This window comes from Artemia franciscana, chromosome 21 (assembly GCF_032884065.1).
Source record: "Artemia franciscana chromosome 21, ASM3288406v1, whole genome shotgun sequence".
Taxonomy (NCBI): Eukaryota; Metazoa; Arthropoda; class Branchiopoda; order Anostraca; family Artemiidae; genus Artemia; species Artemia franciscana.
Window position 1 is genome coordinate 25,804,149 of NC_088883.1, and position 55,786 is coordinate 25,859,934.

Sequence of the window (55,786 nt, forward strand, 5' to 3'; positions counted from 1 at the left end):
TCGAAGCTATTAACAACATGCCTACACCATCAAACTCAGAAGAACTTGCAACTCTGTTGGGTATGTTAAACTATCTTGCAAAATACATCCCAAACTTATCAACACAGAATAAAACCCTGCGTGACCTCAGTAAAGCCACCGAGTTCAAGTGGGCCAAAGAGCATGACGAAGCCCTCCAAAACATCAAACACTCAACAGTCTCAAACTTAGCATACTTTGACCATTCATGCAAGTCCATCGACCTTACTGTGGACGCATCGTCACACGGTCTAGGAGCATACATCTCGTCAAACGGCAACGTTGTCGCATATGCATCACGCTCCCTTAGCAAAGCTGAACAGAAATACTCACAGCTTGAAAAGGAATTATACGCAATAGTCTTCGGTTGCAAGTACTTCCATCATTTCATATATGGCAGGCATGTAAAAGTAACCACAGACCACCGCCCACTTGAAACCATCCTACGAAATCCACTTCAAAAAGCACCTGCCAGAGCTCAACGAATGATGCTTCAGATTCAACCCTATGACCTAGAGTTCAGTTACAGATCAGGGACAGAAATCGCAGTCGCAGACACTTTATCAAGGCTGCACCTACCTGACATTGACGAGAAGCTCCATAGAGAAATCGAGGTGTATGTCCACCAGATTGCACGCGTACTTCCTGTTAGCGATGCAAGGCTTGAGGAAATATGACTTCATACCAAGGAAGATGAGCACCTGATTCATCTCAGAGAAGCCATACAAGGTGGTTGGCCCAACACCAGAAAGCAATGTGCCACGGATCTCCTTGCATACTGGAACCTTCAACACGAGCTGTCATACATGAATGGCATCATATTTAAAGGCGAAAGGATCGTTATCCCAAGGAAGATGCGACCCCAAATCCTCAAGCAACTTCACGTCTCCCACCTTGGTATGGAAAAGACAAAGCAACGCGCCAGGATGCTCGTCTACTGGCCAAAGATGAATGGTGATATCGAAACGCTAATCATAAACTGTCCCACTTGCCAGAAACATAGCCGTAACAACCAGAAAGAGCCTCTCATGAACTCCCAGATCCCATTAGTACCATGGCAGCAGGTAGCCTCAGACATATTTGATTGGAATGAAGCAAAATATCTTATAACAGTCGATTACCACAGCCGCTTCTTTGAAGTCGACCTGTTGAAAAACGTGACATCCAAAGAAGTCATTAGTAAACTAAAAGCACATTTTGCTCGACATGGGATCCCCCACACCATCATCTCAGACAATGGAACACAATACTCATCTGCAGAGTTTGAACAGTTCATCAAAGAATGGGGCATAAGGCACAAGACCTCCAGCCCTATCTACCCGCAGTCCAATGGACTGGTAGAAAAGGCTGTCCACACTTGCAAGGACATCTTCACCAAGGCAAGTGAAGGCGGAGATGACCCGTATCTTGGTCTACTGGAATACAGAAATACACCCGTAGACAACTACGCCGCCCCTGCACAACTGCTAATGAGCCGCCAATTACGCTCCACCTTACCTTGCACAGAAAAGCACCTGCGGAAGCAGGTGGTTCCAACTAAAAAGTACCTGCTGAAGCGGGAAGAGGCCCAGTCAAGACAGAAACGATACTTCGACAAACAAGCCAAGTCTAGGCCTACCCTCCACTCGGGGGACACAGTGACCTTCCAGAAACAAACTGATGGCCAGTGGAGCACCGCCAGCATCATAGCACCAGCAGCACGCCCTAGATCGTACCATATCGAAACTGAAGCTGGAACAATTCTACAGAGGAATCGGAAACACATATCAAATGCACAGCCATCAACACCAGTACAGAACAGACGTAGTCCAGTAGAATGCACTGGAAGCGATGCAGTTACTCCTACTGCGATCCCCCCAGCGTCGAACCTAACTCGTGCAGACGAAACACCGTTTACCGCATCATCAGACATTCCCTCACTTGACAGAACAGCCCTGCTCCGTACTTCCAGTAGCCCAAGCCCACCCAAGGAGGGAGTACCAGTGGTTATACCAGTAACTAAATCAAGGTACGGGAGGCAGAGTAAGCCACCAATCAAACTGAACTTGTGAACTTACCAACAAAAATCTCAAAAGAAGAGAAGTTGAAGCTAAGAATAACTTTCATGTTTAGTGTAACTAAGTCAGTGTTTTTAAAAATTATAGCAGTGTATTAACATTTCTCTTTTCCTTTACTGTAAAGCTGCTTAAGATTAGCAGCAAAATGTTTCTAATTGTCCTAACAAGGGCATTTGCTTCTCCTGATAGAAAAAATCTATATCTATGTTAGATCTTGTCTATTTGCTTCTACAACTGAATGTAAAAATGAATTTGAGTCAATATTCTTGTTGTCATTCAATTTCACTCGTTGATTCATTTGTGAATACATTAGGACTTGGTGATTGGTACTCTGTAGTTATAATGTGCCTAACTAGAATTCAAATCTTTGGCGGGGAGAGGAATATCATCCAGAAAAGTAAAATCAACATAAAATCAAAGCAAACTAGATTCGTCATTTAAAATCTCAGTAAAATAGTATTCATCCAACGTCTTCCCGTGTTACAATTTTCCTATGGTCTAACTGATACAAATCGTCTAAGGATCTCAAGAAATTAAAGGTCCCACCAGTGCAGACCCCAGACTAAATCTCTTTTACAGTTTAGAAAAACGATTAAGCTAGCTTACAAACTGACAACACGAAGCTCCGGTGACACTAAGTTGATTGGAAGCTTTGTACAAGCCAGGTCCTACCTAACTTAGTGCCAGGTTTTCAGTGCACCTGGTGATGCACTACTATTAACAAGATTAAGTTCTACTAGATCTCTTACCGTCAACCCAGTCTCATGACTGCGAATGTTGTAGTACCATGCAAAGGCAATCCATGATCCAATAAGATGGAATGGAATAGACTTATGGCTGCAAATCGTACAGAAACATTATTTCTCTGGGGAGTTGATTTACTGGAATTATTTTAAAAACGATCAGATATCATTTTTTTTTTAAACAAGATTTTTCTACTGAAAGTAATACAAGAATTATTCTGCCCTCTTTTCAATACTCCGCTTTTTATGATAAAGTTCAACCTTATGTCCAAATTCTTCAAGAACGGCTCCTGGAGCGCAAGGGCCGTTTAATAGGGGTCAGAAGGTTTTTTAAGAGTACTAAGAAACTTTACCATGAAGAAAGGGGTTTTGAGGAAGGGGCTTCCCCCCTCAGATACGGAAAAAATTTCTATTCATTTTAACTTTCATTGTTTCTCTTTACTTTCAGTAGAAAACACTTTCGTTTTATTTAAAACTTACTTGAAATGTATTCTAATCCACTTAAGTTCGTTAGTTTCTATTTTAGCCTATACAGCTGACTTCATCCTTCCAATCTCCACCTCTCTTTTTTGTAAGGGTGATTGAATATATGAGTCAATGAATTTCTTTTTCCTGACACTCATATTTTGCTTTACTTCTTGGACAATATTTACAAAAGAAGAGCCTAGAAATGTTGATCATTGTTTAATTTTTGAACGTTAATGACAAATTTAATAACCTTCTCTGAATAGTTCTTAACTCCAACGATTGTAAATTTATAAAAAAAAGGTTTTGGATTGTTTTGTTAGGGTCTCACTCCCATTTGTAAGTGCTTTTTTCATGGTTTTTATTTCGTGTTTTATCAACGAAATTCGTTCAAAATATACTGCGCTCGTGCATTCCTGACTCTCCAAAAGTTTTTTAATTCGGAAAGTTTATATTTTTAACATGTATCATCTGAAATTAAAATAGTTTTAATCAGCATTAAACGCAAATCAAATCAGTTTTTAATTAAAAGAAATAGCTCTTTTCCAACTTCGTTCTGTGCTCTATTTATTCTCTTTATCAGTTTTATTTGAAGGAAAAAGACTTGATTTAATAAGAAAAGAAGGCTTAATCAAAACTCTTATTCTAAGGGATCTAACGAATCTAAAACCATTTCTCTAATCTTTAAATTTTATCATTTATTACCACCAGAAAAAAACTAATTGGAAATACTTCTTCTAAACTTACTTGTCGTAGTAGTTGTTGCCAATGTTGTCGTAGTCAGCGTTGGTGTCGTGGTTAGTGTTGTTGTCGTGGTTGGTTTTGTAATTGGTGTTGTTGTCGTGGTTGGTGTTTTAGTCGGTGTTGTTGTCGTGGTTGGAGTTGTAGTCGGTGTTGTTGTCGTGATTGGTGTTGTAGTCGGTGTTGTTGTCGTGGTTAGTGTTGTAGTCGGTGTTGTTGTCGTGGTCAGTGTTGTAGTCGGTGTTGTTGTCGTGGTTGGTGTTGTTGTAGTTCCAGGTGTGGTGGTTGCTGGTGTAGTTGTCGTTGGAGTTGTTGTTGTTATAGCAGGAGCTAGCAGAAGAAGAAAGTTTTTTAAGTTAGTGAAGGATATGAAAAGTATCCTTAAATACAACACAACGAGACTAGCAATTTTTACATGGAGCATATGAATTTTTTTAGTAAATTTGGAACTTGCTAGCAAAGCATGCTTTTTCTGTCAAAAAATTTCTTTTTGATTAAATATGCCTTCTTCTAAAAGCCGTTTATTCAATTCTGTCTTTGTGTAGGCTAATTTGCGCCGATGAGAGCCCAACTGAGACCAATCCAGATACACAAAAAGCCCCGACACTTTCTACACATATGCTTGAATTTAGTATGCTCCTCGTTCCATAATAAATACCATCTTATGCAACGAATGAAGATTTAAATATCGTTGCAAACCAAAAACTAAACTAGAAACTAGAAAGTCTTGGACTAGAGCTCCAGTCAAAAAATTAGAATTCGGTATTTTTAGCTGGCTAGATAATTACTCACCACAGGCCATCTTTTATAGTTTTGCTATTAAGATCTTTGACGATATCTCATACCTAGGCCTCCCTACCGGCATCTATATTCACCATGATTGCAGTCTTCTAAGTGCTTACACTTCTCTCCAATACCTGCCTCTTATGGTTCAATTTTTTTTTTTCGAAAAGTAGTTTTGCTACCTAATATTTTATATGTTACAGCTTTCTAGAAGATTTTTACTAAATTTATGAGCAAAATTGAGTCCACCCTCTTCTGTTTCTCCGAATATCTGCTCCAAGCAGAAATTACTGCCCCGAAATTCATGATAAGTATAAAAATATTACAAGTCAGTCATGGTGTCGAGAATTTTATTTATATTTTGTTGATTTCTTTTCCTTTTTTCTAGTATTGGGGTGTAATTTAACACAATAGTGGGTTGTTTGCTAGCATAAATGATGTTTTTTCTCGTTCTTTGACTTTTTTTTTTCCATTTAGGATCGGTCCTTCTCATATTTTCGCAGACGGATTGTCAATTAAATAAAAAAAACACACTAAAACAAACAAAACCTTCTCACCGAATATTTGCCTCTAACCTCTTTTCAGAAAAGCTATTTCAACCGTTTTACCTCACCAGTTCTTACAAGGCTATTTGCTACCTCAGAATCAGTTTATTACAGCTTTTTGGAAGTGATGAGCCAAATGAGATCAAATTTCTTCCGTTTCTTCAAATATCTGCTCCACGTATGACCATGGAAACATGTAGAAATCAATGTCTTGGAACTTAGTGTTTTGCTAGAAACAATGTCATTGATTTCATTCTCTTGTCTTTTTTTTCCATTATGCTCCGTTCTCCTCATGTTGATGTAGACGAGTTATCAATTAAAATAACAAAAAAGCACAATAAAACAAGCAAAACCGACAATGCCTATGGGTTGTTTTTAATCCTGCGAAAGGCTGTCTCATTTACTAGGCTAAAATAAACCTGAGGACAACCTCATGAAGGCTACCCAAATGGGTAGCCTCATGAAGGCTACCCAAAAATACTATTCGCCGCCACGGTTTTGGTTAGAAGAACTTGTGGAAGTTCCATAGCAAGACAGATCACAAGCAAAGAGCCAAGGTTTCACTTGTAGAAATAGGCACGGAGAAAGGAACTAATAACGGAGCAGAGACCCAAAACCATTTCACAAAAGTGGATCAGCTTCAACTTTTTATAACCAGCATGATATCGTTAGAGAATGTATAAAGTATAAAGTATAAAAGCAATTTATACTTTTACGTATAAAGTATAAAAGCAAGCAGTGATGAGAATTATAGGGGCAATATCCACCAATAGTTCTTGGATAGGTCTGTATTATCTTTTATGAGAAAGTAAGAAGTGACATAAAAGCTTAAAACAAAAAGAAATTGTTCATTATATGAGGAGGGCTGCCGCTTCCTCGTGTCCTCACTTTTTACGCTCAAGTTGTTTTTTCCCAATCTCCTAACAATAAGGGCCGTTAAAAAACGTGAAACGGAAATATATTACAGGCCGATAAAATCCGGCCAATAATGATTTATAGAAACAAGAATCTCACATTCTATAGGCTAAAGCGTCATTTGCACTTTACTGAAAACAGTTTTTATTTCAAGCAGTGTACTTTATTTGTCATAGTATGAACAACAACTTTCTTTGAAAAATAAACGAATATTAAATAAAAGATGTACAAGCAAGGAAATATCTGTTAGCTATAATATAAGGTACAGCAGAACATTCTAGCTGAAAATTGACAAAAGATAGTTCCAGGACTTCTCTCACATTTAATGAAAGCCATCTTCATTACTACTAATTTTCTGATTGTTCCTGATGACGCGCTTTCAGCACTTCAAATAAGCTGTAATTATGCAGTTATTAAGTGGCCAATAAGCCCAAAAAGAATGGCAGTTAGAACTTAAGATTAGTTTGCCAAGACTGGACATTTAGGAAAGAAGTTTATCAAAACGGCAAAAGTAACCATTCCTATTAAGCATAGTAATTAAAAAAAAAAAAAAAATCAACAACAGAATTTATTGAGTTCAATGCTGCACACTGAAAAATTGCATAATTAGACTTTGAATGTTTTCCTTTTAACTAGAGCTCAGTTTTTGATTGGCCAAAAAATATAGAGATTGACAAATTCGTTCTTGAAGTAAAAAGTTAAGCAATCTAATAGGTAGTGTCAAAATTGTACCAATAAGAAGAAAAGGTGACATGAGAACGTTGAAAACAGCAACTGAAATGAAAACCATTGCATTCTTCAATGCTTCCCATCTACTTTTGGAGCCACTTGGCTTAAGATCTGTAAAAAATGGAAGAATGTAAGGGCAATATGCAAGTGTTGTTGGAAATAACAGAAGTCAAGAGTTATGTTCCATTAAGACGGTTTTAGCGTCATACGAAATCAATGTCTTTAAAGCTAAATCTGCTAAATCTGAAAACTAAAGCCTTTTTAAAGAGTAATATTTGCTTTTTTTACAATAGGTATTTTACACTTCTATAAAAATGTCAATGGCAATAGCAAGAAAATATAATTTTAGAACAAACATGTGAAAGAGATTACTTACCATACTTCAACAGCTGAAACCTTACTATTTTTTTAGGGGAGGGGGTACCATCAAAAATCTTCTTTCAATTATATACTCCCAAAGTTTCTCATCTGAGTATTATATGACTCCCACATCTTCATCACGAGTTAATACAGTCTCAAACTAATAGTTCCTCATTCCTTCACAAGCTCTTTATCATCAAGTTAGGCTCCACTTCTGTGTATAGCGGGGAGTAGTCCTGGCTGTAAACTTTCTCTCAATATCTTAACATGCCAAAACAATATCCCAATATTACATCAGGAAGTAACTTACATATCATCTGCTATTTTATCCACAACCACCATTTCATGTCTCCATAATTTATAATTTAATAATATCCTTAGTTTCGCTTTTTTTTCTCTAACTCTTGCAAGAGAAATCGAACAAAGACCATTCTTCCTTCTTCTAAGCTTGCTAATGTTCCTGGTTCATTTTTCAACTTTGCTCCAGATACCTGATTTACAAAATGTGTTCCTAAAGTTTTTATCCATCTTCTACTTTACCAAATTTTTAATTTTAAAATTTGACTTCCAAATATTCTTGTAATGTTTCTATTACATTATCATCCTGGAGTCTATTAAATAAAAAAAACAAGTTTTTATAAATGAAAGTAAGGAGCGACATTAAAACTTAAAACGAACAGAAATTACTCCGTATATGAAAGGGTCTTTTCCTCCTCGACACCCCGCTCCTTATGCTAAAGTTTTTTATTGTTTTAAAAAGTAGAGTTGCGAGAAAGAATCAAACTTTAGCGCAAGGAGCGGGGTGTCGAGGAGGAAAAGCCCCTTTCATATACGGAGTAATTTCTGTTCGTTTTAAGTTTTAATGTCGCTCCTTACTTTCATTTAAAAAAACTTGTTTTTTTTTATTTAATTTCTGAAAGTTTTTGATTTAATGCATGTCTGATTTTGGCTCTCCGTACATAAATTACTAAAATGAAATTTGCATATTAATTCTTTTTTTGGCTAAATGGCTTTCTCTTAGTTTTGATCAGACGATTTGGAGAAATAAGGGGTGGGGAAGGAGGTCTAGTTACCCTCCAATTTTTCGGTTACTCAAAAAGGCAACTAGATCTTTTAATTTTTAACGAACGTTTTTATTAGTAAAAAAAACGTAACTTAAGAATTAACTTACGTAACAAACGTACATAACTTACGTAACTTACGTTACGTTTTATCCCAATTCTTTAAGAATGACCCCTGAATCAGAAAGGCCGTAGAATAAATAGTTGAAATTATTTAAAAAATTTTTAGCATAAAGAGCGAAGTATTTATCTCCTCCTAAATACCTCGCTCTTTATGCTAAAGTATTTTTAGAACCCTTCATATGCGTAATAATCTCTGTTCGTTTTAAGTTTTAGTGCTTCTCTTTACTTTCAATTGAAAAAACTTTTTCATGTTTATATTTTCATTGTTTTTTTTTATAGTAATGCTAGAAATTCCTGCGCCCTTTTCATTGAATTTCTCTTCCCCCATGAAATACTCCTCCAAGGAAAGATCCTCCCATATAGCCCCCTCCCCTGAACCCCACACCCAAACCAAAAAAATCCCCCTGATAACGTCGGTGCACTTCCCAGTAACCTTTACTGTATGTAAACATTGGTCAAAGTTTGTAACTTGCAGCCCCTCCCCCAGGGACTGTGGGGGGTAAGTCATCCCCAAAGACATAGTTATTATGGTTTTTGACTATGCGGAACAAAATGGCTATCTCAAAATTTTGATCCGTTGACTTTGGGAAAAAAATTAGCGTGGGAGGGGGCCTAGGTGCCCTCCAATTTTTTTGGTCACTTAAAAAGGGCACTAGAACTTTTCATTTCCGTTAGAATGAGCCCTCTTGCAACACTCTAGGACCACTTGGTCGATACGATGACCCCTGGGGAAAAAAAAAAAAAAACACGCACCCGTGATTTGTCTTCTGGCAAAAAATACGAAATTCCACATTCTTGTAGATTGGACCTTGGAATTTTGTCTATAGGGTTCTCTGATACGCTGAATGCGATGGTGTAATTTTCGTTAAGATCCTATGACTTTTAGGGGGTGTTACCCCCTATTTTCCAAAATAAGGCAAATTTTCTCAGGCTCGTAACTTTTGATGACAAAAACTAAATTTGATGAAACTTATATATTTAAAATCAGCATAAAAATCCGATTTTTTTTATATATCTTTTAGTATCGAAATTCCGTTTTTTAGAGTTTCGTTTACTATTGAGCCGGGTCGCTCCTTACTACAGTTCGTTACCACGAACTGTTTGATAAGCCCTGAACTATCTGGTAAGTAGCCAGCCTTCCTAAATACAGCTTTAAATTAACCCGGGACTCTACTACTTGATGATCTTTTAACGTGACTTTTACTTTTAACGTGAATTTCAGAACTTCTATACGCCCCAATGTCTTGTTTGGGTCAAATCAGTCTTCGATTAAGCCAATATGATCAATAAGATCCAGGCGTCTTACCATCGAACAAGTATCATTTTTATTTGCTGGCCAATCTAAGACCAAATTCCTTGTTTATAACAACTAAGTTAATGTTTAAAAAAAATATAGCAGTGTATTACCATTTCTATTATTCTTTACAATAAAGCTGTAAAGCTGCTAAAGCTTAGCAGCAGAATGTTTCTAATTGTGCTAACAATAAATTTTCCTTTACAATAAAGCTGTAAAGCTGCTTTAGCTTAACAGGAATATGTTTCTAATTGTACTAACAAGGGCATTTGATTGTACTAATGAAAACACTCCATATCTACGTTGGATCTTGTCTCTTTGCTTCTGCAACTGAATGTAAAAATTTATCTGAGCCAATACTCTTGTTGTCAGTCAATTTTGCTCGTTGATTATTCGGTGAATACACTAGGACTTGGTACCTTGTACTCTGTAGTTATAATATGTATAACTAGAATTCAAATCTTTGTCGAGGAGAGGAAAATCATCCAACAAGGTAAAATCAAGATAAGATCAACGTATAATAGAGTATAAGATCAACGTATAATAAAGCTCAAGAAAGTAAAGATCCCACCAGTGAAAACCAGGGACTAAAATCTTTTTAGAGTCTAGAAAAATGATTAAGCTAGCATACAAACTGACAACAAGAAGCTCCGGTGACACTTAGTTGAATGGCCTTTCTGAGTGCCAGGTTTTCAGCACCTGGTGATGTACTCCTATCAACAAGATTCAATTTTGCTAGATCTCTTACCTTCAACTCACTCTCATGACTGCAAATATCGTAGTACCATGCAAAGGCAATCGACGAACCAATAAGATGTAATGGAATAGACTTATGGCTGCAAATCGAACAGAAATCTTGCTTTGGGGGAGTTGATTTACTGGGATTATTTGAAATAGGATCAAATATTAATATTCTAAACAAGTTTTTTCTACTGAAAATAATAAAAGAATTATTCTACCCCCTCTTCAATACTCCACTTTTTATGTTAAAGTTCGACCTTTAGTCCAAATTCTTCAAGAACGACTCCTGGAACGCAAGGGCCGTTTAATAGGAGTCAGAGGGTTTTTTAAGAGTACTAAGAAACTTTACCGTGAAGAAAGAGGGTTTGAGAAGGGGCCCCCCCTCAGATACGGAAAAAATTCTCTTCGTTTTAATTTTTATTGTTGCTCTTTGCTTTCAGTAGAAAACACATTTGTTTTATTTAATCTACTCGAAATGTATTCTAATCTATTTAAGTTCGGTAATTGCCATTTTAGCGTATACAGCTTGGTTTATCCCTCCAATATCCACCTCTATTGTTTTGGGAGGGGGGTTGAATGTACAAGTCAATGATTTTCTTTTTTCTTACACTCATATTTCGTTTTGATTCTTGGACAATATTTACTAAAGAAGAGCCTGGAAATGTGGATCATTGTTTAATTTTAGAGCGTTAATGACAAATTTAATAATCTTACCTGCAATAATTCTTGACTCCAACGATTGTAAATTTAGAGAAAAAACAATGTTTTAGATTATTTTGTTAGGGTCTTACTCCCATTTGAAATTGTTTTTTTTTTTGTTTTTGTTTCTTGTTTTATCAATGAATTTTGTTCAAAATATACTTCATTCGTGCATCATGACTCTCCAAAAACTTTTAATTTGTACAGTTTTTGTTTTTAAACGTGAAACATCTGAAATTAAAATAGTTTTAACCAGCACTAAACGTAAATCAAATCAGTTTTAATTGGATGAAAAAGCTCTTTTCCAGCTTTGTTCTGAGCTCTATTTGTCCTCTTTATCAGTTTAATTTGAAGGAAAAAGACTTGATTTAATAAGAAAACATGACTTAATTAAAACTCTTATTCTAAGGGATCTAACGAATCTAAAACCATTTCTCTAATCTTAAAATTTTATCATTTATTGCCACTTGAAAAAAGCTGATTGGAAATACTTCTTCTAAACTTACTTGTCGTAGTAGTTGTTGTCACTGTTGTCGTAGTCGGTGTTGTTGTCGTGGTTGGTGTTGTAGTCGGTGTTGTTGTACTTGCCAGTGTGGTGGTTGTTGGTGTAGTCGTCGTTAGAGTTGATGTTGTAGTTGGTGCTGTGGTAGTAGAAGCTAGCAGAAGAAGAAAGTATTTTAAGTTAGTGAAGAATATGAAAAGTATCCTTAAATACAAAACAACGAGGATAGCAATTTTAACACGGAGCACGTGAAAATGCTTTAGTAAATTTGGCACTTGCTAGCACAGCATAACATTTCTTTTCATTAAATATTTCTTATTCTAAAAGCCATGTATTCAATTTTGTCTTTGCGTAGGTCAATTTGCGCCCATGGGAGTCCTACTGAGACCAATCCAGATACACAAAAAGCCACAACACTTTCTACACATGCGTGAATTTAGTATTTTCCCCCTTCCATAATAAATACCATCTTATGCAACGAATAAAGATTTAAATATCGTTGGAAACCGAAAAACTAAACTAGAAACTAGAAATTCTTGGACTAGAGCTCCAGTCAAAAAATTAGAACTCGGTATTTTCAGCTGGCAATATAATTACTCATCACAGGCCATCTTTTATAGTTTTGCTATTAAGATCTTTGACCGTATCTCATACCTAGGCCTCCCTACCAGAATCTATATTCACCATGCTTGCAGTCTTTTGAGTACTTACACTTCTCTCCAATATCTGCCTCTTATGGTTCAATTGTTTTTTTTTTCGAAAAGTAGTTTTGCTGCCTAATATTTCATGTGTTACAGCCTTCTGGAAGATTTTTACTAAATTTCATGAGCAAAATTGAGCCCACCATCTTCTGTTATTCTGAATATCTGCTCCACACATTCATGAAAACAAGCAGAAATTACTGTCCCTGAAATTCATGATAAGTATAAAAAAAAAATTACAAGTCAGTTATGGTATAGAGAATTTTATTTATATTTTGTTGATTACTTTTTGTTTTTTCTAGTATTGGGCTGTAATTTAACACAATTGTGGGTTATTTGCTAGCATAAATGATGTTTTTTCTCGTTCTTTATCTTTTTTTCCATTTAGGATCCGTCCTTCTCATGTTTTCGCAAACGGATTGTCAATTAAATACACAGAAAGAGCACACTAAAACAAGCAACACCTTCTCACCGAATATTTCAGACTCTAACATCTCCTCTAACATTTCCTCTAACATCTTTTCACAATATCTGTTTCAACCATTTTACCTTACTAGTCTTTAAAAGGCTATTTGCTGCCTCAGATTCGATTTATTACAGTTTTTTCGGAAGTGATGAACAAAATCAGGTCTACTTTCTTCCGTTTCTTCAAATATCTGCTCCACGTATCACCATGGGAACATGCAGAAATCACTGTCTTGGAACTTAGTGTTTTGCTAGAAATAATGTCGTTGATTTCATTCTTTTGTCTTTTTTTCCATTATGCTCCGTTCTTCTCATGCTGCTCTAGACGGGTTGTCAACTAAACAAACAAAAAAGCACACTAAAACAAGTAAAACCCACAGTGGCGAAATTTTAATCCTGCGAAATTTTTAATCCTGTGAAAGGCTGCCTCATTTACTAGGCTAAAATAAACCTGAGGACAACCGCTCATGATGGCTACCCAAAAATACTATTCGCAGCCAAGGTTTTGGTTAGAAGAGCTTGTGGAAGTTCCATCACAAGACAGATCACAAGCAAAGAGCTTGTGATCTACTAATTTTCAGTTGAGGTGTTCAAATAATGTTTAAACATCGACAATTAAGCAAAAGGATTTAAGTTTAGTTTTGACGTTGAACATTTAAATCTGCTTAAATTGCATAAGGAAATAGGAGAAGGGTGACTAGAGATTCTTAGCCAGACAGAGGATTGAAATGTGGTCTGCCTGCTCTTGGCACTCTTGTTAGGGTGGTAAGCTTAGGTGAAATTGGATAAGCAGGTTCACAAGGGCTATAACCAAGTGGCAAAGTGGGGCTCGAGTTTAAAACTTCTCCTCTTAAATGACGAAAAACGAGAAACATATGACTGCTCGAGTCTCTACTGTCAAATAGATCTGAAAGGATATTTCACATAGTTTACCCCTTGGCTTCACTTGTAGAAATAGGCACGGAAAAAGGAACTAATAACGGAGCAGAGACCCAAAACCATTTCACGAAAGTGGAACAGCTTCACCTTTTTATAACCAGCTATCGTTAACCAGCTATAATAACCAGCTATTTATAACCAGATATCGTTAGAGAATTTTGACAGGCATTTGGGAGGGGTAGAGTTTTATACATATATACTACTATCTTTTTGAGAATATTTCAATATTTCACTGCACTACAGATGGGTAGCTATTTATTTATTCCAAAATAGAGTCATACAAAATGCTTTATCAATAGTTGCTACAGAGCAGTGGTCGTAACCGTGACTATTCTTTCGTAACAAACAATTGAAATTGCAAAACAACAAATAAAACAAATTTTTGTAAAAAGTAACAGGAGGGAAAGCAGCTGGAAAGGTGTAAAAACAACATGAAAACCTGACAAAATTTACAATAATATTAACCATTATTCCAAATTTGTATTGAAAATTATATGCTAAGATCAGGTACGACTTTTTCAGTTCCTTAAAGATAAATTTACACTTTTGAGTGTTTATCTCATAAGGGAGGGGTTATTTTGATTTGATCTGACAGCTGATGCTAATTTTGTGCAGCCCAGCCACCAATATTAGTTCCCCTTCCGGAAAAATCTTTAAAGTACTATATTCCCGCAAATTTCAAAATGGACGCCAGCATTTAGACAAAACACCACATATTATAATAGCAAAGCAACCATAAAATTTATTTCGTTGTCTCCAGGATTTTACTCGATTGCCACCAGGCTTCATGAAAATATGTGTACTCTCTTGTTATGTATAGAACCCACCTGATCATTTCTACGTAAGAAAAACTTGGCCTTTGAAGACCTGGCAATATAAACTGACCATGGTGACATCTTCAGCTATGTCATCCTAAGCTTTCATCATTTTCGGGTCATGAAAATTTTTGTAACAGGATCATCTGCCTAAAGAAAAATTTGCCACAAAAGAAGAGACAACGAGGAAAATTAACTTTCAAAAACCCGCCTCAAGAGAAGCTTGTACCGTGAGATATACCCCAACAAAATACATACACCTGGAAAGACCTGAACCCAGCTAACTTCAAGTCTAAAAGATTTTGTATTTTTCAAAAACTAGAGTAATTCCTGGTGATTTTATTTTTGATTTGAGAGAACTGCAGCAAATGAATTGTTCTGAATAGATAGCAACAACTTTTTTGTCGATGAAACTCAAGAAAATCAAATTAGGTTGCTAAGTTTTCCAAACCGTCTCCGAAAAGTTACTGTAAACTATAGAATATCTAATACCTCTCTCTGGGTAACATCGTGCTTCGCCATTTTCTAAGAGTTCTTTAAAACCATCACTGCAGTCACAGTTATAGGCACCTATATTGTTTTTGCATAAAGCAGAAGCATCTCCAAGAGAAGAACACTGGGATGTTCCAAGTTTACATTCATCTACATCTAAAGTGAAAATTTACGACTTTAGTTCAAACACTTAACTAACCCTATTGCTTAATTTGATTTTAATACCACCATGAGACTGGGCACTTATATTATTTTGCATTGAAAAGCTCTCAGTTTTTTTTTCTTAAACATCTTATTTTTTAATACAACAGTAAAGAATTTAATGCTCTATGTAATTGGCAAAATTGTATTTTAAGCCTTAAGAAGTATTTTCAAATGAATAATCAGAATTCAATAAACAAAATATAGCAAGAGTTTTAAGCGAAAAACAATGTCAGAATTCGTCTTAAAGATGGCGCTAGGGCATTGCTGTAATACCACGAATACCATTTCAAAATTCTCAAGAATGCTACGGAAAAACAATAAAGCTAGACAATTGTACATTATAATTAAACGGGATTCGCGAGAAAAAAGAATATTCTAATGTATAACCTAGCATTTGAGAAGTTTTCGCTCCGAAGAAAGCGAAATAATGATTGTTTTTTTAACGGATTCCATCTATATTTAATTTTTGGCTCTACCTATATTCAGTTGCAGCTTAGTTGATTAAGTTTTGTTAAGCATTTAATTGTTTATTATCCCAGAAAGGGATAATTGGGAGCTTTCAAGCCTGTAAATAATACAAAAAAGTAAATTCGGCTTGAAAATCCTTTTGATACCTGTATTTCTTGTTTTTCACACTGACGTTTTATACATCCACAATTGAGTGTAATTCTTTAGCGCTTTAAGGCAAAAGTGATTTTTCTGCTTGTGAAACGCTGTAGAGCAAAAAAGGTTATCCTCCCTCCAAAAGACAACAAATTTTCATTAAACCCGATTTAAGTTCCTAGGCAATAGAAAGTGCTGCAGCAGCTTCTCGTCTGTTTTGCTAAAAGAAGAGTTGTGAGAGCAAAACCTAGGTATTACTGTTTTGATATTGATTAAAGGCTGGCATAGTCATAGTCAATGTCTAGAAAATTTTTAAAATGGTATATCGCAGAAACAGAGTTTCTTTAAAAAGAAGAATAACAAGATTCTTCAAACAAGTCTTGAAATAAAATAATTCTATTTAAAACTTACTTAACACTCTCTTTACCAAAAACCGATCATTGTTGCTACTTCAAAAAATTCACCACGTGTGCAAGGTAATCCCACTTTACTTTGTATCAAAACTTAAAACCTAACTGTATTTACGATTTATACAATGGCAAGCACTATTTGGTTCCGAGAACAGATTTTTCTCATATTTTCCACTCACTTGTAAATAAAATGAAAGCTAAGCAAAATTAGCGTAAACAATATTTGATCTGTAGTGTAAACAGAGTGTGCAAGTTGAACGGTGTTTAGCTTTCATCCATATGATTTTTGATTCACTAGCCCAGGATTAAAGTCAAGGCATAATTATTTGAAACTAGAAAATATGAGAGATTGAAACGGCAGTTTTTATTCCTGTAATGGGAATGTGACAAAAGACCCGAAGACGAAAAGACAAAAAATCGGTAGTTTTTATGCTTTCCACATGCATCTACTCACTTTCCCTTTTTTCATGAACGTGCTTTACGATTTTTGATTTCAAGTCACTCTCTAATATAAAAATGACAACAAACGTAATTTTTCTGAAATCGACCATTTTGATATCAAATTTCATTCTTTGTCCTTGACATCTACGAATTAAGACATAACTTCTACCATTTTCTACTCAAAACCTACTTTACTCTTAGATTTAGGACATCCAATGTAATTTGTCCTTTTTAAAAATGCATTATTCGTTTAAGCTATTACACATCACAGATTATAAACTAATAACAAAACTCATCAGAAGAAACTGTAAACATGTATTGTCAAAGATGATAGTTTAGCAGACGATTATTTAAAAAAAACTACATCCCCACTCTCACACTTAAAAACTAAAATTAAGTAGAAAGCAGTGCAATGTGACGAGTCCTGACTCAGACGACGAGACTCAGATAATGCTTAGTATTTTAAAATTATGTTAAACATTTGGTGTTGTATTCCAAATAAAACAAATTTTCAAATTGATATAGATGCTTCTCCATGCGGTACAGCCTAACTTTTGTTTCTAGAATCCATGTCTCTGTAACCTAACCTCCCATTCTAAACTAGTCAAATCAACTAGAAAATAAATGCATGTAGCATATGGAGATTTGTCTTTTCAGATCTCTATTAAAATAACTTCTTGAAGAATTCAAAAATTATTTTCAGAAGTGGGCATATTAAGAGCCTTGAAGAGGGTAGCAACTTTTCTAAATAAAGCTGAAACACCCATTCGAATATATGGCAGGGTTCATAGAATGAGAAGCTTAGCCATATATTGAAGCCGGAGGGGCAAATGGCTCATTTTGGTCCTCTACTCCTACCGACTGATAATTCTTGCAGGATTATTGTTCAAATAAGGTGTAGCATGTCTACCTTTGTGCTTACACTTTCATTGAAATAATTCAACATGCCTTCCAAATGAATAGACAAAGTAAAATATCTATACCCTTTTATAAAAAAAGCCAGCGATCAGAACAGCGAGGATAGGGCTGCTGAAGCCACCACGTATCCAAGTCCAGCCCGATAATACTTACAGAAAATGCTTGCATGATTCAATTTAAAAATAGATGCAGTGCGCCAACCATTCAGATAACAAGTTGACATGGGAACGGAGGGAGAGGGGGAGGATTGCCCAGGGAGACTTAGGAAAGAAAGGAGCTACTTGCCAGTATTTCCGCCAAAATGTTGCCAGTGGGAGAAGACTAAGAACAGAAAGGAATATTGATTGTATTTACATCGCGTCAGGGCTTGGGTTATTTTTTCCTCAATGTATGGCACTTTGTAGAAATAAAATGAAATCATTAAAATTGAAAGGAAAAAAAAAGAATGGACAAAACTAAATTCTAACTGCCACAGCACGAGAAAAATAACATCATTATTGGAGCTACACTAATGAGAATTCAAAAAGAATAATTGCTATACAAACCACGACAGATTTTGTTGCTGACACTAAACCCTACTGAACAGTGACACTGGAATGATGTTGCAACACACATAGATGGCTCTCTACATGAGTTTGATACTTCTGTACATGTGGCTCCTATGTCTCCTACGGCTTGACATACGCTTGTTTCCCCTCCGTACGGAAAACAGGATCTAACGTCGTGAATTGCTATAAAAAATAATATAGCAATAGTATGTCCCGTTTGTCAAGAACCTGAAAATCCATGGACCATAATTTATTTACATAATAATCATAATATCTAATATCAATTTTAATGTGTTTTTATTTTGCAAATATAGTTAAATTTTATAATTCAAGTTTTTTGTACCTTATTAAGCACTTTCAAGCACCTTTTTGACTGTATTTGCTTTGACGGTTCAACATGATTTCTTTTTATGATTTAATTAGCCAATCTATCAAATAGCTTCTGGAGAACCTTTTGGTAGGAGAACCTTTTGGCGCGAACCCCGTACGTTATAAAATATTAATAATTATTAGCGCTTGGTATTGAATTTGACAGTTTTTGGCACATTTCATTAAATTTTTGCCTCCCCCTCCTTCCCCAAGAAGGGATTCTTGTAAACAGTATGTTATATATCTCTAAAATATTTCAAAATATTATATGTTTTGACCTGCCTCGAGTACTTTTACGTGCTTACTAAATTATATGAGCAAGTGGAACTCAAACAAAGTTAGTCAGCTGCCTATTTATAATAAAAAAGCGATACATATCACGCAAATAGGTAAAACAAAAATAGTAAAAAAAATATTCCCCTCCATTATCTGATAATACATTACATATATTATGATATCCTTTTGTTTTTTGATTTAAAAATAGCCTTACCATAATGCAAAAAGAACGGAGTAATAAACGAGAAAAAAACGGAAACAAAAAAATAAACATTTGCACCCAACAACAGCAAAGCGTAACCGTAGCCTAACTGCAAATACAAAAATTTCGTAAGTCATGGATCTAGTGTCTAGCGCATTAACCCTTTTTGAGAGGCTGCTCTACAATTAGCAAGTATCACTCTTATGCACAATACTACTTACAGCTCGTGAATATTGATGTTCTGGACCTACAATATTTCAAAATCGAACCAGAATGTTGAGTTTTACTTCTGCTTAGGTTAGATGTTACAGAAATAACTACCTTACCTAAAAGTTTTTCAAAGAATGGAAAAGAAATACTTACAAACACATAACTGTGTGGCGGCTGAAATATTTAGAGACAGATAATCGTTAGATGAACAGATGCAAAAGAATCCACCATAATTGTTTGGTGCACATGTAGCTCCTTGGTCAATGAGGGCACAGCTATTCGGAAAACCATTTTCACAAGTATTTAAAGCTGTAATGAATATACGTTAGAGCAATTTAAAATAATTTGACATATCTGAGCCTTCCCAAAACTGAATATATTAAGAACAAATCACGCATTTATAGTAATCGTTGTTCGGAGTCAAACATTATCTGAAATTAAGATTAACAATGAAGTGAAAGCTAAAATTAGACACATGAGGCTTTACAAAATTCTAAAGTGAAATCCTTGAAGGCCTAAACGAAAGCTTTTCAGACAAAAAGAAGTAATTGTCAATCATAGGTACATGAAATATGTAAGGGCCCATTGCTAAGAGAATGTCTGATGGCCGAGATATTGAGAAATTAAAATATTGATTCAAGTTCGCCATTCTGACCACGTATGAATCCCAAATCCTTATAAAATACGAAAAGATAAGCTTTCCACAATTAACCTTCCCATTGGCCAAACTTTTACCGAGCCATATATTGGAATTGGAATCTTGGGAGCAAAAAAGACCAGGTTGCCCTATTTGTTCAAATAAGTAACCAAAAATATAAAATAAGCCCACAAAACTAAGTATGAGACATCATTGGCCTAAGTTCTCAAAATCGTATGAGGACTAATTTTTCGGTATTTTTCCTGGGAAAATACTAAAAAAGCCGATTGAAAAAGTAATTATTTCGGCATATTTCAAAGACTAGAAGGAGGACAGCAAATAAATCAAACGATATTGAGAGAGAAGATTAACTAGATTAGAAAATATTATGTGCATACAGATTGTCAAAAGTGGAGTTTTCAGGAATGGCTTAGGGTATTAATTTGGAAATTCTGAGAATACTTTGGGGAAAGATCAATTTACCAAAAGGCAACATGTATAAGCTACTGATTATACTACTGCCACTACTACTGCTACTCCAACTACTACTTCTACTGCAACTAATATTAAGGCTGAGAACATTTAGATGAAAAATTTAGGCAATGTGGGGGAAAGTTGACCTTATTAAAACACACATTGGGCATACAAGCTATCGATGGAGTATATTGGCAATTTTATAGAAACAACTTTAGGGTTAAATTGAAATTTCCAGGGCCTGGTGAGGGGGATGTTCAACTAACCAAAAGGCAGCATACTACTTCTACCACTAGTAACACAGCTACTACTTAGTTAGTAGCCTACAACTGCAACTAGTAGCAATACTCCTACTACTATTGCTGTCACAACTATTGTCGCAACTTTAACCAAGGTTAAAGGTATGAAGGTAAAATTTCAGGGAATAATGAGGGGCGAAGTTGAACTGAAGAAAATCACACTGTCTGCATGCAGGTTGTCAATAAGGCGTATAAGCAATATCTTATGAGCAACTTGGAGTATTAAGTTGAAATATATATGGTTATATGTAGGGGATGTTGCAATAACCAAATTACTAAAAATTGCTTGCTACTACTACAACTACAACAACTACTTCAACAACCACTACTGCTACTACTACTACTACTGCTACTACTACTACTAAAACTACTGCTACCACTTCTACCAGTACTGCTGCTACTATCACTACTTAAATTGGCTACTGCTATTTCTACTATCATCATTCATACTACTTTTACCACTAATAGCTACCACTACAGCTTCTTCTACTACTACTACCACTACTACTACTATTATCACTACTACAGCGGCTACTACTAATGCTACTACTACTACTACTACCGTTACTATTACTACTACTGCTATTGCTACTATCATTATTCATTAGACCTCTACCACTGATGTTGCAACCAATGGTAAGAATATTAGGGTGAAAATTTCAAAGAATGTTGAAACAGTGTTGAACTAAATCAAAGTGCAAGATGTGTAGGCAGGTTGACAAAATGACGTATCAGTAATGGCCCAGAAAGTGCTTATGGAAATATGTTGAATCTTTCAGCATGTGTCAATGGATAGGTTGAAAAAATGCATTCTAATGCTTATACTACTACTACTACAAACTATTTTTACTGCTGAAGCTAGGGGTATTAAGGTGAAGCTTTCAGGGAATATTTTGAGGGATGTTGTACTAAGTACAAACACACCATCAGCATGTGGATTGTCAAAAGAATGTGCTTGCAATATCTCAGGAATGGGTTAAATTATTAAGTTGAAGCTTTTGGGGAACGTTGAGGTGGATTTTCAACAAAAGGTATTAAGTGCTTACTGCTACTACTACTACGGTTATTGCACCTAGTGAAGCAACTGGTATTAAGGTAAAATTTTCAGGGAATTTCTGGGGGGGAGTTTCAACTAAATTATATGAATGCAGGTTTTCAAAAGGGAATAAAAGCAATTTATTAGGAGGAGCTTAGACTATTAAGTTGAACCTTTCAGGGAATGTTGAGGGGAATTTAGAACTAACCAAAAGGCACTCTATGCATATTACCGCTAAGATCACTACATCTGCAGAGGCTAAGGGTGACAAGGCAAAACTTTCAGTGAATATTTAGGGGAAAATTTAAATAAATAAAAAAGCACTGTGTATCTTCAGGTTGCCAAAAGGGTGTAAGAGAAATATCTCAGGAACAGCTTAGATCATGAAGTTGAATCTTTCAGGGCATATTGAGAGAAACAGTGAATTAACCAAAAGGAATTCTGTGCTTATTACTACTACCGCTACTGTTACTACTATTGCTATGACTACTACTACTGAGGCTAAGCATAGGAATGTAAAACTTTCAGCAAATGTTTAGAGATAAATTGAACTAATTAAAACACACTCTGTGCATACCTATTATGAAAAGGGTGTTTCAGCAATATCCCAGGAATGGTCTAGGATATTAAGTCGAAATATTCAGGACTGTTGTTAAGGGGGTTAAGGGGTTGTTAAGCGGGCTGTTGTTAAGGGGCTGTTAAGTTAAGGGGGATGTTGAACAAGGAAAATACAAATTGTGCGTACTAGGACTACTAGAACTGTAATAAATTTTACTGCTGCTACTAGAGCTACTATGACAACTGCTACTACTGCCACAACGACTATTTCCACTACAACTACTACTACGACGACAACTACTAGCAATAATGATTCTACGGGTAGGAAGGTGAAACTTTTTGAAAATGCTTAAGGGGATACTGAACTAAATCAAAACTTACTCTTTTCATACTTGTTGTCAAAAGGGTGTATCAGCAATATCCCACGAATGGTCTAGAGCAGGGTTTCTTAAACTTCTGTAATTCCCGACCCCATTTATGATTCCGAGTTTCTTAACGATCCCAACAAATATAAAAGAACAAATTTTTTTTTGATGGTATATTTATTAGGTAACAATATAAATATGCATATGAAAATATATAAATTTAGAATTCGTTTTGAAACATATAAAAATCTAAAATTGATATTTGCACAAAATTTATAGAAATGTTTTTATTATAGTTTCAAAAACAAAAGTAGATTCTGACCGTCTTAATTCTCCCGGATATATCCAAGTAGTTGCATGTTTGAAACTGCTGGACGTAAGACCTTTTCGACATTTTTTATCGCTGAATGATATTGGGATTTAATGTGTGTTAAAGCTGAGAAAGTAACTTCACATAAATATATGGTGTTAAATGGGAGAAGTACATTGAACGCCATATAACCGATTGTGGGAAATTCAGTTCTAGTTCCGATCCAGAATTCAGTGAGGGGCTTTTTTGGAATTGTAGTTTTAAGTTTGAGTCACACGAAAGCTCAGCAAGTTCCTCTTGAGATTTAAGTGGCAGATGATCAATCTCACTTAAGCCAATCCAAAACGGCTTTTGAATACAAACTATTTATTGTAAATCAACATTTAATATATAATATGTCCAGAACTGTATTTTTAGTGCTTTTAAGTGATCTACAATAGTTTTTGCAATAAAAGTTTTACAATGAATTTTCTCAATTACAAAATTGTCGACACTGGAAAACATTCCAAACGAATTTTTTTCGACCCTACTTTTCCGAATGCTGATCTTTTTAATAAAACTTTCAATTTTATCGTTTGAAGTAAATATATCGGAATTTTTTCCTTGAAGAGACAAGTTAAGATCGTTTAACTTCGCAAAAATATCTGACACATAACCCATCTTGGATAGCCACAAGTCATTTTGAAGAAAAAAAGTAGCAAATTCACATTTTCGTTCAGTTAAAAATATTTCGATCTCGTCCGTTAATAACAATAACCTTTTTAAACTTTGACCTCTTGACAACTATCTTAATTCTGCATGTAATAACAAAATTGTGGAGTTGGAATCCGTATCCTTACAGAGATATGAAAATAAGCGACTGTTAAGGGCATGGCTCTTAATAAAAGTTAAGACCTTAACAGCATCCTGAAGCACATCGTTCAATTCTGGTGCTATCAATCAATTAAGAAGAGCCCAAAGGATTTTTACATGGCGAGACTGTATGGTCCCGTCGGTCATGAAAGGATTAAACTGATTAATTCGGGATAACAAGCACTTCGTTCACAATCATACTATGACTAAATGAAAATAACACTAAATGTTTATATAGTTTCTTCGAAATAACACTTAGAAATTTTGTTGATAATATTTATCAGGATTATTTCGGTTTTAAGAGATTGACAAAAATAAATCTATATTTGTTATAAATTTCTTTAACATCTTCTGATTCATAGTAAATTTATACACGATATTATAATGATCGGAATAGAAATGCTGATATAAACAAACAGTCTTTCCGAACCAGAAGATTTTATGATATATTCATTTACGATGGTTGTTATTTTCTTTATAACAATAATTTTACAAGTTAGAAATTTTTTTTTGTTAAATTGTATTTTTATCACTCGCGACCCCATAATTTTGCTACGCGACCCCAAATGTGGTCGCGACCCATAGTTTAAGAAGCCCTGGTCTAGAGTATTTTATAAAAATTCCCAGGGTATGCTACTACTACGACTATTTCAACTACAACTACTATTACGACGAAAACTACTAGAACTACTGAAGCTAAGGGTATTACAGTGAAACCTTCAAGGAATGTTGAAGAGGATAGTGAATTATGCTGAATTAAAAAACGCTGTGGACGCAAGCTATTAAAAGGGCGTAACAGCTATATCTCAAGGACAGCTTAGAGCATTCAATTAGAACTTTCAGCACACATTTAGAGGAATATTGATCCATCCAAAAGGTACTAAATACATTCATCTACTACTAATTTTACGACTATTATTACTGCTACTACTAAGGTTCAAGTTATTAAGGAGAAACTTTCAGGAAATATTGAGGGGCATGTTTAATTAAATTAAAATACTCTGTGTGCATGAATATTGTCAAAAATCCGTATCAGCAGTGTTTCCAGAACAGCCTAGAAAATTAAGTTGAAACGTTCAGGGCATACAAAGGGATATGTTGGACCAATAAACATCCCTATAAGCATACCCTAACACCAGTTCAGTTTTTTTAACTGAAAGTAAGGAGCGACATTAAAACTTAAAACGCACAGAAATTACTTCGTATATGAAAGAGGCTGCTTCCTCATCAACGCCCCGCTCTTTACGCTAAAGTTTTTTACTGTTTTAAAAAGAAGAATTCAGAGAAAGAGTCAAACTTTAGCGTAAAGAGCGGGGCGTTGATGAGGAAGCAGCCTCTTTCATATACGAAGTAATTTCTGTGCGTTTTAAGTTTTAATGTCGCTCCTTACTTTCAGTTAAAAAAACTCGTTTTTTTTATTTAATATTCACAGAAGTCGTTCGCCATGGCTTAAAATTGCCTAAAGTAAATTTTACAATCTCGCAATATGACAAAAATTGAAGAAAAATTTTGTGAAAAAATATTCTTATAGATAATACTAAATAAAAAAGACGACAAGCTCTCTATTATGAAAATGCCAGCAAGCTCAAGGACAAGATGTTTTATGGGAACAATACCAACCTGTTTATTAGTGATGATGTGCCAGCCAAAGTTCGCAAAATCCGTAAGCCGATTTTAGTGAAACGGGATAAAATGCGGAAAATCCTTAGATATGAAACATGAATATCAAAGGGGATTCAGACAAACTTAGTTGTGAAAAGACCTGATGGCTCACTTACAAAATATTCAGTTAGTGATAGCATACCTGAGGTTGACGACTTTCCGAACGTCCGAGGACATGTACATCATAGTTTTCCAAGCGTTGACTCAGTGGAATAAAATCATATCATCTAATAGTAAAGCGTCCTGTTAGTATCTCTTAAAATATACAAGTAGGAAACGTTTAATCTTGTTTTGCATCGTATTCATTTGTGAATTACTTATCTTCTTACTAACTTTTATTGATCTGTATATTTATTACTATTCTTTCTCCTTACTTATCTATTCTTTTTCACTGCTTGTTTTGAAGCACATAGAGGTCTTTATGAATAGTCGTAGGATATTGAAAGAATTATTCTTAGAATGAAGACATTTCTCTTTTCTTTTCTTAGTTGTTTCTATGTGTCTTACCTTTTATTTTTGTTTGTAGGGCGCGTTGGTCGTGGCATGGTTATTCTTGACATGGTGGTAACATTTGATAATGAATAGAGATAGTGATGGAATTCTATCATCAAGATTAAAAGAATTTGAGTGGGATTCCCTTTCGTTTCATTCAGTTTCCAAAATACTGTAGCTAGTTATAATGAATATAATAGCAGCATATTAGATATACCAAAAAATCAATATTTGTTTTTGAATGTATTGGTAAAGAAAAACTCTAGAACAAGGAGGATATCGTTTTGGAATTGCCGGGGCTGGAGGACTGCAAGGGGTACGATTGGCACTTTTCTATCGACATCTGATAGAGACATATTTGGTTTATGTGAAACTTTTTTAGATTAGTTTTCAATTGAAATTATTCATGCTGATGGTTATATTTGCTACATGATTAAGCTTACAGGTTTGAACACAACACGTTATATTATGTCAATAGAAAGACCCAAAAACGAAAATTTGCAATTATTATAAATGATGATTTTCTATTTTGACAAGGGATTACAAATATTCAAGAACCTTAAAAAGAAAACCAAAAGTTTGAAGCTTAGTATATAGCCTATTGTTGTTAGAGGTGGGACTCGCTTCAGTAATCATATATCTTTGAAAAGACACAGTGTAAAAAAAACATAGAAATTATGCAAAGAGCAAAAAACTGGTAATTGCAAAAGTTTTGTGTACACATTTTATCAAGGGATTAAAACAATTCAAAAACCTTAAAAATAAAAGATTTTTCAACTCAACCAGTTGTAGGCTATAACGTCAGTAGGAAAGCCCAAAAATTGAAAATTTGCTATTATTACAAATGATGATTCTCTGCTTTGACAAAGGATTACAACAATTCAGAAACTTTAAAAAAACAAAAACAAATTTTGAAGCTTAGCAGCCTACATATTTTTGTTAGATATCAGACTAGCTTCAATAATCAAATCAAGCAGGAGCGAACCGGCTCAATAGTAATCAAAACTCGAAATAATGGAATTTTGATAACAGCAGATGTATCAAAAGAATCGGCCTATTATACTGATTTTAAATATATTATTTCATTAAGTTCGGTCCGATCAAAGGCTACGAGTCTGAGAAAATTTGCCTGATTTTCAAAAAAGGGAGAAAAAACCCCAGCAGTATTGGAATCTTAATTAAAACTACACCATGTGATTCAGCGCATCAAAAAAAAAAAAAAAAAAAATCCTACTGTAGTGGTTTCGAGCTATCTGCAAAAACGTTTAATTTTGTATCTTTTACCCGAAGAAAAACCATGGAGGCGTGTTTATCTATTTTCTTTCCCAGGGGTGATTGTTCCGACCCAGCGGTCCTAGAATGTTGTGAGAGGGGTCATTCGAACGGAAATTAAAAGTTCGAGTGGCCTTTTTAAGTGACCAAAAGATTGGAAGGCAAGCTGGCCTCCTCCCTACCCCTTTTTTTCAAAGTCAGATATAACATGATCCCCCCACAGCCCCTGGGGAAAGGTTTTTTTAAGTCAAAAACTTACGCTTTTTCTGCACATAGTATTTATTATTGTGAGGTTTATACACATTTTTGTGAAGGGGATTTTTGATGGGGTTTGGTTCACAGGGAATTTTCTATGGGGAGGGATGTTTCAAGGGGGTGAACTTGTCACATCAAGTTATACACTGGGGGAATTTGTCAGAATTCCTATACAAATTCTTTTTAAGTGTCTTGTTTTCTTTTTTGTTCTCAATTTTACCTGTGGATTTGTTAAGAGTAGTTGTCTGCGGTAAATTTTCACCGAAATTGAATTGCATAGAAGATACATCCGTTGGGAGGGGATTTCTCCGTGGAGGTGGTGCCAGATTTCCTAGCGTTACTTGAAACAATCAGAAATTAAATTAAAAAACAAGTTTTTCAACTGAAAGTAAGTAGCAATATTAAAACTTAAAACCAGAAGAAGTTATTACGTGTATAAAGGGGATTGCCCTCTCCTCAACACCTTGTTTTACCCCAGTTCTCTAAGAGCGACTCCTGAAACGCAAGGTTCGTTTATTTAGAACGATAGCTTTTTTAAAAGAACTAAACAACTTTTTTTTTATATTTGTATATATTTTAGTAAGGGATTACAAAAATTCAACAAATTTAAATAAGAATACCAAAAGTTTAAGCTTAGCAGGTAATTGGTTTTAGAAATTAGACTTGCTTCAATTTACATATATCTTTGAAAAGATTACAGAATGAAAAGAAATATCAGCCTGAAAATTTTGTTCAAAGTACATTGATCCTCAAAAACGCCTTCACTAAAACTATTCACTTTTACGTCTACGGTATAATTTACTTATGTCGTTTACGTAGACCCTGTAACGTGGAAAAGTAATAAAGATACTATGGATCTAAGCTACTACATACTTATGATGAAGAATCAGTTGTTTTACGATCGGGAACAATATTTACGAAACAGACGATTCACAGTCTTTTGATCCGAGCAAAAATCCAGTGAATTTCCCGATTGGTAAAGAGCTTATCATATAGAATGTATTTCCCGAATCAAAATATTACTAAGGGTTTCTTCGTCCAGCTTTCTAACGCACATTTCCATTGGGACGTATCTCTTTCGATTCTTAAAGCGGACAAAAATCTTTGGATTATAAAGGTTCCCTGAGGAAAAAATAAAAAAATCTTGAAGAAAATGAAACCTTGAAGAAAAAAAACACATTGAACAAAAATCTCTTAAAGTATAATGAAACATTCCACGTGTACACCGTTCTCTTTTATAACTACGGACTCCCTAATTGACTGGCTGGCCCTAACCTCAAATAATCCACACGAGATTGCGTCATCCTCAGTTACAACCTTTCGGGTCTCCACTTGACTGACGGGTCCTAACCTCTTACAAGTCATGCGAGAATGTTTCATCCTTAACATAAGTAAAATACCTCCTATTCCGTAACATACACGTGTACAATAGCATTACTTGACATACAGGTCCGTATTATCAATAACATCTGCTGGCTGTCGTCGGAATGGAAAGATATGTGTTGTAGGATCGTGGGGTATGTGAGTCATGGAATCAACTGTTACGTAACAACAGGTGTACAATTGTATTGCGCTAGACTGAAGTTTGCGTACTAAAGTCTTAAGGGAATCACCGTTAAACATCTTCGTGATCAACGGTGAAGAAAAAGATGAGCATCTATGGCTCTCTTTAAACCTATTGAGGCATCACTATTGAAGCCATAGCTGAGGGCATTGGTAAACTATCTCTATATCCTTACTTTAACATATTACCTAAGCATTTCCCATCATTGCCCGGAATGAAGCCAGAAGAACAAGCACACAGTAAGCTGTCATCTAAGCAACTGCACATAACAAATGGATCCAGATTTCCACATGCAGTGACACAACCTGTGCCGGTTGAGGGTGGTTGTGGTGTTGGACAAGGTGTCTGGCCGATGGAATACTGCAAAATAGAATAAACATTGTGAAACTGAAAAATTTACGTAAGAATAATGTGCACGATCCATATTGCTCTGATAGCTACACTAGAACCGAAGGTATTGACTCTAATGAACCCTTGTAAATAGGTTTCACAAATTCGGACAGATATCTAAAGAAAAAATCTACATTTTTACAGATTTCTGCATTAGAATTGCCAAAGAGTACACGGTTAGGGTATAGAAAAGATTTTAGACAAATGAATCTAATTAGAAAGTATCTAAAGATACTTCCTTGTAATGACACCTTGGATTAATTTAAATTCTGATTCATTTAAGCTTTAACCTTTTGATTTATTGTAATTATTTTCCAGGAAATTCTAAAAGAAAAGAAATTATTCTACAAGAAAAGTGTAAGAATGAAAAGTCAAGATAATTTCTGGATATGCTTTTAAACTTTAAATTCTAACGAAAATGGTTATTCGGTCCCTGAAGAATACAAGATTTTCAGCGCTAAGGAGGGGAGAATTGGCTCTTTATTACTTGCAAACATCACAAAACCTTAGCTCTGATGAGCCAAAGAAGGATATTTCGCACATCACAGAATTAAGGCTTTAATTCATAAGTTATCTTTTGCTAACATAATATTTTTTCCTTCTTGGACTAGAAAACCAGGAATAGTAGAAAACTATGATAATGTTTAAAAATCCATCCCAGGAAGTTCTGTAAATGGCAGAAGGATGCACTAGAATAGTTTTTCAGTTAGCTCATAGGTCTTGAAATTGACTTTTTACATTTTAATTTTAATTTTTCTTCAATCATTTATTAGGGTCAGAATGAAACCCAATGCGGAGAAAAAATATATTTAATATTTAAAATATTCAAAAAATATTTTTATTTAAAAAAATATGATTAAAAAAAATATTTAAATATAAGCTGTTTGATTAAAGATTAACAAAAACTTTCTAAAAAAGATGTTATTCAAAGAAAAGCAAATGACTTGTTAAACTTAAGATCAGCATAAATAAAAGTCTAAATATATTTTTTTCCCTAGCGTAGTTATTTATATCAGTAATTGTTTATATATTTCTATTTATCATGTTAAATAAAGTCACAGTCAAAACGACCAGACATTACTATTAAACAATAAATGAAACCCATAACGAACAAAAACTAAATAAACAATCAGAGTAAATAAATGTACTATCAGGTACTAATATAAATAAACAAATAAAGCTTAGAACGAGCAAAAGTTAAAGTGAATATGCAAATCAAGGTTAAAAAACAAAAACAAAAATCAATACAAACAAAAATCTGACTACTGCCTCGTTCCCTAACTGTATTAAATAAAAAAAACAAGTTTTTTTTAACTGAAAGCAAGGAGCGACATTAAAACTTGAAACGCACAGAAATTACTTCGTATATGAAAGAGGCTGCTTCCTCATCAACGCCCCGCTCTTTACGCTAAAGTTTGACTCTTTTTCTCAATTCTTCTTTTTAAAACAGTAAAAAACTTTAGCGTAAAGAGCGGGGCGTTGATGAGGAAGCAGCCTCTTTCATATACGAAGTAATTTCTGTGCGTTTTAAGTTTTAATGTCGCTCCTTACTTTCAGTTAAAAAAACTTGTTTTTTTTTATTTAATTTCTGAACGTTTTTGAATCATTGCATGTTTTGATTTGGCTCTCCGTAGAGGAATAATCAAAACGAAATTTGAATTTTTTTTTTTTTGGCTAAATGGCTTTCTCATAATTTTGATCGAATGATTTTGAAAAAAAAGAGCGGGGGACGAAGCTTAGTTGCCCTCCGATTTTTTGGTTAATTAAAAAGGCAACTAGAACTTTTAATTTTTTACGAATCTTTTTATTGGTAAAAGATTTACGTAACTTATAAATTAGCTTACGTAAAGAACTTTTGTATTCTCATGTTTTTATTACATATATGAGGGGATTCGCCCCATCGTCAGTAACTTGCTCTTTACACTAAAGCTTAAATTTTATCCCAATTCATTAAGAATGACCCCTGAATCACAAAAGCCGTAGAATAAATAGTTGAAATTACTAAAAATACTTTAGCGTAAAGAGCGAGGTATTAGAAGGAGGTGAGCCCCTTATATGGGTAATAATTTCTGTTTGTTTTAAGTTTTATTGCTGTTCCTTACTTCCAGCTGAAAAAGCTTTTTCACATTTATTTTTTAATTGTTTCTTTTTTAAATAATGCTATTAAATCCTGCTCTCCCTTCATGGAAATTTTCTTCTCCCATGACAAATTCTCGATGGAAAGTTCCCCCAGCGTATCCCCCTCTTCTCAAGCCCTCCCCCCAACCAAAAAAATCCTCCTGAAAACGCCTGTATACTTCCCAATAACCATTACTATATGTAAGCACAGGTCAAAGTTTGTAACTTGTTGCCCCTCCCACGGGGACTGTGGGGGAGTAAGTCGTCCCCAAAGTCATAGTTATAAAGTTCTTCGACTACGCTGAATAAAATGGCTATCTCAGAATTTTGATTCGTTGACTTTGGGAAAATAATTAGCGTGGGAGGGGGCCTAGGTGCCCTCCAAATTTTTTGGTAACTTAAAAAGGGCACTAGAACTTTTCATTTCCTTTAGAATCAGCCCTCTTGCAACATTCTAGGACAACTGGGTCGATACGATAACCCCTGGGAAAAAAACAAAAAAAAAACAAAAAAACAAATAAACACGCATCCGTTATCTGCCTTCTGGCAAAAAATGCAAAATTCTACATTTTTGTAGATAGGATCTCGAAACTTCTACAGTAGGGTTCTCTGATACGCTGAATCTGATGGTGTGATTTTCGTTAAGATTCTATGACTTTTAGAGGGTGTTTCTCCCTATTTTCTAACATAACGCAAATTTTCTTAGGCTCGAAACTTTTGATGGGTAGGACTAAACTTGATGAAACTTATATATTTAAAACCAGCATTAAAATGTGATTCTTTTGATGTAGCTATTGGTATCAAAATTCCTTTTTTTAGAGTTTTGGCTACTATTGAGCCGGGTCGCTCCTTACTACAGTTCGTTACCACGAACTGTTTGAAAAGTATAAAGAACACAGCGTCATTATTGCCTTACTAAAAACGAATTATATTAAAAAATATTTTCTTCACACTTATTACAACATTGAAATCAAAAATAAAAACTGCCGTACAGTAAAATGTTGAACTGATGAGCTTTCAGCAATTAATATAATCTTATATCAAATATTCAGTTTAATTTTACCAGTTCTTTCCGGGATTTTACTAGGTCTTTCTGGTTTTACTAAACACGAGAGTTTCGCTGCTGTCCCGTTCCCTAACTGTAATTAAATAAAAAAACAAGTTTTTTCGACTGAATGTAAAGAGTGACTTTAAAATTTAAAACATACAGAAATTAATCCGTATATAAAAAGGGCTGTTCCTTTCTCGACGCCCCGCTGTTTACGCTAAAGTTTAACTCTTTCTCAAAACTCTGCTTTTTAAAACAACAAAAAAAACTTTATCGTAAAGAGCAGGGCGTTGAGGAAGGAACAGCCCTTTTTATATACGGAGTAATTTCTGTTCGTTTTAAGTTTTAATGCTGCTCCTTACTTTCAGTCGAAAAAACTTGTTTTTTTAAATATAATTTCTGAAAGTTTTTGAATTATTGCATGTTTTGATTTTGGCTATCCGCATATGAATAACTAAAACAAATTTGCACATTCATTTTTTAAAGTGTGGGGGAGGAGGCCTAGTTGCCCTCCAATTTTTTGGCTCTTTAAAAAGGTGACTTGAACCTTTAGTTTTTCAGGAAAAGTTTTATTAGTAATATTCATACGTAACTTACGAATTAACTTACGTAACGAGCTTCCATATTCGTTTATTTTTATTACGAATCTGCGGGGGTTCACCCCCTCGTCAATACCTCGCTCTTTACAATAAAGCTTACATTTTGTCCCAATGCTTTAAGAATGTCCAGTGAATCACAAAAGCCGTAGAATAAATAGTTGAAATTACTAATAATACTTCAGCGTAAAGAGCAAGATATTTAGGAGGAGATGAGCCTCCTCATATGCGTAATAATTTCTGTTGATTTTAATTTGTAATGCTGCTTCTTATTTTCAGTAGAAGAAATTCACATTTATTTTTTCATTGTTTTTTTTAATGACGTTTGAAATTCCTGCCCCCCTTCATGGAAATTCTCTTCCCCCATGATAAATTCTCTTAGGAGGGAAAGACCCTCCTAAATAACCCCTTCCCCTCGCCCCCCAAACCAAAAAATCCCCCTAAAAACGTTAGCACCCACCCAGTAGCAAGTTCTTTTTTGCATCTTTCTTAGGGCGGGTACTGGGATATTAGTTAAATGTATTTTGATTATAAATAAAGCGAACTAAACAATAGCCATTACTGTATGTAAACAATGGTCAAAGTTTATAACTTACTTCCCCTCCCCCGGGGACTGTGAGGGAGTAAGTCGTCACCAAAGACATGGTTGTAAGGTTTATCAACTATGTTGAGCGAAATAGCCATATTAAATTTTGATCCGGTGACTTGGGGAAAACATGAGCGTGGGAGGGGCCTAGGTGCCCTCCAATTTTTTTGGTCACTTAAAAAGGGCACTAGAACTTTTAATTTCTGTTAGAATGGGCCATCCCGCAACATTCCAGGACCACTGGGTCGGTACGATCACCCCTGAAAAAAAACAACAACAAATAAACACGCATCCATGATCGGTCTTCTGACAACAAATACAAAATTCCACATTTTTGTAGATAGAAGCTTAAAACTTCTAGAGTAGGATTCCCTGATAAGCAGAATGCGATGGTGTGATTTTCATTTGAGATTCTATGACTTTTAGAGGGTGTTCCTCCCTGTTTTCCAAAATAAGGCATATTTTTTCAGGCTCGTAACTTTTGATGGGTAAGACTAAATTCGATGAAACTTATATGTTTGAAATGAGCATAAAAATCCGATTCTTTTGATATATCTATTAGTATCAATATTTCGGTTTCTAGAGTTTCGGTTCCAGAGCATTGAAAACATATTCAATACAAATATTTTCTCTGTACTTATTACGAAACTTGAAAACAAAAAATTGGAGTGGAATAAAGTGTTCAACTGATGAGCTTTTAGCAAGTAATCTAACTATACTTTAAATACTCATTTTAACTTTATTTGTTTTTGGCAACACTGGTCAAGACCCATATACTTGTAGGTACAAAAAAGAGTCCAGCTTCTGCATCCTTCCTTAGCTATAAAAGTCTAAAGCCTATTGCGTCATTGTTGTTTTATTGAAAACGTATTATATTACAAGTATTTTCTTTGCATTCATTACAGCATTGAAAACAAAAATAAACGTTGCTGTAAAGTAAAATGTTGAACTGATGAGCTATCAGCAATAAATATCATTATATATTAAATATTCAAATTAGTTTTGTTAGTTCTTTCCAAGACTGTTCAAAATGCATACAGTTTTCACTAAAGCGCCAATGACGCAGCAGGCTTTAGATTTTTGCAGTTCCGGAAGGGAACAGTAGCAAGACTCTTGTTTGTAGTGTTTAAACTTGATTTACATATTCAATTTAAGTTTTACTCCTTTAAGATTTATTTATTTGTTAGTTTTGGTTCCGTTTGTATGTTTGTTTGCTGTAATGTTTATTTAATTTCTGCCCTTTTGGGTTTTATTTATTCTTTAAAAGTAGTTTCTGGGTGTTTTGAGTTCGAACTGTTCTAGGAATTTATTTCTGCTGATTTTTAAATTAATGTGGCCTTTACTTTTCTTTGAAAAACTTACTTTAGTCAGAAATTTTTTGAATTAGTTTTCGTTCGGTTTTCATTACCAAAATTTCCAGTTTTTCAATATTCACGATCGCAAAATCAAAGCTTTTTATTAACTTCGAAGTTTCATAAAATCATCAAAACTAGTATCAGAGTAACAATATCAAAGTAACAAAGTATCATAATTAATCTCCTCTGCTTTGGGGGCAGGGGGATTTCACCCCATGAAGCATATTTATTTGACCTTTGGACTATTCGAACAAACTGGTTATCTAAAAATTTTGACCGGATACTTTTGGTAAAAAGGTCGTTGGGGGTGGGGGGATGACTGCCCTTTCATCAATTTTACCTCTTAAAAAAGAAACTAGAACCTTCAATGTCCAATCAACTGAATCCCCACCCAAGTTAATACAACTATCCTTTGCACAAAAACTTATATGTTGGTGATGGTGAATTTGTATAAATTACAGCACATACCCCATGGACTTTGTCAACCCTTTAGTTAAAAGCTTGGAAAAAAGGGACAACGAGTCGGGGCTGGTTACCCTAACCTCTTTCGACTCTTAACACTTTTATTTTCACTAGAACTTTCGATTTCCAATCGAATAAGTTACCTCCGAAGACTTTACGACCACCTCTTCCATTAAAAACTTTATATGTTAACAATGGGCAACTAGCACAACTTATAGCCCTTGCCCCAAAAGGAGGGGGTTATCAAATTCGAAGCAATAGTTATTTGACATTTTACCTTATTTTGAAAATATGGCTATTTCTAAATTTTGATCATAAGCACTTGGGAGAAAGCGTGTTAGGGGGGTGAGGTCTGGTTTCAATCCATTTTGATCCTAAAATGGAACTAGAACTTCCGATCTTCGATCAAATAAACCCTCTCCAAAATTTATGCGACAACCCCTTCCATAAGAATGTTATATCTTACTAATAGGTAATTACCAAGGCTTACATCCCTTTCCCCCATGCTGTAGGGTGTCTTTTCAACCATGGAGGCGTATTTATCTGACCTTTGGACTATTTTGAATAAAATGACTATCTTAAAATTTGAAAAAGCCTATTTGGCTTAGGTCACCTGTTTGCCTGTAATTTCAAGCGAATTCAATCCCCATTTTTCATACAAGTCAAGTGGACATTGTCCGTCACACTTCAAAAATCAATCCGATCTTTCATCCGTTAGTTCTATGAATATCTATCTTAGCTCTATCCTAGTAATGATGCATGGACGGACAGATGATAGGCGTATATATCAACAAGTGGAATGACATCTTTTTTATACAGCCCTAAAAATGACTTATGCCATATTTTGCGACTCACTCACTCGGACTATCTGTCTTGGCTTTTTCTATAATTATACCATGGCTTGATGCCTGCAAAAGCTTTATTTTAATTGAAGCCTGCATTTGGGGAAAAGGGCGTGGAAAGTCTAGTTGCTCTCCAATAACTTTTGACTCTTGAGAAAGGCACTAAAACCTGTTATTTACAATTTTTGAGATCCAGAATCAAACATGCCTTCTTTTCAGAGGCAGCGCAATAGCGCTGCCTAAGTAAAGAGCGCTTTGAGCACAATGTATTATTTATTTTTTTTGATTTTTTTTTTATCAGAGCAGGGCACTTCCTATCGAAGGATTTGTCGTAGAAACTTCAAAAAGGGCTCATTTGATTGCAAATTGAAAAGGATAGTGCCCTTTTTGATAGCCGAAACTGATAGGAGGGCAACTAACACCCCTCCCACGACCATCATTTCCCAAAACAGATTCAGAAAAATTATAGTTATAACCATTTTGTTCAACGTAGTTTAAAGATTCAGAAATTATGTCTTTGAGGATGACAACTTGCCCACAGCCCTCAAATTCGACAACACCCCAAAATCCCCAAAATTTTGTGATTAGCCATTCTTTTCAGCGTAGTTTGAAGATCAAGAAATTATGTCTTCGAGACTGACATATACCCTACAGCCCACAGGGCGAGGGTTGTAAGCTATGTCCTGGGGGCATTTAAGGTTTATATAGAAATGGTGATCGTGTAAATTTCAGAGGGGGCTCAATGGATTGCTAATCAGAAGTTCTAGTGCTCTTTTTGAGATTCAGAGTAATTGGAGGGCGGATATTTCCCTCCACAGACACCTCGTATTTTCCCGAAAGGCACCTGATAGAAATTTTGAGGTGGTCATTTGTTGTCCTAGAAACTTCAAAAAGAGCTCATCCAATTGAAAACTGAAACGGCTAGTGACTTTATTGACAGTCAAAATTGATTGGAGGGAACTAACCCTCCTTCAGCGTGAACCATTTCCCTAATTAACTTTTTTAAGATTCAAAGTGATCAGCGGATAGATACCCCCCCCCTCTTCACATGCCATGTATGTTCCCAAACTGTATCTGATAGAAATTTTGAGATGGTCATTGTTGTCGAAAAAACTTCGAAAGCAGCTGATTCGATTAAAAAACCAAAAGAGCCAGAGCCTTTTTTAGTAGTCAAAAATGATTGGAGGGCAGCTATCTATCTCCAACGCCCACTATTTCCTCAACCCCCCCAATCCCAATTTTTATATAGCCATTTTGTTCAAAGTAATTGGAAAGTCTGGAAATTATGTTTTTCAGGATAACAGCCCCCCCCAGGGACCCCAGGGAAAGGGTTGTGAGTTATCCTCGGGGGGGGGGGGGGTATATAGTATATATAGATAAGGTGATCGTATAAACTTTGGAGGGGGCTCATTGGATTTGTAATTATAATTTCTAATGCCATGGTTATTTCTTGTCGGAAAAATTCCAAAAATGCTCATTCGATTCGAAACTGAAAGAACCAGTGCCCTTTTTAGCAGTCGAAAGCGATTGGAGTGCAATCAATCCACCTCCCACGCCCACCATTTCCCCAAACACATCCAACAAAAAATTTGAGATAGCCATTGTGTTCAACGTAATTGAAAAGTCTGGAAATAATGCCTTTGATGATGATAACCCGCTCCACAGCCCTCAGGGCAAGGGTTGTAAGTTATGCCCTGGATGCATATGCGGTATATTTAGGAAAGTTGATTGTAAAACCTTTGGAGGGGTCACAATGGATTTGATAATCAGATGTTCTACTGCTCTTTTTAAAATCCAGAGCCATCGGAGAGTGAATACCCCCCCCCCTCACACCTCTTATTTTCCCGAAATGCATCTAATTTTATTTTTGAGATGGCCATTTGTTATCATATTAACTTTCAAAAATAGCTCCTTCAATTGGAAATTGAAAGGATCAGTGTCTTTTTAACAGTCGAAGGTAATTGGAGGGCAGCTAATCCCCCTCCAACGCCCACCATTTCCCCAAACACATCCAATAAAAATTTTGAGATAGCCAATTCGTTTAACATAATTGAAAGGCCCTGAAATTATGTCTATGAGTTCGGCAGCCTCCTCCCCCTCCACATCCCTCAGGGAAAGAGTTGTAAGTTATTCTATGGGGGGGGGGTATAAGTTATATATAGAAAAAGTGATCGTATAAACTTTGGAGGGGCCCACTGGATTCGTAATCAGGAGTTCTAGTGCCTTCTTTAAGACTCAGAGTGACCGGAGAGTGGATAGGCTATCTCCCCCCCCCCACACACTTCGTATTTCCCCGAAGTGTAACTGATAGAATTTTTTTTATGGCCATTTTTTTTCTTATTTATTGATAGTGATTTGCGGTAGTTTTACACTTGGAAGATTATTTGACTTTATTTTATCCCTCATTAATGGTGCTCTTTACTTTTCTTTGAAAAACTTATCTTATGGAAAAAGTTTTTAAAATTATCCTTTGTAAAAAAAACCTCATATGTCATCAATGGGAAAATTGTATAAGCGATGGCTCTTGCCCCACGGGCCTTTGGGAGATTGTCAACCCCTGAGCTACAGTTATTTTACTTGTGGACTTTTTTGAACAAGATGATATCTCAAAATTTTGATCAGATGAATCTGGGGAAAGAAAGTTTTGAGACATAGGGAGAGGGAGACTGGTTGACCTCCAATTACTTTTTGACTCTTAAAAAGGGAACTAAAACTTTCAATTTCCGATCAAATGAGCCTCCTCTAAAGTTTATACAACAACCACTTCCATAAAGCCTTACTTACATGATAACAATAGACAGCTAGCATTAGCCCTTACCGCAAGGTCTGGGGGTGATCAGACTTGAAGTCATAGCTAGTTTGATTCATGACAATTTGAAGCATCCATTTGGAGGAAAAGGGGTGCAAGGGAGGGGAACTGGTAGCCCTCCAATCACTTTTGACTCTTAAAATGGAAACTATAACTTTCAATTCCCTCGCAAATGAGCCCCCTTCAAATTTAAGACAACCACCGCTTCCATAAAAAGCTTATATGTTAACAACAGGCAATTAGTATAGCTTATAGCAATTACCCTGGGGCGATGGGGGTAACCAACCCCAGAGTCATAATTTATTTTGCCTTTGGACTGTTTTGAATAAAATGACTATCACAAAATTTTTATCGGATGCATTTGGGGAAAGAGTGTAAGGGAGGAGGTCTAGTTCCAATGTCTTTTGACTCTTGAAAGGGAGCTAGAACTCTCAATTTCCAATTAAATGAGCTTTCTTAAAGCTTATGTGACCATCCCTCCCATAACAAACATATATGTCCTGGGGAATAATTTACAACCCTTGCTCCTTGGATCTGGGGGGTTGTGTTAAAATTGGAGGCACTGTAATATGATCTTTGAAATATTTTGAATTTCAGAATTTCAAATCGGATACATTTTGGGAAAAGACAGTGAGTGGGGGGCTTGTTGCCCTACGATCACTTTTTACTCTTAATAAAGGAACTAGAGCTTTCAATTTCAAAATAAATGAGCCATCTCCAAAGTTTATACGACCGCCGCTTCCACAAAAACCTTATACACCTCTGGGCATAGCTTGAAATCCTTAAAACCGTGCCCAAAAGGGTTGTGTCAACCCCAGAGGCATTGTTATATGATCTTAAGACCATTTAAACAAACTTGGATATCTCAAAAGTTTGATCAGATGCACTTGGGAGAAAGCTTGTAAGGGAGGGGTCCGGTTCTAACCGGTTTGGACTTTTGAAAGGGAACTAAAACTTCCAATTTCCAATCAAATAAGGCTTTCTAAAGTTTATAGGACCACCCATTGGATAAGAGCCCTATATACTCCAATTGCATAACTTAAAGCACTTTCTTCCAGGCTCTGGGGGTTGTGTCGACCCCCGGAATTTTGTTATCTGATCTTTGAACTATTTTAGCCAAATGGCTATCTCAGAACTTTGATCGTATGTATTTGGTAAAAGAGGGTATCTGTGTGTAGGGGAAGTAGTTCCTTTCAATAGTTTTTGGCTCTTTCAAAGAGAACTAGAGCTTCCGATATCCGATCCAATGAGCCCACTTTGAAGTTTATAACGCCATCCCTTTCTTATGAAGTGCCTCTGGGGGAAAAATAAATTAAAGATTGAAGCTGTGAAATGTAAAAGAAAATAAAAATGAAAAATAAATAAAATATAAATGAAAATAAAAGATAAGCTAATTTTTAGCAGGTGAACACCAATTTAAACTGGAGGTAGAATATTTTAAGCGATAAATAAAATGAAATACGTTCCGTCAAACAGTTTGTGGTAACGAACTGTAGTATGGAGCGACCCGGCTCAATAGTAAACGAAACGCTAAAAAAAGGAATTTTGAACGGAGAGTAGAGGGGAAGGGGTTACGTGGGAGGATCTTTCCATGGAGGAATTTGTCGGGGGGGGGGGAGATTTTCATGAAGGGGCGCAGGATTTTCTAGCACTACTTAAAACAAAAACAATGAGAAAATAAATAGGAAAAGTTTTTTCAACTGAAAGTAAGGAGCAGCATTAAAACTTAAAACGAACAGAAATTATTACGCATATGAGGGTTTCATCTCCTCCTAAATACCTCGCTCTTTACGCAAAAGTATATTTAATAATTTCAGCTATTTATTCTAAGGCCTTTGTGATTCAGGGGTCATTCTTAAAGAATTAGGACAAAATGTTTACTATAGTGTAAAAAGCAAGGTATTGACGAGGGGGCAAACCCCTCATATACGTAATAAAAATATACGAGCATAGAAGTTCGATACAATAATTCGTAAATTACGCATTTTCTTTCTAATAAAAATGTTCGAAAAAAATTGACAAGTTCTAGCTGCGATTTTAAGTAACAAAAGATTGGAGGACAACTAGGCCTCCTCCCCCATCCCCTTTTTTCTCGAATCGTCCAATCGAAACTAAGAGAAAGCCATTTAGACAAAAAAATAATAATATGCAAATTTCGTTTTAATTGTTCATATGCGGAGAGCCAAAATCAAAACATGCATTAATCCAAAAACGTTCAGAAATTAAATAAAAAAGCTAGCTTTTTTAACTGAAAGTAAGCAGCTACATTAAAACTTAAAACGAACAGAAATTACTCCATATATGAAAGGGGCTGTTCCCTCCCCAAGGTCCCGCTCATTATGCTAAAGTTTGACTCTTTCTCTAAAATATACTTAAAACAGGTAAAAAATTTGGCGTCAAGAGCGGGGCGTCGAGGAGGGAACAGCCCCTTTCATATACGGAGTAATTTCTGTTCGTTTTAAGTTTTAATGTCGCTTCTTAATTTCAGTTTAAAAATACTTGTTATTTTTAATTAATTTAGTCAAGGAGGGAGCAACAAAATTATTATACAGGATCTGCTTCAGTTAATGAATAAAACACACGAGACTATTGGTGCAATATCCAGGTACCAGAATACGAATATTGACTCTAAAAAAAAAAAAAAAATGAAGTAGAAGAGATAATGAAAGAACCTACACCCTTCCTAATTAGTGTAATCGTCTAAAATGACATACAATTTTACTTACGCCAACTAAAATTAATATTAGAAAGATCATTTCGATGCAACCTCTCAAATGCAACTAAACAATCCCTTAGAATGACGCTATAATTTTTGCAGTTTAATGCAAGTGCTTCGCAGTTTTTTTTTCAGTTTTTTTAAGTTTTGGGTCTCTTTTTGCACAGCATGTTTGTTCAAAAAAAGACGAGTCATGGATATCGGTGTATTCCATAAAAGTCTTAAGTGTTTTCAGTCTTCTTTAAACAAGGTATCATTCTGAGGAATGAAAAAAAAAGAAAAAAAGGGCTAATTTCAGAGGAAACAAAACTTCTTGCACAATCATTTACACTCTAGTGCTCTCAACCTATGCTTTAAATTTCAAGAGGAGACCAATCTTGGCTACAATTTTTGGAGAAAGTAGTGCCGTCATAATCAGGACAGTAGCTAAGACTTACTAAAGAACGATGTGTCTAGCAAGTAATATGATTATTATAGTGGCCGCTTCATATAAAACAGATGACAGGAAAAGAAATTTGGAACATTAAATCCACTGAAATTATTCCGAAAGTCCAAAGAAATTTAGCAAGAGAATCTATGACGCATTAAACTGTACGGGCAAGGTTCTCAAAATATGTATACCTCGATGAAAAACTCGTTATGTCCAGGATGAAGTTTTTTGTGCAAAGACGAGTACACTCTTACGCTAAAGTCTAAAAGCTTTCAAAAAATACTTTTCATGTAAATTCAACGGCCCTTTTGTTTGAGCTGTCTTTCTTAAAGAATTGTGACCACATGTCAAACTCCTGCGTAAAGAGAAAGGGCTAAGTAAGGAATAATCCCCCTCATCTACGCAATAATTTCTGTTTGTTTAAGTTTTAATACTGCTCCTTATTTTCAGTTGGATTTTTTTTATTTAATTTCTGACCGTTCCACATAATGCCAGAAAATCCTCCTCTCTTCCTCCCCCTGTATAAGACTCCCCCTTAAAAACTCACCCCAAAAATGTTTCTTACTACTGAAAATTCTTTTCGTGGAAGATCCCACTCCATCAAAAAGTTCCTCCCCAGAAAGTCCGTATATTTTCCATAACAAATACTATATGGGAACAATGGGGGAAAATGAATAACTTACAGCCTATTAACATCGACTATGATGGGTCATGTGATCCCAAAGTCATAGTAACTAAATCCTTAAACTATCTTGAATGAATTCAATATTTCAAAATTTTTTCCGATGTCTTTGGGGTCATATGGAGCGTTGGAGGGAGAGTAGCAGCCTCCTAATCTTTTTGGTCACTGAAAAATGGCATGATTACTTTTGATTTCCGTTCGAATGAGCCCTCTCTCCACCTTCAAGCAAAATTAGTTCCATTTGATCACCAATGTGAAAAAACAAAAAAAACTAATAAAAACAAATAAACTCACATCCGCGATCTTTCTCTTGGCAAAAAATATATAACATCAAATTTTTTTAGATAGGAGGTTAAAACCAACAGAGTAGGGTTCTATGATATGCTGAATATGATGGTGTGACTTTCATTAAAATTTCTTGATTTTTGAGGGTCGTTCCTCCTTCTTCAAAAATCGGGAAGATTTTCTCAGGCTCTTAGCTCTTGACGGGTAAGACTAGATTTAATGATTTTTTATATATACCAATCAGCGTAAAAAGATGACTTTCTCACATATCTTCTGTTATTAAGATCCCGTTTTTTAGAATTTTGGTTACAATTGGGCAACTTTTGATTTCCGTTTGAATGAGCCCTCTTCCGATCGTTTAAGACCATTGCTTCATTCGATCACCAATGCGAAAAAAAACTCGCATCCGTGGTATTTCTTCTGGCAGAAAATACAAATCTTCACATTTTTCGTGGATAGGAGCTCAAACCTCCAGAAAGGAGTCCTTTGATATGCTGAATCTGATGGTGTGATTTTCATTGATTCCTGGTTTTTTACAGGGTGGTTCACCCTCCTTCAAAGATCCAGCCAATTCTTTTAGGGCTCTTGCCTTTTGACGAGTAAGACTAAATTTAACGAAATTCTTACATTTTCAATCAGCCTAGAAAGCTGATTTTTTTTTATCAGTGTCTTCTGTTATTAAGATTCCTTTTTTTAGAAAACGAGATAAGTAAATCGTGCAGAATTTACAAAACTTTGCATACAATTTTATAGGTCCTAAATCGTTGCAAAGGTTGAAGCTCCACTTAATCCTTTATCATTAAGCATGTTGGAGCTTGATTGCGCAGGAGTCACGCAAGGATGAAAATATACGTGTCTGAAGGACTAAATTAGACTCTTGGTCTCGCCAGCCTTGTCTGCACTACTAACTTTATATTAGAAAGGAAGACAGGTTTTCTTTTCCGACCGGCATGAAACTTCTGGAGCAAGTGCCTTGGGCCAACAGGATTTGAGAATGATGACTTAGGAAATGATTCTAGGCGTGGTAATTTCGTTGGGCCCTTTGATGAAAGTCCTGGAATCCAAATAGACCTCATGGGGTGAAAGTCTTGGGCTAAGGAGGCAGGAGAAACACAATTTTAGAGACATATACTCGAGATTTTCCTACCTTCTGTGCGAAAACATTTGTGTCCGGTTAAGTTATGGTGAGTACGAGCCGACAGTGAAAGACCGATTGCGATTTGCAGTTGAGTTGGTAACAGAATTCAAAGTTTCAAAAATGAGGATTCACAAAACTAAAGAATTTTGAAGATTGTAGATGCCCGGACTGTAAGAGTCAGAAGTTTAATGTTTTTGGGGAAAGTCTTCTTATCTGTAAGTATCTGCCTAATTGCAAATGAAACTAACTATCCTTTTTTATTTTGATAAAATCACCAACTATGTATCAAACAAGTTATCGAATAGGAAACATAAAACAAATTAACCTCAATATTTGTCTATCGTTCCCCAAACTGTCAATATCATTGAACGATCAATAACTGAGGATTAACAAAATCGAACCTTTAAAATAATTTAACATATAATCATTAAAATAACAAAAATGCTGGTTTACAAAATTTCCTACTGTATAATAATTAAATGCACCGCATTCTTTGCCCATGTTTTAATTTGGTAAGTTAGCAAAGTGAATTCATGGCTTAGTAAAGAACAAAGTGTCTTCAATTTGTTATATCATTTTCTTTTGTTACTGCACATAGACGAGTTGGTCGCAGAAAATTAGGAGGAGGTACATTTCATTTGGTATTGGAGGCTATTGCGTTGTTTTTAAAGACTAAAAATATCTGGAAATAAACAAGCCCACTGCTACCGTACCACTTTTCTGAGACCCATAGCCCACTTCCATGACGTTGGATCAAACTTTTTAAAATCTATTTTTCTCAGAGTAGTCGAAAACCTCAGCAAAACATCTTAGAAGTTGATATTGCCCACGCAGCCCCAGGGGCAAGAGCCCTAGGCTATACAAACTAAACATTTCTCGGAGATAGGATATATCACAAAAATAGTTAAACATGTTTGATCCTGTCTGTCCAATCGTATGAATCTCTCGTGAACTTACAAAGGGTGGGGAAGGAGGCCTAGTTGCCTTCCAATTTTTCGGTTACTTAAAAAGGCAACTAGAACTTTTAATTTTTAACGAACGTTTTTATTAGTAAAAAATATACGTAACTTAAGAATCAACTTACGTAACAAACTTCTATATTCTTATATTTTTATTATGTATATGAGGGGGTTTGTCCCCTCGCTAATACCTCGCTCTTTACACCAAAGCTTAAGTTTTGTCCCAATTCTTTAAGAATGACCCCTGAATCAGAAAGGCCATAGAATAAATAGTTGAAATTACTAAAAATACTTTAGCATAAAGAGCGAGGTATTGAGGAGGGGAATAACCCCTCATTTGAGTAAGAATTTCTGTTCGCTTCAAGTGTTAATGCTACTCCTTACTTTCAATTGAAAAAACTTTTTCATGTTTATTTTTTCATTGTTTTTCTTTATAGTAATACTACAAAATCCTGCGCCCCCTTCATTGAATTTCTGTTCCCCCATGACATATTCCTCCAAGAAAAGATCCTCCTACATAGCCGCCTCCCCTCAAACCCCCTCCCCGCAATCCAAAAAACCCTGAAAACTTCTGTACACTTCCCAATAACCATTACTGTATGTAAACGCTGGTCGAAGTTTGTAACTTGCAGCCCCTCCCCCTGGCACTGTGGGGGACTAAAACATCCCCAAAGACATAGTTATTATGGTTTTCGACTATGGTGAACAAAATGGCCATCTCAAAATTTTGATTCGTTGACTTTGGGAAAAAAATGAGCGTGGGAGGGGCCTAAACGCCCTCCAATTTTTTTGGTCACTTAATAAGGGCACTAGAACTCTTCATTTCCGTTGGAATGAGCACTCTTGCGACATTATAGAACCAATCGGTCGATACGATTACCCCTGGACAAAAGTTCCACATTTTTGTAGATAGGAACTTGAAACTTTTGCAATATGGTTCTCTGATAAGTTGAATGCGATGGTGTTATTTTCAACACACCATGGTATGACTTTTAGGGGGTGTTTCTCCCTATTTTCCAAAATAATGCAAATTTTCTCAGGCTCGTAACTTTTGATGACAAAGACAAAATTTGATGAAACTTATATATTTAAAATCAGCATGAAAATCTGATTCTTTTGGTGCATCTTTTGTATCAATTTTTTTTTTTAGAGTTTCGTTTACTATTGACCCGCGTCGCTCCTAACTACAGTTCGTTACCAAGAACTGTTTGATTGTGGGCAATATATTCATCTATGAGTTTTAATAGAAAAGATGTTTTTATTTTAATTTCGGGTGTAGGAAATCTACACAGCAATACCTTAATACATATCTAAAGGCCTAGGTTGCTTTTCCAAATCTTTGGATAATAAAAACAATGAAAATGGTGTTGCAAGAAAGATACTTCGATCTCAGTCAGTCAGTAATACAACATTTTTTCTTTTTTCAAACATCAGTTAAATGAATCAAATTGAAAAGATACTAATTAGACGTTCTCACAGAGGCAAAGGACAGTTTCTTCTTCGTCGGCTAGGATTCATCTCTTACTTTGATTCTTGGATTGCCGCTGAAGACATTCACAGCGCCTAATAATTTTTAAGTGACATTCATGTCCAATATCTCTGACCCAATCTATGATAATTTGAATAAAACAAGCAATTTTTTGACAAAACTCTCCTCCGCCATTTGATTGGAGGGGAGATATGAAGTTGTTCTTGCTGATTGCGTTCTTAAAAATACATATGATATTATGAGAAAAGATCGTATACATGATATAAAAATAGACCCTTTGGATTCTTCGATGAGGGTTTGGTGGCAAATTTTGACTCTGATGATTACCATTTTGCTACTATACCTTGTGAGGAATATGACAATATGCATGAGCTGTGTCAAGTTATCAGAAAAAAAACCTGTGGCAAAAAAAGAATGGCTTAACATTCAACTATTCAATAGAACAGAGGAGAATTTACATTACCAATCCATTTGAGAATGAAAGACTTTTCCTCAATGAGTATTTAAGTAAGGTTCTTGATTTTAAAAATAGGATTATTAAAGCCAAAATTTCCAAAGGATCATATCATCTATGCAGACCGGCATTTCATCTGAAATTTATGTATTGTGTTGCGAGAACAACACTTTGAATTCGCCATTTTTTTTATTCGTAGCACCCCGATTTCAGTTTATTCCTGGAAAGTGGTAAGGGTCTAACCTCTGCAATTTTTACAAAAAATGTGGAAATTGCCGGATTGATGAATATGTCTTTGCATTTTGGAAAGCTCCGTAGAACTCTTGCCTGGGACTAAAAATCTATTGTTTCTACCTATTTCAGTTAGTGATTTCAGCTGAGCTTATCGTTCGTTTTTTTGCACTTGGGATTGCGGTAGAGAAATGGTATCAGATGTGGCTCACAAATTTTAAAAGTTCTCTCATTGCTAAGGAAATTAGAGCTTATCCTTTGCTTCTTTCTAAGTGATGACGTTAGAAATTTGGCCTACAGCAAAAAAAGTCAACTTGTGAACTAAGACAGATATTTTTTTTGACGGCAGTCGATAGCTCTTGATGAGCTGATCAAAGTATATGTCATCAATTTTTTGTTAAAAAAATTCTTTCATGAGATATATCAGTTTGAAACATTAAAGGAGTTGACAACTTCAGTAGTCAGGTACATCATGAAACCAGAAATATGCCGATACAGAAATGGTACCAGATGTGCCTCTTAAACTTTACAAGTTCTCTCATTGCCAAAGAAATTAGAGTTTATCCTTTGCTCCTTCCTAACTGATGACGTTAAAAACTTGGCCTACGGCAAAAAAGTCAACTTTTGAACTAAGACAGATAGATTTTTTTTCGACGGCAGTCAATAGCTGTTGATGAGTTGATCAAAGTATATGTCATCCATTTTTTGGTAGAAAAATTTCTTCCTGAGATTTCCCAGTCTGAAAGTTTAAAGGGTTGACAACTTCAGTAGTAAGGTGCACACTGAAACCAAAAACAGGCCGAAACCAATTGTGAGACCTATAGAGTAGTTTTAAGCAATAGTCGGCTGTTAGCTCATTGTAATCTTAGGCAATGAGGGGTCCCTAACTTTTTCTAGTTGGTGTACCTATTATTTGTTTCCAGTGTATTTGATGGTAAGAACAATTTGGTCCCAATGGTAACACATGTAGGGGACCTGTAAGTAATAATCGGCTGTTAGGCTACAATCATCTTAAGCGATGAGGGGTTTGCAACTTTTGCTAATTGCAATGAGGGATGTGCAACTTTTTCGAGTTGATGCACTTGGTATTTATTTTAAGATCCTTACAGATTAACAGCTTCAGCGTATAATCGAAGTGAGGAAACAAAGCCAAAGTGCTGCTCTCGCAACACTTTACTCGGCAAAGCTGAATAAAGGTTGCCAAAGCACCTCACGTTTCCCATGTAAATGTAGATCTGGTTTCTCTACGCATCCTTTGTCAAGACATCGAGAGTTGGTGATACCGGTGTCCTGCGTATTCTTGAACGAAGAGCCACTCATGAGCACATTCACCGCTATAAATAAAGTACCTTCAATATATTCTAGTAAACACTTCTTACTTCAAGCTCTGTAAGTTAACATTAAGAAATGAATAGGACGATCCTCGTCAAAAAAAACGTTGGGCTATGATTACATGTCATTTTGACTCATTCAGTGAGATGGCTAATAGAAACAAATACTTATATTTGTCTTGATATTGACGGCTGTGTCACTACCCTTGGACCACGGCAATTTGGTCATGGAATGGACTATTACAGGGGTCGTTCGTCAATGTTCAGTTACGGTCTCGGCAATTGGTTTCCTAAGATGCTTCACTCAGCACTATCACTGGCTAAGAAATACATTCAACCCGTTGTCGCAAATTTTATCTCCTCTAAGCTACATGATTGGGGCTCTGGGAAAGAGATTTAAAGAAAGTGTTTCACAAAATCTCAATTCCAGTGCGTCATCCCTTGGTGAGCAATTGAAATCATGATGAACTGGAAAAGGTTTAAAAACGACGTGAAACACATCATCAATTATCAGTCTAAACTCAGACCAGAAGCGTAAAACATCACTCTTGTCAAAGAAAAAAAAGAAATCAAGGGTAAAAACCGTTAGATTGAAAAAGGATTTCTTTTCCTAGAAATGACACATACAGAATCTTGTCCTTCATTTACCTCATCTCTAAATCTTTTCAATGCAGAAAATGTTAATGTGAGTGTAAAATATGGTTACTATGAACAATTATATCCACAAGAGCCGCTCTGTGAAAACGTATATTTTCAGTTTTTTTCAGTGAAGATTATTTCATAAATTTGACTTCCATATTTATTGATTTGACTTTAATTGACAAAAATGTGACAATAAAAAACCAAGTTCTTATTAGAGGGTATCGCATGAAAATTGTGTATTATACAATCTATTTAGACAAATAAGTGTCTACATATATGGGACGTTGGTCAGCACAAGCAACAATGTTCAAAATTATGCAGGTTATATACAACTATTTTTGAGGATTCCAATGTTCTACAAGTTAATGAGAGGTTTAGCTATTGGATATGGATACAAAACGGACTCTGTCACTAGCAATATACTTAAAAATACGACAACTTTACACTTGGTGGGGGATAAAAATCATGAGATATTTAACATAATTCAATGGTTGCCTCCCGATATTAAGATTGTTATAAAGCTACAAATTGCTCCATCCAATTTTATTTTGAAAAATGTACTTGGGTATGCACTTTATACAGCACTCACTCTCTCTGCGGCAATACTTCATATACGAAATAACAAATTATGGGTTCTGTTGCTTCGGTAATTGAAAAATTAAGAGCTAGTGGAAATAATCTCAAATTGCTGGTTCCTTATGCAATCACAAATCAACTATAATTATATTGCTAAAGGCACACGTACCTACACTGATTTGTCATTTATCAATGGTGAAATTCCTTCAAAACTCTTTGGCTTTTTTGAAAAGGGCTAGTGCCATTGGATCATGGACAAATTTTCTACATAAATTTAAAATGTTTGGACTTTCATCTCTTGTATGTAAAGTAAATGAAATTCCACCCTACAATTTATTTTCCGATAAATCTTAGAGGCCCTTTATGAATTGACATTGTAATCCCTAGATCGAGATTCAGAACCATTTGAAAATGGTATAACCAAAGAAATGTTTTCAAAAATGACACAGTACGTTTAGAGTGTACCTTTGCTGAACACTTAGAAAAAAGTGTAGAATTAATATCATTAAATTAATTTAAAACTTATTGGAAAATTATCATTATGGCAGAGTTCTATTAGACATGGCAGCGCGAACACAAATCAAATACTAAATATGTTCAATTTGAATCCCTACATGTTCAAATACAAATCTTATTGCATACCTTGGGATTTACTCGATCATATTAAAAGTTTTAATGATATACATATCATTGCTAATAGTAGCCCATAAACTATAAAGACGGGAAATTGGCTATGCTTCTTATAAAATTCGAAGGATATTGAAGTTTTTGATCCTCTTGGCCTACCGTATGTATTCTATACGCATCATATTAAAAACTTTCTTGGGCAAAGTGGATAATTTATTATTCAAAATCGGAAGCAAGTACAAGATTTATCAACCAAAAGCTGTGGTTTTCATGCACTACTATGCTTTATTTTTCGATGTTGCGAATATACTTATAGTGAATATCTCAGCATTTATTGTGACAATCCTTGATTGAATGGCTTCTTAGTTGAAAATAGTTTTTCCTACTCTATAATATAAATTTCACTGCCCTAAGAGTGAAACACTTCGAAAATGTTTGTGAATTTGCTTTTTAATAAAACTTTTATGAACAAAACTCTCTTTCCCTTAGGTTTCTTCTTCCACGTATAGGTAACCACCGGTATTGATAAGTAGTGGGACTCCGTCAGGATCGACTTGCATTCATCATGACATGCAAAGTCAAGGTCACATTTTCTAAAGTATAATTTAACTTCATTTTATTATATCTCTTCGTAGAGTCAATAATACCATTTTGATTCATGTTTTAAAATTCGTGTGTTTCAATTTGCTTATTTTAAGAACTGTCACATACAAAATTCTCATAAGAAGAATAACTTTCTGTAACAGCCAAATAAATCCTCAGTAGGCTTATAACCATAGTACCCGGTATCCTCAGAGCGATGTTGTAAAAACTAGACTCTTTTATTATTCCAGCAATTGAAGCGTAGACCAGGTTCTTCCCCCCAAAAAAATTTAAATCGATGGCGATATCAATCTTTTAAAAATAAGCTAAAATATCAATTAGGTTTTTTTGCAATCATACGAGGGTAAGCATTTTCCCATTGATCAAACTTATCAAGCGACAATTGGAGTAGAGGAAACCTCTAGTGTGAGAGCCACAAACATCTTCAAGACAGGAATTACAGTCTTTAATTTGCGTTGCGTATCCTCTATGCAATTTACATAGATGTAATAATCTACACTTTTTATTATAGTCATCCACAATAGTACAATTTTCACAGAGTTACTAGCTGCTTCACGTATACAAACATAATGGACGTATATTTAAGTTTGAATCTTGTACTTCCAAAAAGAGACTGACTCGCGATCAATAAAATGAATGTATTCTAGGATGAGGAGTAATCCGACTTATTTGTTGTTGCCTTGCAAAATTGCTGTTTTAAACAAATTTCTAGGTAATGGTTAAAAGTACAATCACAAAATCATCTCGTTGTGTTTCAATTAGCATGTCGATAAATTAAGTAAACGCATCTGGGCCACGACGTAAAATTTTTATGCAATAGTCCAAGAACGGAGAATCATTTCTCGTTATTTCGTTAAGGATTCTTTGACGAAAAAACTCTTTTGAAGATATAACTACAGAAAATCATCATCTGGAATCAAACACTTTTCCAAAGTCACTGGATTCCGTGTTATTCTTTGGTTCTCAAATCCAGTCATTTTTAATCCTAACTCTCTCACCACCAATCATAGACAAACGAAGATTCTCTCTCACTATAAGCTTACTTACCTGCTTCTTTTTTATTAACGAACTTACTCCTTTTTTGTATATTGATTCAGATCGTTGTGTTCATTATATTTCACTAAGGCATTTAATTCGTTCTGTAATATTTTTATATGTATTATAAACAGTTTTACCGCAAAGCATGACTGTTCTTTCAACTTGAATTTGCTTAATGATATTACATATCATGCAAATATCTCGTCCCATTCTAGGGTTAGCTGGCAACCCCTTGTAATGTCTACTGCTACATTAGGCACCTTAGGTTTCGTGTTGTCATTGCTAGCACCTTCAATATCCAGTAGAGTAAAAGCATTATTTACTAAAGGATAATATCCTTAATGTTGACACACTAAACTCTTTTTCGATACTAAAGCAAATCTTATGATCCAACAAGTCACGCAAGATTACAACCTCTCCAACTCTAATAACGTAACAGACACCTTCATTTTTTGGAAAACATTCCCTATTACGTAACATGTACCTGCGTCTTGAAGAAACCATTCCCTATTACGTAACAAGCACCTGCACCTTGCCCTGAGGAGTCATCGTTAAACTTTTTTGTCAACTGTAATTATTAAAAAAAGAAAGGATAGTGGTTTTTCTGCCTAAAGGCCTTATGCTCCCGCTACGCTTGAACAAAATAGTCATCTCAAAATTTTTATAGGACGATTTTGAGGAAAAAAGAGTAATGGGAGGTGGACTAGTTGCACTCCAATCTTTTTGGCTTTTGAAAAAAGGCACTAGAACTTTTAATTTCCTTTTAAATGAGTCTTTTCCTTCTATTATAGGTCTACTGGCCCGATACAGTCAGCCCTGGGGAAAAAGCAAAATAAACAAATAAACACGCATCCGTGATTTGTTTTTTATGGAAAAAATAAAAAATTCCACTTATTTGAGCATAGGAGCTTGAAAATCCTACAAGAGGGTTTTCGGATAAGCTGAATCCCATGGCTTAATTTTCATTAAGATTCTGTGACTTTTAGGGGTTGTTTACCCCTTTTTGAGACAATTGGGCAAATATTCCCAGGCTCGTAGCTTCTGATTGGTAACACTAGATTTTATGAATCTCATATATTTGGAATAAAAACTTTAAAACAATTCTTTTTATATATTTATTGATTTAAAAATTCTGTTTTTTATTTTTTGGTTACCATTGAGCCTTGTCACTCCTTACTTATAGTTTGATACCACTAACTCTTTTATAAAAGTGTTTTAAAGTTGCCACTATTCTTCTGTTTCCAAATTGTTTTCCAAACCTTTGTTTTAGCGTGCTATGATAACTTATACCACCCAAAAACACAGAAAAAGAATTAAAATGTCTAGAAATATAAAAATAAACACTATAGGATGTTCTTATATAGGATGTTATTATTATTTATAGATGCCACATGTAGCACAAAACTGCTAAATTTAGAATTATTTCATCATGTAGCCGTGTAGCCCAAGCTAGATTGAATGTAGCATTTTTTTTTCTTTTACAAAACCAAATTGTTTTGTTCATTTTGTCTTGGAAGAAATAAGAAGGACTTCAAAAAAGGCTATTTAAAAAAAAAGCGTGGTCCGCCTATTTACCGTGTTTTTTTTTCGAAAGATTAGAGCGAAGTTTTTATATAACCAGACATGGGTTTTAAAAAGAAAATCAGTAGAGGAAAATATTTATCGTCACCAGTAGCTAAAAGTAAAGCCCTTGGAAAGAATTGTGGGCATTGTAAGAAAGGATTGTGAGTTTAAAATGTGAGTTTTAATGGAAAGGATGTTTTTAAATTTTGGCTATAGGACACCTACTCAGCAATACCTAAATACATACCTAAAGGCTGGAGTCTCATTTGATGCCTAGGCTGCTTTACTGAATCTCCGGATAATAAAAGCAATAAAAAGGGTGTTGCAAAGAAGACACTTAGATCTCAGGCAGTCAGCAATGCAACATTTTTTCTATCTTCAAAAAGATTTCAGAGTTTCAAGTCAAGCAAGAATATAATTTTGCTTTTTATCCTTTAAAAGATGTTAGATAGTTAGAGTATTAATTGCTGAGGGGGCTGATGAACTAGCCAAACAAGACGTGCAACGTCGCGATTTTGTTACCTTTTAATGAATCACATAAAAATTGGATGAGGGTTTCAAATACCCTACCCTCCCCTCCTGGATAACCCTTTGAGCCCTCCTTATCAAACCTGTTGTTTTCTAACCAAGCCATAAAATAAACAATTTTTGGGGCCCCATCTAGACATTTCCCCTATTTATTGTTCTAAACAACGTTAAAAAACCGTTTTTCTTTATCAATTATCGTCTCTTATCGTCTCCTTCTTCTGGCAATTTTTCTAGAAAAGTAATCCATACGCCTGTTGTCCGTCATATTTTTTAATTTTCTAACCACTGATCTTCTGAGCACGAAAAGGGAAAGATGGCCCAGAGATAGTATTCTCAGTTCTCAATTTTCCGCACACTTTTTCAAAAAGCAGGTAGTTTGGACGTAGTCTCCTTTATTTTTGAACGTACTTTCGAAAAGCGGCTAGTTGGTAGAAACAATCGAAAGCGCGTAGTTTCTATTATTAGATTAAACAAAAAAATACAAGTTTTTCTTAACTGAAAGTAAGGAGCAAGGAAACGCCCCATTCTTTACGCTAAAGTTTGACTCTTTCTCTTAACTCTACTTTTTCAAACAGTAAAAAACTTTAGTGTAAAGAGCGGGGCATTGAGGAAGGAACAGCCCTTTCACATTCGGACAATGATGTAAAAAAAAAAACAAGATGAGGGATGGGCTCATAGAAATGGGACCCAAAAGAAGAGCAGAACACCATTTTTTTTTAGATCGATTTAATAGTAATACCTTCATGTCCTTTTCTCAAGAAAGACTCAATGCAAAGGAAAAAAGTCATTATTTATATAAAGATAGATCACTAAAAAAGGGGTAAATATTTTTTTTGGAACAGCTTGAAACTATTCACAATAGATAAGAGTTAGGTTATTCTAAAGTAATTACTTAGCAACAAGGCTGGGTACTGCTATCTCATTTATTTGCAACCTGCTTGTTACTGTTTTTTCTTCTAGTGCAATATAAACAAGGAGAACTAATTTAAAGTGAGCGAAACTTTATTGACCAAGCTTTTTTCATGGGTGTAACTGAATACCGTCGGTATTGTCTCACCACATTTAAAATGGTATCCAGTGCATTGCCCTAATAGCCAGTGCACTGTCATAGTTTTTATTTCCCATCTTTTTTCTTTTTTTTAT

General features: G+C 35.2%; 1 protein-coding gene across 3 annotated transcripts; it reads right to left on the bottom strand.

Annotated features, from left to right (window-relative positions):
* Positions 1–6,414: 6,414 nt before the first annotated feature.
* LOC136040563 (protein kinase C-binding protein NELL2a-like) lies at positions 6,415–42,120 on the bottom strand. 3 transcript variants are annotated; one of them, XM_065724786.1, is made up of 7 exons: positions 42,078–42,120; positions 29,334–29,505; positions 19,523–19,678; positions 18,310–18,495; positions 15,189–15,344; positions 11,781–11,930; positions 6,415–7,107 (listed from the first exon to the last, which is right to left on the bottom strand). In XM_065724786.1, exons 1-7 carry the CDS (start codon positions 42,105–42,107, stop codon positions 6,896–6,898), a joined length of 1,062 nt encoding a protein of 353 aa, XP_065580858.1. In that variant the 5' UTR covers positions 42,108–42,120; the 3' UTR covers positions 6,415–6,895. The 3 variants fall into 3 exon arrangements, with proteins under 3 accessions (XP_065580858.1, XP_065580860.1, XP_065580859.1); XM_065724788.1 differs by lacking the exon at positions 18,310–18,495; XM_065724787.1 differs by lacking the exon at positions 11,781–11,930.
* Positions 42,121–55,786: the final 13,666 nt, after the last annotated feature.

Coding starts and splice junctions, on each gene's coding strand:
- LOC136040563 (XM_065724786.1), bottom strand. CDS start 42,107: ATGATCTTTCTAATATTAATTTTAGTTGGC. Junction 11,931..15,188: donor ACGATGTTACCCAGAGAGAG/GTATTAGATATT, acceptor TTCTTCTGCTAG/CTTCTACTACCACAGCACCA. Junction 7,108..11,780: donor GACAACAACTACTACGACAA/GTAAGTTTAGAA, acceptor CATTTTTTACAG/ATCTTAAGCCAAGTGGCTCC.